Genomic DNA, 72,089 nt, shown 5'->3' with positions numbered 1-72,089 from the left:
TGTCTAGAATTCCTTTTACACACTCCAAAACCCTTTTGCTTACCATATTTCATATAGTAAGACCGAACTTCTTCTACAGATGAAAAGCTCATTCCTACTATAGGTTCTTCAATAGTTTCATCACAATCAATCTCCTCATCAATTCCTACCTCATCACATTCTTTATCTGAATGTTCTATGTCAATATCCATTGTTCAGCCAACGTTCGAATTGCCCTTCATGATACAAAAAGATATAGAAAAAAAAAAACAAAATAGCACTACTGTCAAAACAAGCAAATATAGTTTGAAAATAGAACATAATGTAGTTTGAAAATAAAACATCAATTACTATCAGAAATCAACTTCTTATATAAACCATAAAAGCAATTAAAAGTGAAATTCTATGAGTGATCATCAACAACGATCAATTGACATACCCAAAGCCCCAAAACGTTAAAAAGATATTCTAAACTTCTCTCCAAGACAAACAAATAAGCCAAAAGAATTTTGTCCTTACATAGATTCAATGAGAATGTTAACTGTGTCTCAATCGCCAAAGAAAAAAGAAGATAGAAATGATATATCTAAAAATATTAAAGGGCTTTATATATGGGTCTCGAAAAATTAAAATATAGTGTTGATAATCTATCATCAAAATTTATCATCTGGTCTATCAAAACATACAAAACAAAAAAACAAACTTCAACTAAATGCGCTCTAAAAAAATATAGAATAATTGAAGTTATAATGGTATGGGGCTTCGCTTCTGTTTTACAAGATTTTCCAAAGTCAGCAACCACTTGCATCAGTCTGAACCTACTCTTATATACTGGAAAACACTAACATTAGAAAATTATTTACTTTTTCAAGTCCTCAATCTTATTTGGAGCATCTGAAACTCCATGAAGTTAAATAAGACTAGGGGAATGATTCAACAACTGAAAAGCTAGTTGCTTTTCTTGAAACGGAAAAAACCATATTTTTTTAACAATATTATTTATATTTACACACCTTTTTGCCTTTTCAGAGTGATGATATAACTTTCTCTCGATTTTGCTCTGTTTTTTTTTTCTATAATTTCAGAAGCGCTGCTCATTCGTTGAGGTCAAGGAATGCCGCATACAAAAAACAAAAAAACAAAGGACAATATCAAAACTAAAAGGATGTTTCAAAACCACAGATTTCATCATAATCAATTTATACATCAAAACTTGAGGGAAAAAATGATAAATGTACCTCTCGGATTAGAGTTTGGACAAAGGAGAGCTGGAAGTCGACGCCGGAAATGGATTTCTTGCTGAATGGACTGGATGCCGATGGACGTCTGACGGAAGAGCTAGAGAAAATGGAGGTAGGCTTATAGGGGGTTTGGAGATTTCTTACCGCTTGTTCACGTCTAAAGAAAAAATAAGGAGGGGACGTTGGGCCGGACACTTTCTTCTAAGACCAGAAAAAAAAAAAAAAAAAAAAAAAAAAAAAAAAAAAAAAACCACGTGGCATAACACGTGGCATGCCAGCTCAAGCGGTAAGATAAAACGGGAAGCTACAGCGGTGACTGTAGCATTACCCATAGATGTTTGGGATAGTGATGACAATTTTAAGTTTAAGATAAAAGTTTAAAATATTATTTTTAATATTATTATTATTTTAAAATTTAAAAAATTTGTATTGAAATTTAAAAAAGTTGAATTATTTATTATATTTTGTGTAGAAATTTTAAAAAGTTGTAATGATAAGATGTGAATTTTAAATTTAAGATGAGATTTCTTTGCCCCAAACCTGATAAAGAAGTTGTTTGGATCATCTTATCGGATGGAATTTGTGGATAATATTGAGGTGATTTGTAAGAAATAATGAAATAGTTTGAGTTAAAAATTTTGTTAAATTATAAAAAATATAAGACAAAAAAGTAAAATAAAAGTATTATAAATTTTAAATATTGTTATAATATAATTTTTTTTTAATTTTGAAAAAATTAATTATTTTTTTATTCTGTAAAATAGTTTCAAAAAATTGTAATGATTAGATAGAAAAATACGAGAGAAAATTAAAAAGTATTTGTAATTGAGTAATATTTAGATGTAAAAATAAGATGACATAAAATGAGACCAATAAACTATATATCCAAGCAAGACCTAAGTTTCATTAATGTAGATTCTAAGAGTATTTCAAATGTTCTATAAATAACAGTAAAAATATTAATAAATAGTTTGTAAATAACAATAAAGTAGTCTGAAAATATCTGATTACAGTATTTTAAGACTTGTGATAGAAAGTAAAAAGTCATATTTAAGTCGATGCCTTATTACGAATACAATATTTTTCATTCAACATATATAATTTTATAAATAACTCACTATTAATACAAATTAATTTGTAATAATAGATATTATTTTTCAGTAAAAAAAATTTAATATTTCATTCCAAATAATAATTTGTTAGTTAAAAAATATGATACTGCAACATAATTCAATCGTCGTTCAAGTACTTAACTCGATCGACCGACTATAGGTCAAGCAGTCTTTCTCTGGCATGGAAGGACCTCATGAAGCTAAGCTCCCCAGGCCACTTTGAAATTTTCCTAGACAGATCATTAATATGGGACAAGTGCAAGAATTGCAAGCTCACCAATTTGTGAAATGATGTCTGGAATAAGGCCTTGAAAGCTGTTTCGTAGTGACAATGAGAGAGATTTCAAGTCCTTGATGATCCATCCATCACTCCAATGCATGCATGCATGGGAAATTTGTGACAAAATGGTTTTGGTTGTACGCTTTTTTTGTCATGGGAAATTTCTCTTTTGAGTGCGTATGCTACACAAAGTAGATCAAGTGAAGCCGACTGGCCAACAGATTCTTTCAGCAATGCCAGGGTCACCAACATGTGGAACCATGCATGTTTTCAACTACCAAGATTGCCGTGCACTAGGGGCTGGAAATATTAAGACATTCCAATGAAAAGTCATTCTTGATATTGTTTAATTGGGCATGTCTTCGAGCAGTACCCAAGCGTCTAAAGTCGGGAGTACTATTGGAATTAGTATCAATGAATGTGATAAAATGGATATGACAAAGTTAATGTATTATATATAATTACTTTTTAGTAATAATATATGTATGTTTATCAAAATATATATATATGGATAATCTTTTTTATAATATTTCATATATACAATGATAAATGTTTTAAATTGAGGGTATTTTTATAAAACGATGTTACATAAGCCCTGCTGCTTCATAACGTACAATCGTAGACGACATACGGGTTGAGATTTTTAAAACTTTTTTTTTTATTGAAACAGTTTCAATCGTTCAAAAAGAGGTAGATTAATAGATTCTATGTTGATGGTATTATACCATCTTGAGTAGTTAAATCGTTGCAAGTAATTGAGGTTATTTTAATTCAAGTTTTGATTCTTGTTTAGTTATTTTTTTATGCAATGATTAGGCTTTTGCATTTTCAGCTAAAATTCTCTAAGTTTTGAGATTTTTGTATGTAACTGATGACTTGCAAAATTTCATATTGCAGATTTTACAAGTTCGCTCGAGCGGAGGCTTTTGGCCGCTCGAGCGAATTCAGGCAGATTCAAACGCTCGACTGCCGCTCGACAGGGAGCTCGAGCGGGTTGCTGAAAAACGAAGATCGCTCGAGCAGAGACATTGGCCGCTCGAGCGAAATCAGGCAGAGTCGAACGCTCGATGTGCGCTCGAGCGAAATCAGGCAGAGTCGAACGCTCGACGCGCGCTCGACACCCCGCTCGAACGAACATCGTATTTTGACAGATTTTAGGTTTTCCGCCGTGGGACCATATAAAAGCCATTTTTCACTCTAGAGCCGCGAGTTTTGACTGGAGAACACTCTTTGGGAGAGAAAAACATAGCTAGAGGGATTCAAATCATTTGTTTTGGAGACGGAATTCCAATTTCTTGCACGTACGTTGGATTCATACACGAGCACGGACGGGAGAAAAGCGTTGAATCGTTCCCTTGAGCTTTTGACGACGAGTTGAGGCTGCAAGGAGGATTTTTCAGTATTTATTTTCTTCTTCCCATCTTCTCAGAACAATTATGGTGAATTCGTTTATGTTGAATTCCATTTCTAGCATGAGCTAAATTTTCTTTATTCTAGGAAAACGATGTAACCTATTTCCGAACTATGCTTGTTTGTCCATGCTAATTTAATGCAATTCTCTCTTTGTTTATCTGATTTATTCTGAGTTTAATGCTTCTAATTAACTGGCCATTGATTAGATGATTATTAATCTTGTGATTTGCTATCGAAAGAGGGAATCATAGGGTAGATCTTGGATATTTCAGCATAGGTAAGTATAGAGATCGAAAGACTTGTATGAACCTGTGTAGTAATTAAATCATTGGTCTTATTGCGTTCTTGATTATTTAATTTGCATATTCTTGTGTGAATTGATAAACTAGAATCACTTCCAATTGACTATCGAAAGAGGCTTTTGGATGAATTAGAGATTTGCTAATAGACAAAAGAGGTTTAAGTTAAATTAGCTGGATGAGAAAAGCATAGTGAAGAATTATGGTGAAATCGATTTCCTAGAAGTTTTCTTCCCTATTAAATTTGATCTTTGAAAGTCAGTTTTATTTTCTTTGCTTATTTCTCTTTGAGTTGATCTAGTTTTATTTGCAACTACAAAAACCTTAGCGATTCCTCTAGATAAAATTGAGATTAGTATAATTTTGGTATTTGGCAAGAGTAAGGTACCAATCCCTGAGGACGATACTCTTCTTACCACTTTATTATAAAACTACGATACTGTGCACTTGCAGTTTTACACCGGTCAAGTTTTTGGCGCCGTTGCCGGGGATTGGTTTATTCTTATTCTTTTCGTCAATATCGATACAAAGTAATCTTGGTTTTAATTTAGAATTTTGTTTTAATTTGTTCTACATGTGTGTTTTTGACATTGGATGCGCCGTACTAGATCTCGTGACATTATTCCTGTTGATCCGGAGATTGAAAGAACTCTTAGATCACTAAGAAGAAATAAGATACTAGTTATGACTGAAGAAGATCGTGAGGTACTACCACGCACCTTGAAGGACTATGTGCGGCCAGTTGTGAATGGAAATTACTCGAGCATAATGCGCCAGCCAATCAATGCCAACAACTTTGAGCTCAAACCAACTTTGATTAGCATGGTGCAGCAGGCTCAATTCAGCGGATCGCCACTGGATGATCCCAATATTCATTTGGCTATGTTTTTGGAGATTTGTGACACTGTGAAGATCAATGGTGTTACTGAAGACACCATTAGACTGAGATTGTTTCCTTTCTCTTTGAGGGACAAGGCTAGAGGTTGGCTACAATCTCTACAACCGGGAAGCATCGTTAGTTGGCAAGACATGGCTGAGAGGTTTCTTGCTAAATTCTTTCCTCCTGCAAAAACAGCCCAACTCGGGAGTGAGATTGGCCAGTTCAAGCAAAATGATTTTGAGTCACTCTATGAAGCATGGGAAAGGTATAAGGACTTGGTTCGACGTTGCCCACAACATGGATTGCCAGATTGGTTGCAAGTTCAGATGTTCTATAATGGGTTAAATGGGTAAACTCGAACTATAGTTGATGCTGCTTCTGGTGGAACTTTGATGTCGAAGACAGCTGAAGGTGCTACTGCACTTTTGGAGGAAATGGCTTCAAACAACTATCAATGGCCAACTGAGAGGACTTTGGCTAAGAAGGTTGCTGGAATTCATGACTTGGAGCCGATAGCAGCTCTTTCCGCTCAAGTAGCTACTCTATCTCATCAGATTTCAGCCTTGACAACACAAAGGATACCACAAAGTACAGAATATGTAGCATCTACAAGTATGATAGTTCCAAGCAATGAGGCGAGTCAAGAACAAGTTCAATTTGTCAACAATCGGAACTACAATTATCGTGGTAATCCTATGCCAAATTACTATCATCCAGGGCTTAGAAATCATGAGAATCTTTCATATGGAAATACCAAGAATGTGTTGCAACCTCAACATCCTCCCGGATTTGATAGCCAACCAAGCGAGAAGAAGATGTCACTTGAGGATGCCATGGTTTCCTTTGTTCAAGAGACCAATGCACGGTTTAAAAAGACTGACTCACGGTTGGACAACATTGAGACTCATTGTAGCAATATGGGAGCTGCTATAAAGAATATTGAAGTGCAAATTGGGCAACTAGCCACTACCATCAATGCCCAACAAAGAGGAGCTTTTCCTAGCAACACTTAAGTGAATCCAAAGGAACAATGCAAGGCCATCACACTTAGGAGTGGAAAAGAAATAGAGAGGTCACCATTGAAGGAGAGCAAGTCCACCCCTACAGCTGTGAACATTGGCCAAAGCAAGAATAAAGTAGAAGAAGATGAGATTGTCAATGGTACACTAGAGGAGACCGACTTTGCTCCTACAATTTCATTTCCTGACAATCCTCCTATTCTTGCTCCTCCACTTCCTTACCCTCAGCGTTTTCAAAAGCAAAAACTAGATAAGCAATTTTCTAAGTTTTTGGATATTTTTAAGAAAATTCACATAAATATTCATTTTGCAGATGCCTTGGAACAAATGCCAAATTATGTCAAATTCCTGAAGGACATTATTTCCAAGAAGAGAAGGTTGGAAGAGTTTGAAACAGTGAAGCTTTCTGAAGAATGTAGTGCCATTCTTCAAAAGAAATTGCCTCAAAAATTAAAAGATCCGGGGAGTTTTACTTTGCCTTGCACTATTGGAAATTCATTTTTTGATAAATTTTTATGTGATCTTGGTGCTAGCATTAATCTTATGCCACTTTCTGTTTGCAGGAAATCAGGACTTGAAGAGATGAAGCCTACAACAATTTCTTTGCAACTAGCGGATCGGTCCATCAAGTATCCACGTGGAATCATAGAAGACGTATTGGTAAAAGTGGATAAATTTATCTTCCCTGCTGATTTTGTGGTGCTAGACATGGAAGAAGATGAAGAAGTCCCACTAATTCTTGGCCGACCATTCTTGGCTACGGGAAGAGCTTTGATTGATGTTCAAAAGGGTGAGTTAACATTGAGAGTGAACAAGGAAGAGGTTTTGTTCAAAATTTACCAAGCCATGAGAATTCCAGAAGAGCCAAGCACTTGCTTCCGGGTTGATGTCATTAAGCAAGGTGTGGAAAAGCCCTTTAAAGAAGATGCACCAGCCAATCACCTAGAACGAGCCTTGCAGCAGGATACATCACTTACCAATGAAGTGGAGAGGAACTGTACACTTATTCCTCTTAGAGATCCCGATTGATGAAGATTGAAAAGTCTGGCTGTAGACTTTAAAACAAGCGCTTATGGGAGGCAACCCATAGATCTATATTTTACTCTTTCATTTATTTTATTATCTTTGTTTATTTAAGTTTTAATAAATTGGTTTTCGATGCAGGTTTATTTAGCATGAATAAAGAGCTGGAAAATTTAAAAACCTCAGAAGATTCATCATGCAACCAGGGAAGTTCCTTTATTTCTTCAATCCTTTTTACTTTTGCATAACAATGAGGACATTGTTTAGTTTAATTTTGGGGGTGTAAACTCCTATAATCATTTGATCCTCTTGTTTTCTAAGTCTTGGGTTGTTGATGGGTTGTTTGAGTCTCTTACCAAGCATGCATTGGAGTAAGATTGAATTCTCTATGACTCTGAAATTTGTGATTGAAGATGGTTTTGAGAAAAATTTTCAAAAATTTCTTTTATGTCAAGTGAAGTTTTGTAGGTACTTTGGTTTAAATCTTTGACCTTGAACACAATTGAGCACATAGTCGTTTTTCTCTTATTCCATTTTGCTTATGAAGAGAAGAAGTTGAATTAATTGAAAGAGGGAGGTTCGATTTTGCTTTGCTCTAGAATCCGTTGATGGGTCCTTGAGGCGAAATCCTAGTTGAGACCAAATATTAGAGAAATGATCTAGGCATTTCTTTGGCATAACCAAAAAGCTTTCCCAGCCGTCCTAAATGTCATGCCATCATTACAGGGTGTGTTTCCATAGTCAACCCCCTTGAGCCTTCATGAGCCTTTATTGATTCTTAAAACTACATAAACCATGCCCGCTCTAAGCCTGAAAAACAATGAATCTACCGTTGATAGTTTGAGAAAATACTTTGATGGAGAGTTACATTTAAAAGAGAAAATTGGTTTCATGATGAATAGTATTATGTTTGCTCTATTTGATCAAAGAAAAAGAAGAAGAAGAAAGGAAGTGATTAAAAAAAAAGAGAAAAAGAAAAGAAAAGAAAAAGAAGTCATCAAGCGGAAAGTGAATTACCTCAAATTTTGTTAAGGGAAGTGTTGGTATTACATCAGTGATTACAACAATAATAATGCCACAAGTATGAGCATATTGCCAAGAAAGAGCTATGATTTGAATCATGTGAGTTTCTCTTTTAATGTTCTTTTCACTAAGTATTTTCCCAGTTTGATTTAATTTCCCATATCCAGTTCTTTCTTAACCCTCACCCTGTGGCCTATCATTACAACCTTAATAAAGACCTTTTGATCTTTGATTTTGGTGTTGACTACATTAGTGGAGAGGATTTCTGAAAATTGGACTTATGGGGTTAAGTTTTAAGAGAATTCTTCTGATTTTGGTTGTTCTACTTTTATCTGAGTTTGCAGGTGGTTTGAGGTTAAATTGACTATATCACACACACACTCAAGGTCTTAGCTTTAGGTTGAAGTAAACGTCTAACTCTTGCTTGACAAATTGCAAAATTTTTGATTGATTTTCTTGCTATCTTTGATATTAAAAGAGTAAGATACTAGAGATGAAATCTAAATTCATAAAAGCTTGGTGAGCGATGATACTTCTCTTTGGGGTCGAGTTGATATTGCCTAAACTATCATTTGTTTTTTCTTTTTGTTTGAGGACAAACAAAGTTGTAAGTTTGGGGGTATTTGATGACTTGCAAAATTTCATATTGCAGATTTTACAAGTTCGCTCGAGCGGAGGCTTTTGGCCGCTCGAGCGAATTCAAGCAGATTCAAACGCTCGACTGCCGCTCGACAGGGAGCTCGAGCGGGTTGCTGAAAAACGAAGATCGCTCGAGCAGAGACATTGGCCGCTCGAGCGAAATCAGGCAGAGTCAAACGCTCGATGTGCGCTCGAGCGAAATCAGGCAAAGTCGAACGCTCGACGCGCGCTCGACACCCCGCTCGAACGAACATCGTATTTTGACAGATTTTAGGTTTTCCGCCGTGGGACCATATAAAAGCCATTTTTCACTCTAGAGCCGCGAGTTTTGACTGGAGAACACTCTTTGGGAGAGAAAAACATAGCTAGAGGGATTCAAATCATTTGTTTTGGAGACGGAATTCCAATTTCTTGCACGTACGTTGGATTCATACACGAGCACGGACGGGAGAAAAGCGTTGAATCGTTCCCTTGAGCTTTTGACGACGAGTTGAGGCTGCAAGGAGGATTTTTCAGTGTTTATTTTCTTCTTCCCATCTTCTCAGAACAATTATGGTGAATTCGTTTATGTTGAATTCCATTTCTAGCATGAGCTAAATTTTCTTTATTCTAGGAAAACGATGTAACCTATTTCCGAACTATGCTTGTTTGTCCATGCTAATTTAATGCAATTCTCTCTTTGTTTATCTGATTTATTCTGAGTTTAATGCTTCTAATTAACTGGCCATTGATTAGATGATTATTAATCTTGTGATTTGCTATCGAAAGAGGGAATCATAGGGTAGATCTTGGATATTTCAGCATAGGTAAGTATAGAGATCGAAAGACTTGTATGAACCTGTGTAGTAATTAAATCATTGGTCTTATTGCGTTCTTGATTATTTAATTTGCATATTCTTGTGTGAATTGATAAACTAGAATCACTTCCAATTGACTATCGAAAGAGGCTTTTGGATGAATTAGAGATTTGCTAATAGACAAAAGAGGTTTAAGTTAAATTAGCTGGATGAGAAAAGCATAGTGAAGAATTATGGTGAAATCGATTTCCTAGAAGTTTTCTTCCCTATTAAATTTGATCTTTGAAAGTCAGTTTTATTTTCTTTACTTATTTCTCTTTGAGTTGATCTAGTTTTATTTGCAACTACAAAAACCTTAGCGATTCCTCTAGATAAAATTGAGATTAGTATAATTTTGGTATTTGGCAAGAGTAAGGTACCAATCCCTGAGGACGATACTCTTCTTACCACTTTATTATAAAACTACGATACTGTACACTTGCAGTTTTGCACCGGTCAGTAACATTATTCCAGAATAGAGAATATGTAGCTTGCGGCACTGAATATTAATATTCATATGTAATATTAATTTCAACATTAAATACAATGTCGTCCTGAATACATTTTTTTAAATCACTCTTGTCCTTTAAATTTCTCTTATAATATATTCGGAAATCTAAATAATTCTACAAGATATGATATATACACCAATCTCATCTCATTTTTATCAGATTGTATTGACGTGATATTATCTATTGACCATTAAATCAGCTCTTATTTTAAGAATAATAAACTCAGTTATATACAACACCCTTTGTTATCATGCTCTCACTTACGTATAATTAGGAGATAAAAGAAAAACCGAATAAAAAAATCAATCTTTCTCAGCAGAAGACAATAACTATATAAGTTCAAGTTCATAATTAGAGCCTATTTGGGATTGAGTTTGAAAGTTTAAAAAGTACTTTTAACTATTTAAAAGCTCTTTTAAAGAAAAAATAATATGTTTGGTAAAACCTAAGGTGCCACAGGACGGCACAACCTCGGCTTGACACGCTGCCATGGCAGGAGAGTGGCGGTAGGTTTGACCCAGGCACAATCTAACACACCACAATCTTCCTCAGCAACTGAGTCCAAACTAGGTATAAATGCCGCAATCCCACCCAGAGGAAGCTCTCTGAACATTTCTATTTTATCTCAGCTTTCTTGATCACTCAAGTAACTTCTACTAACTTTGGTATCAGAGACCCCAAACATCATTGAAACCCATTCTTCTTCCTTACTGCAGGCCTTGTGAGTTTGGCTACCGTAGTACTGCTTAGACAGCGAAACACGACATCAATATAATGCATTAGCTTTATCATATCCATTTTGTCACATTCATTGATACTGATTCCAAGAGTACTCTCGACTTCTAGAGTACACGTCCAATGAATAAACATCATGAATGACTTTTCGTTGGAATATCTTGATATTTCTAGCCCCTAGTGCACGGCAATCTTAATTCGAGCTTAGTATTGGAAGTTGAAAACATGCATGGTTCCCCATGATGGTGACCCCCGTATTGGTGAAAGAATTTGTTGGCTAGTAGGGGAGAGCATCGGCCGGTCCAGACCGGATAAATTGACCAGATCGGCCATTTTTGGACCAGACTGAATTGGTCCAGTCCGGTCCAAAAATAAAAGGACCGAATTCATTTGGATTTGGTCTGCGGTCCAATGATTTTTCACCCCAGACCAGACCAAATGAAAAATTAAAGAATATATATATTATTTATATAAATAATTATATATATCACAATATTATATTCTTCAATGTATAACTATAATATATAGTACTAGTATATATTAATATATTAACATGTTATAAGAGTTATAGTATAAATTATAGTATATGTATAAATTTATAATAGTATTAGTATAGTTAACTTAATATGTTAGTATTAAATCACTATAACTACATAGAGTATTAATAATAAGAGTATTACTATTATTTAATATAGTATTACATAGAGTATTAATCAATGTATGGAGTTTGAAGAGATATAGTAAAACTAGTATATTATATATAGTATTACTATTATTACATATAGTTTATAGGCCTGCACACCTATCCAACCGAATCAGATTTGGGCCCGACCCGATTCGATCCGCAGGAAATGGCACTCCAATCTGATCCAAGCTGACCCGTAGATTTTCGGGTCGGGTTGTACCCGTTGCTCTTCTCGTAGTTTGGATCCTTCGGCTTAATTTGCAGACCCAAGGGTTTCCACCAAATTTCTCTCTGATTCCATGTCTCACTACCACTCCGATTCCATCAACCAACCAAACACACCCAGATTTCTCTTTGATTCCATTTCTCACAACCACTCCGATTCCATCAACTAACCAAACACACTCTTGCACCGTCTCCTTGGCGTCTTTTGAGAGAAAACAATGAGCCCATAATAAAAGCAGGATACATACTTGCAAAAAATCATCAGAGGAATCTTTTTCAGCCTCAGCAACCGCTCTCTGACAGCTCTGCAAATTCAAGAGTTCAGAAGACAAACATAGGAAAGGGCCCAACTAAAATACAATCATGTAAGTGAATATGACTGCTAAAAGTTGAATACTGTGCATGATACATTCCAAAGGAAGGGCAGAATTATGCATCAAAATGTTGAGCAGTTCTTAACACTATCATACGATGCACCAAAAGATAGAGCTTACAAGGATGAAGTCGTTGTCGCACCAGGGCATGTCGTAATCACCGTCGGAGGATAAATTAGGGACGGAGTCGAAGAAATTAGCTTCCATTTCAGCTTTGAAAACTACAACACTACAGGAGGAGGATAGCATATAACCTTTCTGTTGAGAAAGGCTGATTTCTAGAGATGCTAGGGTTTGAGGGGTCCGGAGAAAAGACGGTTTTGATGGGTTGGTCGGTTTCGATATGTATTAACCCATAAAGGGTTTGACGCCGCTGAACCCGACTTTAGTCGGTTTGGGCCATATCAGATTAAACGGGCCAAGCCCTTTTCTTCACAGGCCTAATAGTTTATTAGTTATAGTATTAGTACTAATGTGTTATTAGTTATAGTAAATAAGTTAATAACTTTACTAATTTACTATATACTAATAGACAAATAGTATTAACATATTACTAATATATATAATAGTATATTATATGTATATATATTAAATATATCACAATATAATTACATAAGTATTAAATAAAATGTCCTTGGATTTAAAAAAGAAAAAAGGAAAAAAATCTAGGGTGGACCATGACACCGTCATCTCTCTGTTGGTATGTTCTCTCTCTCTCTCTCTAAGTGTTCTTCCATCTCACTGACCACCCACGACTACTACATAGCCCCTGGCTCCTTCGCACGCAACCTCCTCTCTCGGTGAGCTTAAAGATTTTCTCCTTGGCGAACGGTGTTTATATCCTTTGTAAGCCTACCATTTTTCCTCAATTGTTTTCATGTTCAGTTTTTCTTAAGTGTATAGAATTTGGCCTTTAATTACTATAATACCGCTGACTTTACGTTGGCCTATTGTTCTTTTATTTATTATTTTTTTAAACTATGCATATTCTTAGTCGGCTAAATATATTAGTTTGTAATTTTTTTCCAGATAATATTCAAATGTTTTACTAATATTACTTAGTATTAATTCAGAAAAAATATTAATTGAATAATCGTATCTCATATTAATTGTATCTATTTTACATTGTTTTAAATTGAATAACCATATATGTATATTTATATATATATATATATATACATATTAAATTTTTAATATTGTAATTAAATTGACCATAAAATATGTATTGATAAAGTCAACTCTTATATATATATATATATATATATATATATATAAATATATTCTATTTTATTTATTGATATATATTTTATTAATAATGATTAAATTATCTAATTATAAAATTCAGCATAAACAACTGTGGCGCATTATAGGCCCGTTATAAATAAAGCACAACAACAGAAATGAGTCCATTTCATGGGACACAGTACAGAAGACTTGAACGCCAACGGGCAACAACAAAAGAGACTAGACAGATTTTTCTTGGAGCAACTGGGCTTGACGTACACAATAGATTCGATGGAACGACGTAAAATAAATTCATCTTATCTCATCTTAATATATTATTATAATTTTTTTAAATCTACATATAAAATATAATAAATAATTTTACTTTTTCAAATTTTACTATAAAATTAATATTACAAAATTATATTATAATAATATTTTATTTATTACTATTTAAAATATATCATCTCATCTCATCTAATCTGTATAACTAAACGGGACCTAAGTCACCGCTACTAGCTATCGCTGTCAATTTTTTTTATCATTAAAGAAGTATTTTTTAATAATATTATAAATTTTAAAATATTAATTTTAAAATATTAAAAAATACATAGAAAAAATAATAAAATTTAAAAAAACACACTTTTATACGAAATATAACTCCCAGTAATAATTAGGAGCCGTTACTATAGTGCCACCCATTACATATTGTGCAACTAGTACCAAGTTAAATATGGATGTTTTTTCTAAATATATTTCATTTAGATAATTATAAATTTTAAAGATATAATATAATATTAAATTATAATTTTTTCAAATTAAACATGATAGAAAAAATTATTGAAAACAAAAAGCTAGCTAATTTAATAAAATATTGTTAGATTATTTTATTTTAGAATTTAAAAAAATTGTTATTTATTTTATTTTGTATAAAAATTTGAGAAAATTAGAATAATTAGATAAAATGATATTAGATAAATTAAGATGAGTTGTGAAAACAAACGAAGCCTAAGGTCCATTTGGATGTTAAGCTAAGTTGAGATGAGTTTAATTTTTTATGAATAGTAGTAAGTTGTGATGACGAAGTAAGTTTTGCAGGGTCCATCTAAAATAAATTTAGATGTGTTTAGATATTAAGATGTGTTTATGAAAAGTTGAAAAATGTTGTAGGTCCCACGTATAAAAAAATATTGAGTTGAAAAAAATTATAGGTCCCAAATAATTTGAGATTTCTGTAGCATTGCTTCAGAATAGACAAAATCATGGAACTGAATATTAGTACTCATAAGTAATATGAATTTTAACATTAAATACAATGTGGACCACATAGTACTATATCTAACTCATTCAAATTGTAAAAAATATTTGAGTAACAATCTTTGTTCGTCATAACTTTATTCCAAAATGTCAATTTCTTTACAAACAAATTTGCCAAATGGAAAGATTATTTTTAATTGAAATATTAATTTATTTAATTTAAATATTATTTTTCTTATTTTAAATTTATTGAATTTCTCGTTAGATTTGTCTAAGAATTTTTAAGTTATGAAATTTATTTTGATGCGCTTTCTTATTATTAATTATTATTTTACATTTAAATTTTTATTTGCTTTAATTTATTTTATTGTTAGATTTTAAATATTTCATTTTATTATTATTTAGTTGTAGTGTTTTATTTATCTTTTATTTATTTTATTGTACCTTTTTACTTTGTTGAATTTCTATTTTCGGTTTGGACGGTGCTACTCTGCTGCCCAGAGTGCACCGCTCCTTTTGACCGCACAGCAAAATTTTTTTTTTTTTTTTCATTTTTCTTTTTAGATTTTTTTAATATATTTAAACATTTTTAAAAATATAAAAAAAATACCAATACACTTAAAATCACTTCCTTAATCACTAAGTAAAAAAAAATTATAAAAAAAAAAAAAATTTGTGACCAGCGGTCACTTTGAGGGGACACCAGGAAGGGGCATCTTAGCATTTTTCTTTTCGGTTTAGGCTGGTGTTAAGTGGATTTTTCTCCTCTTTTGGGCCCAGCCCGTTTGGAATTGGAAGCCCAGCCCATTGCATCCCCAGCCCCTTTATTTTCCCTCTTGAACGGCACCGTTTGCTTCCCGCCCTTGGGGTTTAATTCCTCTCTTCTTCGTCAGCGCCTCTTGCCTTCTTCCTCTTCTTCTTCTTCATTCATTTCTTCTTCCTCCAGCCGCACGACAGCTTCTTCTTCTCCTTCTTCCTTTCCATTTCTTTTCTTCTTTCTTCCCCTATTTTTCCGTGTGGCGGTCTGCTACTTCTTGGCGTGGTGTCGTTGCTCTTCTTCCCCTGCTTCTTCTTCCTTTCTTCTTCTTGTTTTCGCAGTTTGCTGCTTGGTGAGCCCTCCGTTTTTCGGATGGTAATGATTTCCATTTTATCTCTTTAATTTTCAGTTCCTCTTTTGTTGTATAAACGAGTAGATCTCTTCCTCTTTAGTATTTTATTTTCTCTGTTTTTCAATCCGTTTTTGCAGGCCTGTCCGAAGCTTCTTGGGCACCATTCTTCCTCTTCTTCATTTCTTGTGTATTTCTAGTTAGTGTTGTGTAAAAACCCTTGAATCGCGGCCTGTTTTGGACCCTAAATCATGCTCTGTTTTGGTCCCCATCCGTGAAGCTTCAAGCTCGGTTTTCCTCTCTTTTTCCCTTAATAATTTCGTGGTTCATGCTTGTGACTGTTCCCCTTGCATTCTCAATTGTTTTGGTCCTTTCATTGTGTTTTTTTTTTTTTTTTTTTTGCCCTTTGGCCGTGCCCTGTTTTGCCCATAAAAGCCGTGAGCTTCACTCGGTTTCTTGGTGATTTTTTGGTGCTTGTCGTGAACTAAACTTCCAGCCATTATTTTCTAAATTTTATCATGGTAAATCGTCCCTTTTATTCCGAAAATATTACATCAAATTGCCTTGTCTAAGAAACTCTTTTTTCGTCCCAAAAATTATGATTTTTGGCTATTTATTTTGGGCTAGCTTTTGGCATTAAACTGGATGTTTGATCTTTCAAAAACTTGCCGTTAGCTAATTTTTCAAAGAACTTTATGATATTTAAATATATTTTACACTAATAAATCTTTTGTGATCTGATTGGTTGTGTCAGATATTAAGTCCGATAAATTTTGGGGTCGGTTGGATTTGAAGAAGTGTTTGTTTATTGATTTGAATTATGCTTGCGTGCATCTATGTGTGTTGGTGTCATGATTATTTTATTGGATTACGGCATATATATTTATGCGTCGTAAATAAAAACTGAGTTTTCATATGAGAAAAGAATATGAGTAGATTTGTGATAAATGATTGGTAATGATTGAGAGAGGAAAAAGAGACTGTAGGGATGGTGGTAGTCCTGCCTGCGATTCTCGCCTACAGTGAGAGCTGTAAGGATGGTGGTAAGCAGGGATGGTGGTAGAATTTCGCCTGCTATTCCTGTCTACACTGTCCAATAAATGGATATGTTGGGCTATTTTTTGAAAAAATGACGGTTTATGATTTATTGGATACGAGCACTATTTTCTAGAAAAATGACAAATATTAATCGATGGCTTGTTTTGGTTCTAATGATGATCTTGGGTCTCATGCTTATTTCATTTTATGCACGTATATATATTGTTGCATGAATGTATTTTCATATATTGGGCTGTTTAGTTTATTACTTGCTAAGACTCGTAATCTCATAATATTCGATACTTTACGGTACCGTTTCGGTAGATTTTGATGCAGATGATGAAGTAGAGTCTAAGGATGCGGCTCTACCAGATGAGCAATCTGGGGTCACTTTTTTGAGTGTTGGGATGTATTTCTTGCTTTTGGATCTTGTGTTTTGGTTCTATGATGTTTTCACTGGATAACTGGAATATATTTTGAAATGCCTTTATTTAAGTAAATCTGTATTTAAAATTCTGGTACTTAAATGATTAGCTTTTGATTTATCCACTACGTTTTTATTGTACACTTTATAAATATACACACACTTGGCACTTATCGTTGGGATGCGACCCATGTTGTCATCATTCAGAAGTCATTATTGCCGCATTTTCGTACTTGAGAGTCGGGGCATCACATATGATATATACAACACTTTCATCTCATTTTAATCGGGTTGTATTGATGTGATATTGTCTATCGATCTCTAGATCAACTCTTTTTTTAAGAATAATAAATTTAGTTATTGAATGATAATGAAGATCATTGATAACGCTAGATCTTCGTTATCATCCTCTCACTTACTAGTTACTAGGCAAAAGATAATAAGTTAAGATATATAATTAATATATTTCAACTATAAGTTAGACTTGACTTGAATGCATCTTTCTCGAGTGACAACTTTAGAGCCAGGTAGCTTAATTGATAACTTTGAATGTGTTCTAGATATTTTTAGAAGGGGCCCGTTTTAGACATAAGCGATAGACCCAAATAAATCTACTAGAGCCCAAAATCTAGCAATGTCCAGCCCAAGTGGACAATTTGTAAGCTTCCAAGTTATAGAACTTCTAGCATATAAAAAAGGCCTTGAACTTCTAGGAATAAAGTCCTTAAACTTCCGCATGTAGGAAACTCAAAATCTTGCAGCCACCGTCGCCCTATCTTCTCTTTCAGTTCTTGAGACAAGCTTCATTGGGTGCTCATGTTTTATAATGATATTAGAGCAATACTTTCCACAACTGATCAAGATGTCAAGTTTCTTGTAAAATTCTCTATGGATTCTCATCTCATTCTTTAGCAGTTCTTAATATTTGTGATGGTCCTTCAAACCTTTTTTATGGAGTTGTGCTGGTATTTCATTCAGGGAGGCAGTTAATGTCATTGGAAATTTGTACTAAAAGCAAGTCTGCTAACACAATGGAACACTAAGCAAACCAATAGATGACTATACTCTGCTACAAGTTTCTAAAGGTCAAAAGATGTATTTTTTTCTCAAAAAGAAACAATGTATTTTGTTTATATCTATTATATCTTAGTGTATTCAACTGTTTTCATTTTCTTTATTAAAATCTTAATTTTGGATGGAAACATTAATTTCTTTGTTGAAGAGAGACAATCATACTTTATTGTTCGTGATCTGTTGTTAACCATGATTTGGGTCAAAACTTGAAACAACTTGAATGCTTGAAGTATTCTGTTTGTATTGTTATACCAAAAACTTATTATTGGAATAGAGGTTTCGACCACAAAGAGAGATCATTTCTAGATCTGTCACTACTATATACACAACTCTAAAATGGTGCAATGCCACATCCCTCAAGGCACCCTAGATTGATGGAGAGTGTGCAAAATCTACTAAGGAGACTTGCCAAAGCTGCCAAAACCAGGATTATCGAGATTCCTGACTTCAACCCCTTGCTTCAGAAATGTTGGGAGCATGTCTACACACAATGATAGATATGTTACAATCCAATCAACAGTAAAAGGAGAAGAACTCCTGTCATTGTTCTCAGAGAATAGAAAAATTGGTTTTTTTGCCTTCATTGCTCTAATATTTGTTGACTTCTATTTGTGTGTATTGTAACAAGGTAATGGATCAAACAAGTCTCTCGAGAGCAATCCCAAGACTTTTATATTATTTGGGCAGCTTCTAAGATCCAAGATTTGTAAATAGTGTTGTAAATGAATCGAGTATTTCATGCTCAACTTATGAATTTGTCTCGATTTTTGTTGCTGTAAGAAAAACATAAATTCTAACAAAAATCTAGGCCAGACTTATTATACAAGTCAAACTTGTATCTAAACTCGTTATGATTTGTATGAACTCGTACAACTTCAAATTTATTATTTTGTAGATATTATATTAAATTTTATGCCAAGCATCCGCAAGTATTTAAAAACTAGTGGAGAGGCAACGTGCTATGCACGTTTGCTTACTTGGTTTGTTAGTATTTTAGACAAATAATATTTTTTATAAAAAATTTATGGTAATAAAAAATTTGCTGTGGATGGAAGGAAAAATAAATTTTATGATCTTTTTTAGGATAAGTATAGTGAATTGGAGGATATTAATTAGATGATAGCACAAATAAGAAAAAGTAAAAGATTAGTTTCCAATACAACATAAAGGGATGGAAGTTGATTTTATTTATAGATTTGCCAAATTTGTTCAGAGCAAGCTTAGTTGAAGTTGAACAAAAAAATTAGACATTGCATCACATAAAACGACATAAACAGGGTGCATAACCACCCCACACCAACAGCTACTGCACTAAAAACCAAAGTGCGGCTCCTTTCAAAATCACCCTATAAATTTACTCCATCCAGACAGTACAACAAGCCAACCATACTAAAAATTTCACAAAACCAAATTTCTTGATCACAGATACCAAAAGCTTGACCATCAATCATACCATATTATTATATCCATCCAATCTAGTAATATACATAGCACCCGGTTGGAGGTTGGAGGAATAAAATAATTCTATAGAAATTATTTTTGCAAAAACAGATAACAGTAACATCTTTGAAATGGAAGATGACATTATCATCTCATAACAACATGCACTAAAACTAATTTAAGTTGAACAATAGAAATAAAACACATTCTTTACATAAATTGAACATACAAAATCACTATTCAATTTGCAAGCTCTTACCGTGAGAATTGCACATCCAAAATGACAACTTATAAACACCATTCTTTACATAAATATTATGAGGTTTGACATCTAGGTTAGAAATTTCTCTTTCATGTATAAACTGCAACGATTTCTGAATGCAATCATATGCAATCTTCATGACCTATACATTTGAAGAGAATAATAAAACACTCATATAGAGCAGAAAAAATCTATCCTAATATGAAAATGAAAAATTGTTGTGAAAATAAAAACTTACCAAAAATAACAAAAATTTCACTATCTCATTTATTTATTTATTTCTATAAGCACTTATATATCATTTATTATTTATAAAGACAGAAAATCATATCTTTTCTGAATAAAAAAAAAAAAATCATCCACACAAAATCATATCTAATCATGAAAAATATTAACATATTACTTACTTCCACATCTCTTCCACCATAACTCTTGACCTTGTCAATGGTTGGCAATGACCTCTTATCAACAAATTATTACGCAGAGGAACTTTTTGAACACCGTATCTGGTATCAACAGTGTCTGTCAGCTTTCCACTTGATAGGTTTTTAGCCCAACCTTTGAACTTTCATAATCCCACTTTTTCCAAAGAGATTTCCATCTTGCAAAAACATTGTTTAATTCAACTAAGATATGTGCCGAAACAAAGTAAACCATATGATCTTTTGAGTCCTCTCTTTCATTATATCAAATGTTAGAAAAGCTGAGGGGAAATATTCCACTCAGTACATAAACGAATAAGCATAATGATAATAAAAAATAAATAAGCAAAAAATAATCAACCTGTTCAAAGGCGGGGAAAGATATCCATTCAGGAAAATTATCACCGCAAATTTTCTTCAAATCATCCCGATTAAGGGATCCAAGGAGTTTTATATCGACAGCCTACAAAAGAATAGAATCATTCCTAATATTATTAACCAAGTAAAACGATAAAACCTGTATCTGAAATCACATCTATGAAGAATGTTAGCTCAGCTAAAGCTGCTTATCTAACTGGTTCTCTGAAATGGGCCTGAGGCTAGACTCAAAAGAAAATCAACAAAAAGTTTGCTTCGTGTGACTATTTATAATTAAGAACACTGACTGCAGTTTTGATTCTTTTATGAAGGTGCTCAAAAGGGAGATTGTCCAAGTGAGTATGAAAATGAGAAATAAGATACATACATAAAAAATTGCATCTCAAACTAGAAGTAGCAAGGATCGCCCCATAGTTTTTTTTTTTTTTTTGACAAGTAGTTCCTCGTCAGCAACTGCAGGCCACAAGTTACCAAGGTAGCAATATTCACCAGAATCAACCCAGAAATATTATCACTGCCTTGGTAGACCTAAGACAAGAATATGACCTCAAATTGTTACTTCTGAGATGACCAGAAAACTTCCTACCTTCTACGCCAAAATAGTAAAAATTGGTTGCCAAACTGAATAGGTAGTGTGGCAAGACACACACCCACAGCCTCAAAGACCATTCTTCCAATTAAAAAACAATGCTCTCCACAGCAGGCTTTTCTTTAAGTTCTTCAAAAGCAAGAAATGAAAAAAAAAAAAAAAACACCCTCCATAGCAGCAATAATGAAAGACAGTATAACCATTATTACCGAAGCTGTTTTGGAACTTGGCTGCTCCCACATGACCATTTTACATTTTAGAGCATCTCATTCCAGAATATTAGCTAAAAACGCACAGAAGAGTTGTAGTTTGCCACAAAAAAAAAAAAAAAATCATCTTTTATCATAGCAAAAATCAAAGCTACTTTCGCTTTGGATAGTAGAGCATTTATAATCCACACACAGACAATGTTACCATTTAATTGAACTCCGTGAAATAGCTAGCTACAAATTATTTACAATTAGAAGTTCAAAAAATATCTTCAATCGGTGAAACCACGCCAAAAGTCATAAGAATTTAATTATTGCAAAATAAAGCAACAAGATTGTATACAAAACCTACAAAAGGAAACTAAAAATCAAATGATCACTCATTTCGATTAAACAAGCCCGCGCAAATAATCAAGCATTTACAGATCCATGGCCACAAAACTTTGATCAGGAGAAGTATAATTATCTTACCCAAAGATAGGTAACATTCCTGGGAGGTAATCAGAACCATCAAGTGCCCTGGACCATTGCTTGTTCTTGTCAAGTTGTTCAACTTGTTCCCTAGTAAACCTGCATATATGGTAGTCGGAAAAAATAATAAAAAATGAAATCAATTAGATATAGATAATAGAATGTGACTGAAAACATAACATATCCTTCTCGTTTTTAATTAGTTTCTTTTTGGCATTAGCATTTTCTTCCTTCGGCGAGTAACTGAGTAAGAGAGAGGGAGAGAGATATATAGAAATTTCCTACCACTTTAGAACCCATATATATACCATCCAACACAATAACAATTCACCTCCACAACACAAACTTATATATCTACCATATATATAAATGGGAATGTTACAAATGGTAAAAGCTGTACTCGACGGAAACTGAATAAAAGGATTAGGGCTCATTCAGAAACCTCTGCAAGCACCAAAACCTCTGCGCACAAAACGTCTCCATCTCGTCACCACCTCTTTCCCTGCAAACCTCCTCCTACATCTCCGCCACGACGTCGTCCCAATCCCTCGTCAAGCCATCGTATCCATAACCCCAAGGTGTACCCCACGCATGATAATAGTGATCATCGCCCAGCACCTTCGCTTCCGAAATCGCGTCCAATATCTCCTGCAACCCACTTCAGTTTTGATTCTTTTATGGAGGTGCTCAAAAGGGAGATTGTCCAAGTGAGTATGAAAATGAGAAATAAGATACATACACAAAAAATTGCATCTCAAACCAGAAGTAGCAAGGATCGCCCCATAGTTTGTTCTAGTTTAAGCATCACAAAATAATAATCGAAAGATATATTTGCAACTTTTCTCCACCAGTTTTTGTGTAAACTTAAAATCCCTAACCCACCAAACCAATCATTCAACGCAAATCTCCAATTTAAGCATGAACAAAGAAAACAAGAAAACAACAACTTGAGACAATTTGAGAATAAATATAAACAGAAATAAACTTTGGATGCATCCAAATTTGGGTAATACCTTAGCAATTCGCTTCGGTACCGCATCATTTGTTTCCATCCCGAATACCATCCCCATGAAAACCCCCGAAATTAAACCCATTTTGCAATAAATTTTACCTTTTTTTAATCTCTCTGAATTTTCAGAGAAGAATATAGCAGCATGGGTTACTTTAAAAAATTAGGATATGGTCAAACTCACACGGTGACGGCGTGCCCGCCGAAAGTATACAGTATATTGGTGGCGCCTGTGAAATACAAAACCAACTTTGTTGGGCCACTATGCGTAACACCCTCTGCCTGTAAACCAGTAATATATAAATATATTATATAAATATAATATAAGAGTGAAAAAGGGAAGCTTTAATTAAATAAAGCGCACACAAAGAAGGAAGAGGCTCGTGAGAAATGTTCTCAATTTAATTTTTTGTACCTAGCCATTAACAACGGCTCCAATGGTCAAATACCAAGCAGTGTAGGTGGTCATTCCCAGCCCAAGGAAGGACCAAATCCTGTAGTTGTGGAATGAGGGTATGAACACAGTGGTGGCACAGCAAGTTCCAAAGATATATGTCCATGTCCTCTTGTCCAAATGGTCGTCTATGTAGTATATATTACTGTATAATTAATCCCACGTAAAAGCACGAATTTTTAGTAATAAACATAACCCAATTCTTATTATCGCCTTGAAACTACAAATCCAAAGGCAAAGATGGAAAGCCAAGTTTGAGAGAAGAATACCTTGCACAAGCTATGAGCTAGATAACAGATCCAAAGAGGAGGAAGGTACAGTTGAAGGCCAACCCAACGGCTTTCCAGTACAGGCCAAGTAAACCATTGAGCACTTCAAACCACTGTCCATAGATACACAAAAGAACAATTCATTTTTATTTTTATTTTTTTTGATACTCAAATTCAAATAAATTTGAGTTGCATGAAATTGTACAGTGTGACGTTGTTCTTGAAATGCTTACCTGGATGACATGGTTCTTGAAGCTGGCATTCTCTTTCTCCTTTCGGCTTCGGTACTCGACGTATAGAATACTGATCAGATAAGCAGTCCAGCTTGCAAGCAGACCATAAAAGACCTGCAGTATAATCCCTGAAAGCATACCCATTTGAGAGAAAGAGTATGGCAGCGTTAACAGAACCTGAGCCACCTGTAAAACCAAAATCAGTAAAATCTTTCTCTGATAAAACTGATTGAAAAAATATTTTTATGAATCCAACTTATGACTTGAATTTTTTTCCCTATACCTGGTTGGATGCACAGCTGAACAATGAATCATAGACAGACCCACCATGCCAGAGAAAGCTTTTGAGGCCCAAACCCGACTCGTCTGCCTTCTCTTCCTCTCTGTCATCACGCTCAGTCAAGTTGAAGCTCGAGACCATGGCCTCCTCCGCTTGTTTCTGAGGTAACATTTCTTACAGACGAAGGGAAACTTTGAGTTGGACTCTGCGTAGAAGAACAAGAGCCAGTAGTTGTTTCTTGGGGCTTGATTCCTGGGCTTTGAGAGTCGAGATCTGACAAAAAAGAGCACCTCCTGTGAGGGGGAATTAAGGAGGAACTTTTGCAGGACAGTAAGCACTGGTCGTTAGTATTTAAGAACCAGAGCCATAACAGTGAGCACTGGAAATTGCAGAGGCTGTGGTCGAGACAATGGAAATAGAGGGAGAAAGAGGCGTTGGGTCTGGGTCTCATAGCTTCGGTGCTTTGGATTTCAGCAAAACGAAGAGAAATGGAGAGTTGCGAGGTAGAGAAAGAAAAGAGAGGAGTTGCGAGGTAGATGAATGAAGCTGGAGAATGACAGTAAATTATCTCACCCTCCCGAAAAGACAAATAAAACCCAACTATATGGAAACAAATCGATATAAATCAAAAGGCAGAAAAGACAAAGAGCAAATACACGGACAAAAAAAATGAAAAGTAAAAAATTACTGTTTCTGATATTATAGCTTTCCGATTGCCGCTTATATAATTACTGTAGATATAGATATAAGAGAGAATCATGTTTTTAGCACGTTGATACGATAGGTGTCATTTGAGTCGATGTGAAAATTATAAATCATTATACTAATATGTAGTTATAATAACTATATTATTTATATTAATTTAAGGTTGTTTTGTTGAAGTTTGTAGATAGAGTTAAGATATTTTGTGTGTGTGTTCCTGCGCCTATACACATTTAATCTGTTTTCTTATAGATCCCATATAGCTTGTGACAATGAAAAGATTTCCCGGTTTATTAACTTTTATATATAGTTTACATATTTGCCAATTTAATTCATATAACCTTGACATGATTAAGTAATTATTTCTATGAATTCTTGAAAATGTACTAGATTTTTTAATTGACTAAGAAAATAATAATTAATCAAACAGTTCATGAACAAGTTCGAATAAGTGTGTCAGGTAAATAACGTACCAATTGTAGATTAAGTTGTAGCTTGGTAATAAACTCTACTTGACTAGGCTCGATTGTGGCCTCCGCTAGAAAGAAACTTGATACCCAAATTACCCTCCTCCATGATCATGTAGATACTTTAATTTGATCTTTTTAAGTCTAGCTAAAACATTTTGTATATCGATCCTCTGTTTAGGCAAATCTGCACAACAATGCAAAGCCAAGCCCATAGTTTCTGATAAACAGGTCTCCATAGCAGCATAGTCATTTTCATTGCTCAACAAATTGGCATCAATAACTTCAAGTATCGAAATTGAAAACGATTCCTCTACTAAATGCTTTAAGCTCATTTGACCGATAGTCATATCATCAGTGGGCTTTTTTCTTGTGAAAGTTTCCATCAATAATATTCCATAGCTATACACATCACCGCTTGTAGAAATAATTCCTTCAGATCCATACTCTACACACATTAAAAACATATCATGAGAAAGATATTTCACATACGATAATCCAAATAAATTAAGTTTGAAGGTTGATCCATATGTTACCAAAATAGAACATTTATGTATCTATGTGAGACTAGAATGATAAATATAGTAGCTGACCTCACCTGGTGCCATATACCCAATTGTAGCCATGGTCATTGTTTGCGTGAGAGAAATTCCATCACTTAGGAGTTTGGAAATGCCAAAATCAGCAACATGTCCAACCATATCTTCATCTAATAAGACATTGCTCGGCTTCAAATCACAATGAACGATAGGTGTTGAATAACCAAGATGAAGGTATTCAAGTGCTGCTGCCACATCAATCATTATATTAAGTCTTTGTAGCATATTCAAGCAATGGGTGTTAGAATACAACCACATCTCTAGGTTCCCTTTAGACATGTATTCCAAAACAAGTGCTTTGAAGTCAATGTTACTACAAACGCTAATGATTTTGACAAGATTTCGATGACGAACGTGTCGTAATATCTCGCATTCTATGTCAAAACTTTTGAATGCACCTTCTAGTTCCAAGTTTAGAACTTTTATTGCAACGTATGTACCATCTAAGAGTGTCCCTTTATAAACTGAGCCGAAACTCCCTTCTCCAAGTAAGTTGTTTGCACTGAACCCTTCTGTTGCTTGTAAAAGTTTTTGGTGTGAAATTCTTCTCCATGTTGATAAAGGTATTGAGTCTTTGTTGTTGGAAAGTTTTGCATTCTTCTTTGCTTGGAGTTTTCTTGAGACTAGTACAATGGATACTACAAGTATCATTGACCCTAATGTGGGCAGTACATATTTTAGTATCATTAACCCCATTGCCTTTCTTTGTCCAAGAGAAGCTTCTTTGCATGGAGGAACATTTAGTCTAATCACACCACAAAGCGCATCATTTGACATGAATGATTCAGCTGAGAAGTTAACAAATGGTCCCTGTGTTGGAATTTCTCCTTGTAGTTTATTGTAGGAGACATTTAGATATTTGAGGTACCGTAGCATTTCTAAGGACTTGGGTATCTCTCCAGATAAGTTGTTACCAACAAGATCTAACAACTCCAAGCTTACTAATCCACCAAAAGATATAGGAATGGGGCCCTCTAATTGATTGACTGCCAAAGAGAGATTGACTAGAGATATGAGCCCACTAATTGTTTCTGGGATACTACCAGATAGTTGATTTCTTGATAAATTCAATGCTGTCAGGACTTTCATATTTCCAATATCTAATGAAAGAGAGCCACTTAGGGAATTGGATGACAAGTCGACCATCAAGAGATTTGTTTGGCTCCACAAGCTCGAAGGAATCTTTGAAGTTAATTGGTTGAAGGGTAAGCTGAGAAGTCTTAATGAAGTCATATTACTTATGCTTTCAGGAATCTGCCTAGAAAGCTTGTTGTCAGCTAAATCTAAAATTCCCAATTTCCCTAAGTAACAGATATCAGATGGGATTGAACCTTTTAGCCTATTACCAAAAAGAACCAAACGTTCGAGCATGCTTAATCTTCCTATTGTAGCTGGAATAGGTCCAGTCAAATCATTGTCGGCCAGTGACAAATATGTCAATCTACTTAAATTTCCAATATCTATAGGAATGTTGCCCTTCATGTTACAACTAGTGAAATGAAGTATTTCAAGAAAGATCGAGTGGTTTCCAATGGAATTAGGAAGGACTGCATTTAGTGGATTCATATTCAGTATCAAAGCTTTGAGATATGCGTTGTTCGAAAAATATGAAAAAATATTCTCTGAAGAGTCAATCGTCAAATTATTGAATTCGAGGCCGAGCCACTCGAGGAGCCTTAATTTACCAAGTGTTTTTGGAATCAAGCCTGAGAATGAGTTTTTTGCTAAGTCGACTGTAATGAGCTGCGAAGCATTGGAAATAGAGGCTGGAATTATTCCACTAAGTACATTCCCCTCAATAAGAATGTGCTTGAGATTTGGAAGGAAGAGACCCATATCTGATGGTAGAGTGCCTGAGAGGCAATTTTCTAGTATGGCAAACACTTGTATTGTTGAGATATTGCATATGTCCGGTGGAATTGTGCCAACAAAATTGTTAAGTCCCAGATTGAAATACTCTAGGCTCTGCAAATTACCAATTTCACTTGGTATTGCCCCTGTTACAATAAATCTATTAATTTTTATTTTTTATTTATTTTTTTATATAACAAATCAAACATAGATACAACTAATAATTAGTTGTAAAAGAACAATCTAGACTTGGAATATATACCATGGAGGTTGATAAGGCATGCAACATTTATAATTGGTTACCCTTGAGTTGATTGCGCTGGTGGATTGGAACCATGTACATGTACTCTAGTGGGTGCAGATTTTACATGACCAATTTTATTTTTTATTTTTTTATTTTTACTTGTTGCACTGACTAAAAGAATATATATGGCAACAACCATTATGAGAATCCTTGTTAATATTCTAACCATTAAAATATTTTGATATTTTCATGAAAAACATTTAGTTTTATTTACTTAAAATTAATTCCATTGTCTCAAAAAAAATCCCAACTTCCATAGCCATTTAGAAATATCATAAAAATCCATCTACCAAATCATTTTTGCTTCGCTAAAAAACTATCAACTTTTTAATTTCTTCGAGTTGCATATTTACTAATTCAATGGTACCGATATCAACTTAGTGGACCAAATTAAAACAAGGTATAATACTAAAGGCTAGCATTGTTAACTTCTCTATTTTAAGAGGTACACCTGACAAGGGATTTAACAATGAGGAATACTACACATCATCCTATACCACACACTTTATATATTTTAATATTATTTTTTATTTATTTTATTCTTGTTAAACTAATTGAGTTATTCTATTTATCATTCATACACTACATATTTGTTATAGAAAATATGAAAAAAAAAATTAAAATAAATGAATGTGTGAAGTGTGTGGATGATAAATAGAATTTTCCTTTAACAATATCCTTTAAGTAGGTTTGCGAATCTATAAAAAATGGAAGTAGATTAAAATTGCAACTTATTGCTTATCCGAAGTATATAAGTTGATGTGGTGATGTGGTAGGGCGATTTTTTTTTTGGTCTTTGCTAGGGTTTCATTTTTTCGTGCATGCTTGCAGCTTTTCCTTGGATGGGGGCCCTCTGGTGACCCTTGTTGCCGGTGGGAATAAGTTGGTTCCTCTGTCCGAGTCTCAGGTGGAAGGATCTGGTGATTGAAGAGGTTGTGGGTTCTAGTGATAGACATATGTTTGCATAAGCTCTTCAACGGCATTTACCTTAGGCTAGATTTCGGTTGCCCTTCAGGAAGTGCGAGTCGATTCATGGGGATTTGGGTTTCATTTTTTACGGAATTAGAGATGAATTGGGTGGCTAAGTTTGCCCTTGTGTTGAAATTCTTGTCGACGAGGTCATCAATAGATGTGTTGTGGCTTAAGATTATTAAGACATAGGGTTTTACTGAGGTTCCAATGATCAGCTTTACGAATGATTATCATGTCTTGTTGCATTTGGTGAATGAGAAGGATTAATTGCATGCATGGTCGAGGGAGGTTAGGGTTGTTGCAGGATGTCAATTCCGTTTGTTTTATTGGACCGCAATGGATTTATCTTCCAGGATTGCCGTTACATTTATACCGGATGGATTGCATCCAAATCCTTGCAACCAGGTTTGGGAGGTTTCTTGGGACAGATAATGCTACATTATATAGAACAAAAGCAATTGGGGCTAGGATTTGTGTTGAAGTTGATCTGAAAGAGGATCCTGTCAAAAGCTTTCCTTCAGTGGTAGGGCAACAAAATCATGTTTGGCAGGAGGTGGTTTATGAAAATCGTGATTTTTATTGTAGAAAATGTTTTCGTCAAGGCCATACAGATATTGTGTGTAGGGAGATCGAATTAAGGTGAGACCTATTACAAAGGCTGGCCCTTGGGTTGATGGGAAGCAAGGTGCTGAGAAAGCTTGGAAGGAGGTCGGACGGAAGGAGATTCTAAAGGAGGAGGGTGAGTGTGAGGTAGATGATGGAGATATTCATGTGGTGCCTGAGAAGGAAGTTGAGAGTGGGGTGGGACCTGTGGATGTTGATAAGGGTAAGAATGTGTTGGATGATGGAGGCCCATTGCCTGTAGCGAATTGTGTTATCTTGGAGGAGGGTTCCGGTGAGGGAGGGTCTGGTAGTAAAGAACAAGGTTTGGAGTTAGGTGAGATGCGAGAGGGGGAGTGTAATACATTGGTGACTTGGCAGAGTGAGGGGAATTGGTGAAGGGTTGACCCGAGGTGCAGGTACTGCAGAGAACGGGAACGAGGTTCTAGACAAAGAGGAGTGCAGTGAGCAGAGGGATGAAAGAGTGCTTTGCAGTAATAGATTCAAGGTGTTATCCTAGGAGGATACTGTTGTTGAGGTTGACAAAGAAAAAGATTATTGCTCCAATCCTGGGTCTCGACAATGTGACTTGGAGGAGCGTGGTACTAAAGATATTCTTGTGTGAAAGTCTAGACGTGTTAGGGGGTTGGACACATCAAAAGAGGGTTGCGGAAGTTGGTGTGGAAACATAAAGTGTCAGTTTTGGTGATTTCAGAACCATTTCAAGCAGTTTAAAAATTGCAAAGGTGGGCGATTAGTCTTGATTTTCCTAATTTTAGTTCTAATTCGGAAGTTGGGGGATTGTTGGGTGGGAGGGGGGGGGCGTGGAGGATTTGGTTGTGTTGGAAGGAGAAGGTCAGTATGGATGTTGTTGGGATCATGAGCCAATCTTTTACGGGTGTTGTTCTTCGAGAATGGTGGTTTGGTTTTGGCAACCTTTATATATGCTAAGTGTTCTATGATGGAGCGTAGGGAGCTTTGGGATCATCTATGCAGTTTCTCCTGCTCGGGTGTTTCGTGGGTCGTGTTGGGGGATTTTAACAACATATGTTCGGATGATGAATGGGTGGGAGGAAATCCGAGGGTGCGAGTTGCCATTGAGGAATTTAATAGCTGCATAAATTCGTGTGGCCTAATTGATTGGAAGTTGGAAGGAAAACAATTGTCTTGGTGCAATGGGCAACAAGGAATGGCTACAAGTTGGGCAAAACTAGATAGGGTCTTAGTTAACAATGTTTTTGTTACTAAGTTCGGTGGTGCAGTTGCGCATTTGTTAAGTCGGAGAACTTTGGACCATTCCCCAATTTTGTTTTAGCTTGGTTCTAGCTTCAGATGCTACAGGCTGGTTCCTTTGGCTTTCAAAACATGTGGATTTCACATGAGAATTTTTTGAAGGTGGTGGAGCAGTCTTGGAAGGAGGAGATGGTTGTTGTGAATAGGTTGCAAATTTTGGCTGGTAAACTCAAGAGATTAAAGGTGGTTCTTCGCACTTGGAACAAGGAGGTTTTTAGGCGTGTGGACGAGCATATTCAGGAGCTAGAGGAGAGGGTCAAATTATTGGAAACTGCTTTGTAAGAGCAATTTTGTGAAACTGCGGAAACTGAGATGTTGTGTGCTAGATCAAAGTTGGAGCGTTGGGTTCAAAGAGATAAGATGAGGTTAGCTCAACAGGCAAAAAAGAAATGGCTGAATGAAGGGGACCAAAACTCTAAGTATTTCCATGCTATAATTGCCCTGAGGAGAAGAAATTCTTCTATCAAGACTATGAGACTTCTGGATGGTTCAATGCTGAACTCGTTGGACAGGGTTCATGAGGGGGCTGCGAGGTCCTTTGAGGATTTTTTTTTACGCAAGAAAACAGGGGAGAGTTGCCGAGTTTGGAAAATATCATTCGGCCGGTGGTTTCCGATAATGAGGCTATTGGTTTGCATTCGGTTCCTTTGGAGCATGAAGTGCGAGAGGTGTTTTCCTCTATTGCGGTGGATAGTAGTCTAGGACTGGATGGCTTTGGATTTGCTTTCTATCTTTGCGTGTTGGAACATTGTCAAAATGGATGTTATGGTGGCGGTGAGGGAGTTTTTTCAAGGTAACAGCTTACCTAGATTTTATTTTTCTTCATTCATCGTACTTATTCCAAAGGAAAGAGCCCAGCCAATTTTGATAAATTTTGTCCGATAAGCCTATGTAATGTTATATACAAAGTGTTAGCTAAAATGGTTGTGAATCCTTTGTCCATGGTTCTTGATAAAATTATCTCGCCTGAGCAAAGTGCTTTTGGGAAGGGTAGGAGTATTTTTCAGAATATTTCTCACACAGGAAATGATTAAATCTTTGCATAAGAAGTTGAGGGGAGGGAATGTTATGGTAAAGATTGATATGAGTAATGCATATGATAGGGTGGATTGGAGGTTTTTTATACATGTTTTATGTGGATTTGGTTTTCCATATGGTATTTTTAAATTGTTGTTTAATTGTGTTGCGACTCCATGGTTTTCCGTCATAATGAATGGAACTTACAAAGAATTTTTTAAATCAGAAAGAGATCTTCACCAAGGAGATCTGTTGTCTCCGTAACTATTTATTATTATAGAGGAGGTACTTGCTCAATTGATTAATCTGAAGGTGGTTGAGAGGAAGATAAGACTTCACTACTCCGGTTCATGCTCCCATTGTTTCACATCTATTATATGCAGATGATATCATGGTTTTTGCTAATGCATCTAAAAGGTCTATTTAGAGTTTGTTGGAGATTATAAAAATGTATGAGATGTGGACGGGATAGCTTGTGAATTATGACAAGTCTGCTATATTTTTCTCTAAACATTTGCCACTTTGACATACTAGAGAAATCTTGGTTGAGACAGGTTTCACCGAGGGTCAGTTTCCTTTTAATTATCTAGGTGTTCCTATTGTTGATGGTCGCTTGAAGATTATTCATTTTGACCCTTTATTGGAAATGGTTTCAAAGAAACTAGCGGGTTGGAAAAACAGGTTATTGTCGCAAGGTGGCAGGCTCATTTTGCTGAGGCATGTTCTTTCTAGTATGCCAATCCATCTTTCAGTAATTCAAATGCCAAAAGTTTGATAAAGAGACTGAATATTATGTTTGCCTCATTTTTCTGGGGAGCATAGGATGGAAAAGGGAAGAGAAAGTGAAGGTCTTGGAAGAATTTGTGTGTGCCAGTGAAGGAGGGTGGTGTAGGTGTGCGGGAGCTGGGTGAGGTGCAGCGATCTCTCTTTTTGAAATTTGGCCGTCAGTTATTAACTCAAGATTTGCTATGGGTGAAGATTTTTTGGGTGAAGTACGTTAAAAATGGTCACCATGTTCTGAGCTTAGAGGGTAAGTCGGGTTCATTGTTCTAGAATAGTATAGTTGAGGTGATTCCAAGTTTATCGCAAAACTCAAGATAAAAGTAAGAGAAGGTAATGTATCACTCTGGTATGATAAATTCTTGGGTGATAGTGCCTTGTTTTCGGCAGTGGATAGTGTTGTTGATCCTCAAATTCAAGTTAAAGACCTAGTGGTACGTGATGGTTGGGATGTTGATAGGATGCAAGATTTAATTGATCAATTGGCAAGGGAAGTTATGGAATCGGTGGGGAGATTAAAGGATGCGAAAGATGTTTTGATTTGGTTGCCGGACAAGAACAGAATTTTGCTCGACAAAATTGGCTTCGATTTTATTCGGGTAAGATTGCCGATTTTCGAATGGGCGAAGTGGATTTGGAACAAGTGGCTTCCGAAAAAGTTTGCTCTATGTATATGGAAAGCTTATTTCAATTGCTTGAGTGTTGATGAACAAGTCCGAAAATTGGGCATACTGATGGTGTCCTATTGTAATTGCTGTGCAGTGGGGCGTGAGAAGGATCTGGATCATGTTTTGAACAGGGTGGGAGTTCGCAAAGGAGGTGTGGAAGGAGGTGTCCATTGAGATTGATATTTCGTTCATTCATCAACAAAGTTGGCGTGAAAGGGTCCAAGCCTGGTTTAATCATGCATCTCGGCAATCCCAGCTTGGGATCATTTTGGGTTTAATTCCTTCAATTGTAGTATGGAGATTGTGGCGTCCACATTGCATTGCTCGGATGAAAGGCAAGGCTGAAAATCTGAGGGACGTCATGTGGAGCTCTATCAAATATTGGGTGAGGGTGTTGACTGGAAATGTTAACAAAGTTAGTAAGCTTTCTGCATGTGATATGCAGGTATTGGCTAGGCTTGAAGTACCGATTGTGGAGCTGAGGTGTAAACAATTGCAGGTGGTGCGGTGGTCCATGCCAAGTCCTGGTCAATTCAAATTAAATTTGGATGGAAGAAGCTTAGGGAATTCGGGACCTGGTGGAGCAGGGTGGTGTGCTTCGTGATAGCGCTGGAAAGTTAGTCTTTGCTTTCTCTAAGTTTTTTGGCCATTGTTCCAACAACGAAGCTGAGTTAAAGGCGGTTTTAGATTGTGCAAGCAAATGGGTTTTTTGTTCATTGACATTGAGTGCGATTCGTTGGTGGTGGTGTTGTCTTGGGTTTTGGCTAGAGATTGTACAGTTTGGCATATTTGGGATTTTTGGGATAAGTTGTTGCTCCGTCTAGATGACTTTGAATTCTATATTCTTCCGTTTTTTAGAGAGGATAATAAAGTGGCTGATTCACTTGCACGAACGGGTGCATTGGGTGAGAATAAACTGTTTAGAGAAGTTGGCCAGCTTCCACGTGAGGTAAGAGGTTTGTATAGAATGGATAAGTTGGGCTTGGCCTCTATTCGAAGCAGCTAGTATGGGTATAGTGTTTGTGTTCAGGATGGTTTGGGCGGGATTGATTTTATTGTGGGTTGGGATTCATTGTTATTTCGAAGGTTTTCCTCCGCCATAAGTGAGATTAATAAAGTGTAGGAGGTGCCGTCCTCTTCTTTTTAAAAATTAAAATTAAAAAAAATGACTTTTTACATTACAAGAAAATAATCGCAACCATTGTATTTTTCGCAACCAATTTAGGTGACACAAAAAGTCATTTTTTTTTATAGTATTAACTACAAATTCTAGGAAAAATTAAATATTCCACCATGTGGTGCTACTACCTATTGGCCAAAACTAACCAACCATTTTTTTGCTTTCATAATTTGGAAGTACCTAATTAGAGTAGATCATATATATGCATATATATATATATATATATAGAACATGCATATATACTAAATCAATGGTGACACAGTGGCATCTTTATTATCAACTGATATAAGAAGTCACGTACCTTCGAAATTGTTGTAGGAAAGATCTAATTCTATGAGCTTGCTTAAGTTCCCTATTTCGGGTGATAGTTTTCCTGTGAAATTATTAGACTTCAAGTATAAACCTTGCAGCTGTTTGCACTTGAACAAAGAGGATGGCAAACTACCTGTGAAACATGAAATTACACTAATTTAGAAACAATATTGGAATTTACTTACCGATAATTAATAGCATAATACCATATATATAATTGGTTTAGCCACCCTTGAGTTGATTGCAGTGGTGCTGGATCAGAGCCACATGCACTTAAGTGGGTGCAATTTTTACATAATGACAATTTTTTTACATGTCACACTGAATAAAAGAATATATATATATATATATATATATATATATGGCAACCTTAATGAGAATCTGTCTTAATATTCTAACCGTTAAAAGATTGTGATCTTTTCACGAAAAAAGCATTAAGTTTTATTTACTTAAAATTATAAATTCCAATATCTCAAAAAAAAAAAAAAAAAATAGAAAAAAAAAATTGATCCCAACTTCCATAGCCATTTAGAAAAATCATAAAAATCCACACACCAAATTGTTTTTGCTTTGCTAAAAACCTATCAACTTTTTAATTTGATCGAGATTGCATATATGCTAATCATGAATGGTGATATATATCAACATAGTCGACCAAAACAAGACTAGTTACATTACATTAAAAGAATTTAGTTGTAGCCAAAGTATCTATAAGCTAGCATTGTTAACTTCTTTATTTTTAGAGGTACACTTGACAAAGGGATTTAACAATATTGGAGAATAAAATTATTGCTACATATGGCTTATCCTTGTGCATGAGTTTTTAATGACAAACTCAAGGGAAAATTACATATTCCACCATGGGAGTACCTAATTGTTTTATTGCTTTCATTTGGAAGTACCTAATTAGAGAAGATCATATATAGAACAAGCATATGTAATAAATCAATGGTGACACAGTGGCATTTTTATTGTTAACTAATACAAGACGTCATGTACCTTCGAAGTTGTTGTGGTCAAGATTTAAAACTGTGAGCTTGGTTAAGTTCCCTATTTCGGGTGATAGTTTTCCTTTGAGATTATTAGACCACAAGTTTAAATATTGCAGCTGTTTGCACTTGAACAAAGAGGATGGGAGCTGACTTCCTGTGAAACATGCAATTACACTTTAGAAACAAATATTGGAATTTACTTACCGATAATTAACAGCATAACCTACCAATCAAGACTAAATATATATACCTTCAAAGCTGTTATTGGCAAGGTTTAAATCGGTAAGCATGATTAAGTTCCCTACTTCCGGTGGTAGTGTACCAGATAGCATATTATTGCTGAGATCAATATATTGCAGTGAAGACATGTTAAATAAAATGGAGGGCATTGGACCTGAAAACTTGTTTTCTGCTAGAGAAATTACTTCCAAGGTAGACATGATCTTGAAGATAGAGGATGGTATGGAGCCCCAAAGTTGATTGTCTTCAAGTACAATTTGTTGCAATGAAGATGTACGGTTAAATAGAGATGATGGGATAGAACCTTCAAAATTGTTGGTTACAAGAATTAAACTTTGAAGTTTTGTTAGCAATCCTATCCATGATGGGATTTCTCCACTGAATTCATTGTATCCAAAATGCAAGATTTCCAAGCGATAAAGATGAGACAATTCATTTGGCATTGAGCCATGAAATCTATTGTGCTTGATGCGTAGGCTGACAAGAAATGAAAGGTTTCCTATATGCGGAGGAATGGTTCCTACGAGACCATAGTTAGAAAGGTTCAAGGCTGTAACCCGTTGATGTCTGGAACCACAAGTGACACCAACCCAATTGCAAACTGAAGTATTGGAGGACCAATTTGTTGTCAAAATATGGTGAGGATCATAAGAAATATGAGCTTTCAATGCAAGAAGAGCAGATTGATCTGTGGTAATGTTGAGAATTTTTGCATCAGTACTTAAACTAGACATGAGAAGCAGTGCCAGAAAACAGAGGATGAGGAAACAAGTAGTTTGGTCGGCCATGAGTAGTTTATGTTCGATGAGATACTGGGATTTGTGTTGCAGTCGAAGGAAGAACGATATCACTAATATTTAAAGAAACTGCAGGTAGCATTCGGAAAAATAAGGTGGGAACGGTCTCTCATATTCCAAGTTGTCATATTCTTGCCAATTTGTACGCCCCACTGGGAGAATTTTAAAGGAATACAATGTATGGAAAGTTTATTTGTTCATCAACTTTTATCTTTTTCTTAGCGTACACGGTGTACACAAATAAGGAATTAATTTAAAATATTTGTCTCTATGCAAATAGATTCGGACCGATTAAGATTGTCCATATGCAATAGACACATGATCAACTGCGTGATGAATATATTATATTATTTAATACCACGTCATTCTTTCTTCCCCTTGAGACCCTTAAATTTAAATAAAAACTTGAAATAAGGGTGTTGTTACATTGCCCGTAGCATGTGACCGAACAGTGCATTTGGCTATTTTCCAAATACATGCTTCAATCACCAACTTCGGACGTACCGGCATTTTTCCTTGAAAGAATCTTTTTCCAACAGATTTCACATTGTTTTATATATACTTTGCCAGAAAAATATTGATTTATTTTTCCCCTTTACATGATTATTGTTTTATAAACTTGTCTTTTTCTTCGAGTACACAGTGGACACGAATAAGGAATTAGTGTAAAATATTTGTCTCCTATGCATTAGATCATTCGAACCAATTAAGATTGTCTCATATGCAATATACTATTTAATATTACATCATTCTTTCTCCCAATTGAGACTCTTAAATTCAAATAAGAACTTGAAATAAGGATATTGCTGTTACGTTGTCCGAAGCATGTGACCGAACAATACATTTGGCTATTTTTTTTCTTAAAAGTAGTAAAATAAATGCTTCGATCACCACTTTCAGGCATCCAAGAATTTTCCTTGAAATAATCTTTTTCCAATAGATTTCACATTGTTTTATATATACTTTGCCAAGAAAATATTGATTTATTTTTCACCTAACGGCCGGCCCCCACAAGGAGAGAAAAATGCCGCATTGGCCCCAACTAGCTAGAAAATATATCCCCTCAATATATACTATTTTAATGAAATGGACATGACTAGAAAGATCAAAGTCTTTAAAGCTTTATCCACACCGAATTTCCAGAGTCTATCTTCTTCCACACGTCCACTGATGAAGTTTAAAGGATTTCATATTTTCTTTTTACTTTGTTTACTTTGACAACACAATGCAAGAGATAAAAGGAAATGTTTAACGCTAAATGTTGAGCATGCAAATTAAAAAACTTTAAGATACCCCCACAAGATGTTGAACTGTGATTACCTTTGGAGGTCATGTCTCAATATTTAATTTCAACTATAATTTTCTTCCGATAATTATATCAATATGCAATACTATTGCAACCAAACAATATAAGTTACTTTATTAAAAAAAAAAGAAAAAAAAAACAATATAAGTCACATGAAGGGATTCATTTCGATTATCTTTCTCGTTCTTCACACTCTTCACGAAATTTTAATGAAATGAATGGGTTAAGAGAGTAAATAACAGTTGCGTTATGTGTAGGCCTTTTATTGATTTAAATATTATAATTGTCAAATGTTTACAGCTAGTCTATGAAAAGGCTCCAGCTACGTGTCTACTGTACATGGAATTTATTTCATCTAGAAAAGGCCGATTTTCTATAATTTGATCTAATATATGGACCAAATTATATATTTAATCTTGAAATTCATATTATATATGAGTCCTAATATTCAATATCATGAATGATCTATTCTTTCTTTCAAAATATCTGAATTATAAAATTATAAAAGTATATTGTCATGGTCATGACAACTAGCTTGCCTGCTGTCTTTAATTATAGACCATGATGGACCACATGCCAATAGGGATTGTGACAGCTAGGAGTAATATACAAGGCATGCATTATTTTTGTCATATCCATTGGACCAGACTACTTGCTCTAATGCATTTTTAGACCCTCTAGTCAATGCAGAGGACATGATGCCCATTAATTAGTCATGGTTGATTTTTTATTGAAATATCTACATTTTCTAGCCCCTTAAATGGTGCACGGCAACCTTACTAATGTTGAGCTGGCTAGCTTCATTGTAGAGATTCGAGCTTCAAAACTCAGATTTTCTGCCATTATCACCAGTGAGTGACAGTTTTTCATGCAAGGCTGGCCTTATTCCAAACATCATATCACAAATTAGTGAGCTTGCAATTCTTGAATCTGCCCCATTCCACTTATCTTATGGGAAAATTCCAAAGCCCTCAATTTTGAGTATTATAATAGTAAATTATATTAAAAGGTTTTAAATAGTTTCTGAAAAATGTATTGTGCAGCCAGTTACCAAGTTGAACATGGATTTTTTATTAAATGTAGTTTATTCAAATATTTATAAATTTTAAAAAAATCAATATAATATTAAATTATATATTTTTTTCAAATTAAACATGATAGAAAACAATTATTGAAAACCAAAAGCTAGCTAATTTAAGAGAAGTGCAAGGAATCCCGATAATGGGTCCCCAGCGTATTTGAATGATATTCCAATAATTTTAAAAAGGAAAAATATTTTGTATTTGAATGATATTTAAGAAACAATAAAATTATGAAAAATTTTGAGAAGTTTTAAGAATTTTGGTGATGTCCAAATATGGCATTAATTTTTATTTTATTTTATTTTACTTAATGGTTAATGAAGTATTTTTTAAAGATTTTATAATTTTTTTTGAAAAAATATTTAAAAATGTTTAAAAATTATATAGTTGAATATTTTAAAACATGTCATAAAATTATAAAAATGAATCACTACAAGAGAAGTTGGCTTTTGTGACCAAACTCTTGGGACCAAAAGAATTATTTCCTATTAAAACTGTGGGAAATAGTCATTTTAATTATTAAATTTTGGTCACAAAACCTCGTTTTTCTTGTAGTGAATCATGCTCTGGTCACGATGACAGCTTGTGTCTCGTCCTTAATTAGATGATGATAAGGTTGTTGATCACATGTAATATACGTTGCAAAAGATATGCCTATTACCTTGTTTTCATTTTACCTTATCATCACAATTTTTTTAAATTTTTATATAAAATATAATATATAATTTAAATTTTTTTATAAATTTAAAATAATAATAATTATAAAATCATCTCATTTCACTGTTTAAACGAAATTTAAAAGTTGTGATTGATTTATTATTGGATTTGACAAAAAGTTAATGCCAGCTTGTCTATTTATTCCTACAGGCTGTTACACAACCTCTGTCAACAACCTTATCATTATCTAATTAAAGGACTAGCTAGAAAGTAGATATTTTAATGCTAACTTAACCACAACTTTTAAATTTTTTTAAATAATAAAATGAGATAGAATATTTTTAAATTAATATTAAAAGTTAAATAAAATATTATTAAAATATTATTTTTAAATATTTTTATTTTTATTATTATTTTGAAAAACTAAATTAAGATTTAAAAGATTAAATTTTTTTATTATATTTTATATAAAAATTTTTAAAAAAATTATAATAATAATATGAGTTAATATGATTTTCAATCCAAACGGAACCTTAATTAAATATATTTTTTGCATTAACATGTCTAAAAATCAAGAGAAGTATGTAGTCCCGATGCTTTTGACCAAATGGATATGATAAAGGTAATGCTTTGTATATTACTCCCACAACCTCTATTGACATGTGATCAACAACCTTATCATCATCCAATTAAAGACGAGACAAATTAATGCCATCGCGTGATCAGAGCATGATGTCCTTTTTTATAATTTTATGACATGTTTTAAAAGATTCAGTTATTTTTTAAACCTCTTTAAATATTTTAAAAAATATAAAAAAATCATAAAAATATTTAAAAAATACTTCAGTGAAAAAAATTAAAAATTAAGGCCATATTTGGACACCACCAGAATTTTTAAAAATTCTAAAAAAATTTTATAATTTCATTGTTTTTGAAATATCATTCAAATACAAAATATTTTTCCATTTCAAATTTTTAATCCTTTCATCTAATCAATTACCTAATCATTCTTCAAATACAAAATCAATACAATTTTTACAAACTTAAAAAAAAATACAAAATTCAATACAACTTTTCAAATTTTTAAATAAAAATATTATTAAAAAATTAATTGCAAATAATCTTTTAACTATATAATATTTTTATTCAATAATTTTCTAAATTCTAATAAAAAAATGTTTTATTTTTGCAAGACTTAACATACAAAATATTTCACTTATTTTACAATATTTGAAGTATTTCTCTTATTTTCATAATTTAAAAAATAAGAGAAATATTACCATAATTTAAAATATGAGAGATTTTAACGAAATATTGAAATATTTTGAGAAATATTTTATTTTTTCATTTAAATTATGAAAAAAATATTTTGTATATGAATCAAATTTCAGAATTAATAAAATTATGAAAACTTTTGAGCATTTAATTTTAAGGATGGTGTATTGTTCATGATTTTTGAAGTGGACCCTTTTTGTCATTACCAAATTAGGGGTGGCTCTATAGCCACTTAGTTGGGACCCAAATTTTGAAAATTTAGTTTTAAGAATGGTGTCATTTTTTTTCTAATATATTTTTAAAACATTCTTAACATTTAAAAAATTGATAAAATTCACAACATCAATAAAAAATATTTACTTAATCAATAAGTAAAAAAATTGAAAATAAAAAATATCAGAGAAATACTTGGGGACCCATTATCGAGATCCCAAGTATATCTTTAAGGTCTCGTTTGTTTTCACAACTCATCTTAACTTATATCATCTAATCTTATCTAATTATTATAACTTTTTTAAATTTTTATAAAAATAAAATAAATAATTTAATTTTTTCAAATTTTAAAATAAAAATAATATTAAAAATATATAATCTAATAATTTTTTATTAAATTAGCTATCTTTTGGTTTTCTATAATTTGTTTCTATCATGTTTAATTTGAAGAAATTATAATTTAATATCACATTATTTCTTTAAAATTTATAATTATCTAAATGAAATATATTTAGTAAAAACATCCATGTTTAAGAGTATTGGCAATGGCTTAGCTATTGCCAAGTCTAAAATTTAGCTAAAATCTCAGCTTTTGGCCATAACATTAATTTTTAGCTAAATAAGTCCATATTAGACTGGCCATCTTAAATGTAAAATGATAATATTATATTATATATTTTAATAATATTTGATTAATTTTTTTTATATTTTATAAATATACTTCATATATTAATTAATAATTTAATTAAAAAGTAAAATATGATAATTTATTTCAATATAGTACTTATATAATTTATTTCAATGCGATAAAAAGAGAGGGAGAGGTTGATAAAAATAATAAAATAATTGAATAGAAATTAAATAGTAACTCTTTAATAAAAAGAGCCACCTTAATTTACTGTAACTCAAGTATTAAGTATTACACTTTTGACTAGTTCAATATAAAAGTTTTTTCTCACATCTAATTAAAATTTAGACTTATATTAATATTTGACTAGGCATTGTCAATACTCTAACTTTGTAACTAGTTGCACAATACCCTACGTAATTAACCTTTCAAAAAAGGGAATAATCCTAGGTCGCTGGGAGTCACCGATGACTATTTTAATTTTTTATTTTATAATTAAAAAAATGTTTTTAATAGTACCACAATTTTTTTAAAAAAATATTATTTAAAAATATTTAAAAAATACTTATAAAAAATATTAAAATATTAACTATAGCTCTGTGGAAGCGATGGCTATAGCTGTTTCTTTTCAAACGAAAACACTAGGCCACGGTGGCTTCCGCTCTCGCTCCTGCTGGGGTTACTTGTAAAAACCCGCTAGAAATTCAATTGTGAAATTTCTTTTGACCTTAAGAACCTCGTGAAAATTTCGTAAGTTTACACGAATCGACTAATCGCATAGGTTTTAGCCTGTCAACATAGTTAGTGTTATCACTCACTATGGTGCCAGAAATGCGATTTTAATTATTTGAGATAGTTAGAAGTGTCAGAATACATTATAATCTACACCACTAGGCTTAATTGAATATTTAAGATTTTTCAGTACTAAGTTTATTACGTTTATTTTTGGAGTGAATAGTAATCTCGGTAAACGTACTAAACGCAGTGTTTTCAAAATCACAGTGTGAAATGTCCAAATTAGGTTAACGAAATTTTATTTGGATACTTGGCAAGATCTTAACCACACATAATGAATAGTATTAGATACTTAGCACAAAGAGAAACCATTAGATGGAATTGTGAAGGAAATCAAGGTATGAGATCATGACACCTAAACAAAATACACATTTGGAAAATATCTTAAGAACATAGATTTAAAATACACATGGAAAGATTTTAACCACCTTACTCTTCCAAATCTACTCCACATTTAGAAAATATTTTAAGCTAATTTTGTGGATATTATTGGGTAAAAATATTTTGAGTTGATTTTTGTAGATATTATTAGGTAAGAGAGTCCTACACTCCACTCTCACTCCGGTAAGAGAGTCCTACACTTAACTCTCACTTCGGGTAAGAGAGTCCTACACTTAACTCTCACTCCAGCCTCATCTCTTCCATATCTTATCCACAAGTATCTCCAGCCATCCCTCCCCACGAAATTATCTTCATTTATGCTTTCCATTGAAAGAATACCAAACACTCTCTCTCGGATAGCTTTTAGGAGTTCTTTTGCACACCCATTTCGAAGCTTTTGTAAGTGTTTTATCATAAAGTCTCCTTCATATAAGTTGTTCCTCTTTGAGTCTAGTTTCCGTAGATGTATTTTTCGTATCATTCCATGGTCATTTGGTCAGTCAAAAGTATTTTTAACCATGGAAAGGTCATTCTGGGCGTGAATCTGGAGAGTATGTTATAGTTTGGAGTTTTTGACCAAGCTAATGGATAGATATTGGTCCGAAATTTTTATGGAGTATTGTTAACATGTATATATGACTATTGGTTGAGGATTTTTTCATGATTAAAGGTTTTGATGAAATATTTTCTTAGATTTAGAAACTTAGAAACTGGAAGAGGAAAAACAGTTTCTGTTTTGAGAAAGTTTAACTCTTTGGTGGTCTAAACCTATTCTAATGACTTTAATAATTTTATTGGAGGATACTAAGTATCTTATATACATGTTATATTATTATTTTGAAGATATTTGATGTTAGTTTCAAAGATATGAAATTTTATGCAAAGAGATATTCAAATAAGCCAAAGTGTGGATATTCTTGGCTAAATTTATGTTTTGGTTAATTTCTAACCATGTGATCTTGAATTAGAAGCTTATATATGTTTTAGGACATCTTTTTAAACCATGTGATGGTTTGGTTTGAAGATCATATAATTATAAGTCATAGATCAAGAGATTTATCAAAACTAGTTGAGGAAAAAGTTTATGTTTTTGGACTAAGTGTAAAACCAAAAACTCCAAATGTTATTTTGTGATTTTGGTGACTTTAGTTCGATGATTTAAAGCATGGTTGATGTTAGGATGATATTATTAATATGTTAGAAGTAAGATTTGATTTTTGAAATTCTTGGAGATGTTTTGATTTAAGGTCAAAACTTGTGATTCAAGTGCTTGGATCTTTTTACAAAAAAGTTTGGTATTAATTATTAGCTTTTTCTAAATGGATGTTTTAAGTATGGTTTTGAACTTAGAATTGGAAGATGTTTGTTGCAAAATTTTGGTTTAAGCATGAGTTTTGAAGTTGGAAGGAATTGCAACAAAAATCAAGGGAAATGGCCTATGGATGTTTCGGCCATAGTGTGTTTTCCATAGTTGTGTTTTGTTTTAAATTTTTCTGAGTTGATATTTAAGTTTAGAACAAAATTTACATGAGGAATGTAAATTTTGGAAACTTTTGAAGTTAGTATGCAAAATCCTTAAGTTATGGGTAAAACGGTCATTTTCCCACATGTAGAGAGTAAAATGAAAATTTTACTCTTTAAGTTAGTATTTTCCATATTTCAAATTATTAGTGATTTAGTTCTAACTTTTAGAATCACTAATTACAGTTCCTCGTGATCGCACTTGAAGTTTTATAAGAAACGCGGAGATCGAGGTAAGTTAGCTTTTAACTTACTAGCAGTCTACTGTGTATGTGTGCTAAGTAAAAGAACTACAGTGTATGTATGTATGTTATCATATATGTCATGCCATGCCAAGTTATCACGTAATTGTCTATTATACAGAATTTATTCTATCGTCAATTTTTATCTGTTACATAATATATTATGTCATGTATTACTGTACCTTACAAGTACGTCATGCTAAGTATGCCATCTATTACATGTATGTCAAGTCATGTAATATTCACTGTTGCAAATATGTCATGTTAAATATGTTGTTTATTATATGTTATGCAATGTTACGAAATATTTCTATCTCAAGTTGGTCATGTATTTCAAGTTATATTCAAGTCACGTTATGTTACGTCAGGGTTTCAGTCATTTCGTATTCCAGTCACGTTTCATCTTGATTACTTATGTATGGGGTCACAACAATTGTGACGCATACACCACGTGAGACACAGCAATTGTGTCACGTAGAATACATGGGGCCACAACAACTGTGGAGTATGTATTTAAGCAGTTAAAGAATAAGTTTCCGTAGAATACATGAGGCCACAATAACTGTGGAGTATGTATTTATACGTAAAATACATGGGGCCACAACAAGTGTGGAGTATGTATTTTTCATGTTAAGTCAAGTTTGTGTAGAATACATGGGGCCACAACAACTGTGGAGTATGTATTTACACGTAGAATACATGGGGCCACAATAACTGTGGAGTATGTATTTTTCATGTTAAGTCAAGTTTGTGTAGAATACATGGGGCCACAACAACTGTGGAGTATGTATTTACACGTAGAATACATGGGGTCACAACAACTGTGGAGTATGTATTTTTCATGTTAAGTCAAGTTTCAGATCAAGTTCATGTCAAGTCAAGTTCAGTTCATGTTTCAATTTAAATTATGTCAATTATGCTATGTTGTACGCCAAGTTATGTTTTAATTACTTATGAATTTGATTATGCCTTTATGCTTTTACTGTCATGCATGCATCATTAGCTTGTGTGAAAGTTTTTTGTTAACTTACTGAGATTTGTAATCAAATCTCACTTTGGTAGTCCCAACTACCATTCCCCCCGAATGGTAGATCTTGTTACAGGATCTGAAGGAGAATCAGGAGCTGATCAACTAGATACAGTTGACTAAGCGACGGTGCGACGTCAATGTTAATATAGTAGTTAACGTAAATTACTACTTGTACAATGGAGTTGCATCTTTAGTATTTTTTGGATCATAACCATTTTGGACTAGTGTTGTGATCTACTTAATGTGTCTTTATGTATGAAGTATGTTTTAAGTATTTGGGATATTTTTAATTTGGTGCTTAGTATTGCTAAAGAAAAAATTATCCGCTGCGAATATTGCATAATGTTAGATGCATGTTAGGATTATTGCATCTTATATGTCATGAACGGGGGCAGGTAACCTTGTGTTACATGTCTCGACGCTTCAAATGTCCATCCGATCCCAAACGGAATTTGGGGGCGTCACAGGGTGGTATCAGAGCAATACGTCTCTGGGCAGTAAATCCACATGTCTTTAGGAAATGCACCAAACATTAGGCTTGAAATTTTAGTCGTCAGTAGGCTTGAATTTCTTAAGGTATGAAGGGTAGTATGTGGTTTTAATATATATACTCGTGTGTTTCAAGAAGGGACACATGACTCGTGATAGAATATCTCGGAATCCTAAGGGAGATAACAATCAAAAGGATCAGAATTTCCCGATGGATAAAGGATTAGTTGAGGTAAACATAGTTAACGTTGATCTGATTGCAATTGATGGTAGTATTGCATTATTATTATTTTGGAGTATGTCAAGTCATTGGGGTTGGTAAATTGTACATTGTTTGATTCAAACGAGTCATTGTTTCTATAAATTGTGGTAGTGCTTGAGAATTCAGCTTGGAAGCTGAATTGTTACCCTAGTGGTAAGAGTAACAATTTTCATTAGAAGTATTATTGTTCATACCAATGTAGATATAGAATACCTTTTAGTAATATGAGAAAGGATATGTAGGATTGATAAATGGTATTCCACATATTTGGAGAATTGTTTTGATTCTGAGAATACGATAGAAATTGTGTTTGGAAGAGTAATTTGATTAGGAGAAACTTTAGTCTTAGTAGGATTCATTTATGATAATAGTATTACCACGCTGCCAGTAAATGATTTCTGGCAAAGCACTATCTTTATGGATACATAGATCGATCTTCTTTTGAAGACTATTATATGGAGAGTAAATTCTTGGTCTTAAGGATTTATGTGAACATTAGGAACAAATCATTTAGAGTTAGAATAATTGATAACTTATGATGGATAGAAGAGTTATGACAATCATAAGAGAGAAAGTTTCAAGTTTAAGTTATTAACTGGTCAGTTATCAAAGTACCACCTAGGAAGATGACTGATTGTTGCGATTATAAAGAAGTAAGTTAGTCCTAAACCAGTAGAACTCCTTGAGGTTTTTATTAACTTGAAGATTACTGAGAGTTTGGATATGCATGATTAAATGCATATTTATATGAGTCATTGGATCATGTCATATATATGAAAATCCCTGAAAGAAATAAAATAGAGTACATAAAACATATACCAGAAGATAGAAACACAAATATGAATATTTGTGAAGTATTATTTTATTATCATAAAGCAAAATTACAGAAATTTGAGGCTCTTTGCCTCAATTTTTAAACGTTCTTGCTCTTCAAAAATCTGCATGCCTCTCCTATCTAAAGGAGCAGCCACTCGAAAAGAAGAGTTAAGCAAAGATTTTAAATCTCTGTTCTCTCGCTTTACTGCTTCTATCTTCATGTTGGATTCCATAAGAAGCCTCTGAAGGATAGAAATACTCTCGTGGAGTTTGTCAACGCCACCAGTCCTGGATTGCAGTCGCTGAGAATATGCGACAATGGCTGATGAGTATCGAGTACCGAGACTCACAAGCTCGTAGATAAGTTCATTTTCTGACTTATTAGTCAGATCATTATTTGATTGCATAATAGCACTTACGGAAGAAGCAGAAACAACTGGTGAACGAGGTGCAGAATACCTCATGTTTTGACAATGAGAAGATTGCTGAGCCATTGCAAAGTGAGTAAGCAGAAAGAGATTGCAGAGTAAGAATGCAGACTAATTTCAGAAAAGTGAAGAAGATGAGATGAGAAAGAAGATGAACTGAATAATTCTTTTATAGAGAAAATTATGATGAATCATCTCTCGTGAATCATTTCTCTACAAGAGACAAGAGCAATGTAGTATCATAGCTGCGGTGCCTGACAATTACAGAAGAACAAAGTAGTGTCGTAGCTATGCGGTGCCTGACAACTACAGAAGACCTATAAAAATCACGCGGATCAGAGTTGTCTGGTCTAAAACAGAGTGCCACCGATTTTGTTAAAAAGAGAGAGAGAGAGGTTAACGGTTTAATTTTGATGAATTCTCTACTAACTATGGTATTTACAAGAACATTTAAAGTATATCACCTATGCTTTTCTAAAAAAGAGTTTCGGAAGATTATTTACTTAAAGTTTTAGGTTTGGAGAGTATGTCATTACAACTTGGCCAACCTTGTGCAAAGAAGTATAATCTAATTGTTGATTAAAGTAAGAGAGTTAAGGAATGACATAATCTCAAAGGCAAATATATATACGGGATAGATAATAGGTTGGTAAGCAACACCTTCTCATTAAATTGCTATTTCTTACTTACTTCGATTTCGAGGACGAAATCTTTTTTTTAGGAGGGGAGATTGTAACAACCCGCTAGAAATTCAATTGTGGAATTTCTTTTGACCTTAAGAACCTCGTGAAAATTCCGTAAGTTTACACGAATCGACTAATCGCATAGGTTTTAGCCTGTCAACATAGTTAGTGTTATCACTCACTATGGTGCCAGAAATGCGATTTTAATTATTTGAGATAGTTAGAAGTGTCAGAATACATTATAATCTACACCACTAGGCTTAATTGAATATTTAAGATTTTTCAGTACTAAGTTTATTACGTTTATTTTTGGAGTGAATAGTAATCTCGGTAAACATACTAAACGCAGTGTTTTCAAAATCACAGTGTGAAATGTCCAAATTAGGTTAACGAAATTTTATTTGGATACTTGGCAAGATCTTAACCACACATAATGAATAGTATTAGATACTTAGCACAAAGAGAAACCATTAGATGGAATTGTGAAGGAAATCAAGGTGTGAGATCATGACACCTAAACAAAATACACATTTGGAAAATATCTTAAGAACATAGATTTAAAATACACATGGAAAGATTTTAACCACCTTACTCTTCCAAATCTACTCCACATTTAGAAAATATTTTAAGCTAATTTTGTGGATATTATTGGGTAAAAATATTTTGAGTTGATTTTTGTAGATATTATTAGGTAAGAGAGTCCTACACTCCACTCTCACTCCGGTAAGAGAGTCCTACACTTAACTCTCACTTCGGGTAAGAGAGTCCTACACTTAACTCTCACTCCAGCCTCATCTCTTCCATATCTTATCCACAAGTATCTCCAGCCATCCCTCCCCACGAAATTATCTTCATTTATGCTTTCCATTGAAAGAATACCAAACACTCTCTCTCGGATAGCTTTTAGGAGTTCTTTTGCACACCCATTTCGAAGCTTTTGTAAGTGTTTTATCATAAAGTCTCCTTCATATAAGTTGTTCCTCTTTGAGTCTAGTTTCCGTAGATGTATTTTTCGTATCATTCCATGGTCATTTGGTCGGTCAAAAGTATTTTTAACCATGGAAAGGTCATTCTGGGCGTGAATCTGGAGAGTATGTTATAGTTTGGAGTTTTTGACCAAGCTAATGGATAGATATTGGTCCGAAATTTTTATGGAGTATTGTTAACATGTATATATGACTATTGGTTGAGGATTTTTGCATGATTAAAGGTTTTGATGAAAGATTTTCTTAGATTTAGAAACTTAGAAACTGGAAGAGGAAAAACAGTTTCTGTTTTGAGAAAGTTTAACTCTTTGGTGGTCTAAACCTATTCTAATGACTTTAATAATTTTATTGGAGGATACTAAGTATCTTATATACATGTTATATTATTATTTTGAAGATATTTGATGTTAGTTTCAAAGATATGAAATTTTATGCAAAGAGATATTCAAATAAGCCAAAGTGTGGATATTCTTGGCTAAATTTATGTTTTGGTTAATTTCTAACCATGTGATCTTGAATTAGAAGCTTATATATGTTTTAGGACATCTTTTTAAACCATGTGATGGTTTGGTTTGAAGATCATATAATTATAAGTCATAGATCAAGAGATTTATCAAAACTAGTTGAGGAAAAAGTTTATGTTTTTGGACTAAGTGTAAAACCAAAAACTCCAAATGTTATTTTGTGATTTTGGTGACTTTAGTTCGATGATTTAAAGCATGGTTGATGTTAGGATGATATTATTAATATGTTAGAAGTAAGATTTGATTTTTGAAATTCTTGGAGATGTTTTGATTTAAGGTCAAAACTTGTGATTCAAGTGCTTGGATCTTTTTACAAAAAAGTTTGGTATTAATTATTAGCTTTTTCTAAATGGATGTTTTAAGTATGGTTTTGAACTTAGAATTGGAAGATGTTTGTTGCAAAATTTTGGTTTAAGCATGAGTTTTGAAGTTGGAAGGAATTGCAACAAAAATCAAGGGAAATGGCCTATGGATGTTTCGGCCATAGTGTGTTTTCCATAGTTGTGTTTTGTTTTAAATTTTTCTGAGTTGATATTTAAGTTTAAAACAAAATTTACATGAGGAATGTAAATTTTGGAAACTTTTGAAGTTAGTATGCAAAATCCTTAAGTTATGGGTAAAACGGTCATTTTCCCACATGTAGAGAGTAAAATGAAAATTTTACTCTTTAAGTTAGTATTTTCCATATTTCAAATTATTAGTGATTTAGTTCTAACTTTTAGAATCACTAATTACAGTTCCTCGTGATCGCACTTGAAGTTTTATAAGAAACGCGGAGATCGAGGTAAGTTAGCTTTTAACTTACTAGCAGTCTACTGTGTATGTGTGCTAAGTAAAAGAACTACAGTGTATGTATGTATGTTATCATATATGTCATGCCATGCCAAGTTATCACGTAATTGTCTATTATACAGAATTTATTCTATCGTCAATTTTTATCTGTTACATAATATATTATGTCATGTATTACTGTACCTTACAAGTACGTCATGCTAAGTATGCCATCTATTACATGTATGTCAAGTCATGTAATATTCACTGTTGCAAATATGTCATGTTAAATATGTTGTTTATTATATGTTATGCAATGTTACGAAATATTTCTATCTCAAGTTGGTCATGTATTTCAAGTTATATTCAAGTCACGTTATGTTACGTCAGGGTTTCAGTCATTTCGTATTCCAGTCACGTTTCATCTTGATTACTTATGTATGGGGTCACAACAATTGTGACGCATACACCACGTGAGACACAGCAATTGTGTCACGTAGAATACATGGGGCCACAACAACTGTGGAGTATGTATTTAAGCAGTTAAAGAATAAGTTTCCGTAGAATACATGGGGCCACAATAACTGTGGAGTATGTATTTATACGTAAAATACATGGGGCCACAACAAGTGTGGAGTATGTATTTTTCATGTTAAGTCAAGTTTGTGTAGAATACATGGGGCCACAACAACTGTGGAGTATGTATTTACACGTAGAATACATGGGGCCACAATAACTGTGGAGTATGTATTTTTCATGTTAAGTCAAGTTTGTGTAGAATACATGGGGCCACAACAACTGTGGAGTATGTATTTACACGTAGAATACATGGGGTCACAACAACTGTGGAGTATGTATTTTTCATGTTAAGTCAAGTTTCAGATCAAGTTCATGTCAAGTCAAGTTCAGTTCATGTTTCAATTTAAATTATGTCAATTATGCTATGTTGTACGCCAAGTTATGTTTTAATTACTTATGAATTTGATTATGCTTTTATGCTTTTACTGTCATGCATGCATCATTAGCTTGTGTGGAAGTTTTTTGTGAACTTACTGAGATTTGTAATCAAATCTCACTTTGGTAGTCCCAACTACCATTCCCTCCGAATGGTAGATCTTGTTACAGGATCTGAAGGAGAATCAGGAGCTGATCAACTAGATACAGTTGACTAAGCGACGGTGCGACGTCAATGTTAATATAGTAGTTAACGTGAATTACTACTTGTACAATGGAGTTGCATCTTTAGTATTTTTTGGATCATAACCATTTTGGACTAGTGTTGTGATCTACTCAATGTGTCTTTATGTATGAAGTATGTTTTAAGTATTTGGGATATTTTTAATTTGGTGCATAGTATTGCTAAAGAAAAAATTATCCGCTGCGAATATTGCATAATGTTAGATGCATGTTAGGATTATTGCATCTTATATGTCATGAACGGGTGCAGGTAACCTTGTGTTACATGTCTCGACGCTTCAAATATCCGTCCGATCCCAAACGGAATTTGGGGGCTTCACATTACTGTTGGATAATTTTTTTTTTAATAATTAAGAAAAAATTATTTAATATTATTATAAATTTTTTTTATTTTTATAAAATATTTAAAAATATTAAAAAATAATTAAAAAAAAAACAAAATAAAACAAAAACAAAAATTTGCCTAACGGTTGGAGCGACCAGCGGTGCCTCTAACACCGTCCATTTTTAAAAGCTTGACACCAACCGTCGTCCCATCGAATTTATTGTACATGTACGTCAATCCCAGTTTGCTCCAAGAAAAGCCTGTCAAGTCTCGTTTGTGGTTGGCAAGTTGCCCGTTGGCAGTAAAGTCTTCCGTACTGTGTCCCATGAAATGGACTCACTTCTGTTGTTGCCCTTTATTTATAATAAAGTAATTTGAATTAAATTTTTTATTAAATTTTAAAAAAATGATAGAAAAAAATATTATAAAATTTAAATATTATTATAATATTATTTTACATTAAAATTTTAATTTTTAAAAAATTAATTTTTTTTTCGAATTTTTTTAAAAAACTTAAAAAAAATTATAATGATTAATAATGATTAGACGAAGAAAAATAAAGATAAATTAAAAGGTATTTATATTTAAGTAATGTTTAAATATTGAGATGACATGAAATGAGATAGACCATCTAACTATCAAAATGGAGTCTAAGTATCGCTAATTTAAATATTAAAAATATCTTACATTATCTATAAATAACAATAAAAATAATAATAAATAATTTTTAAATAATAGTCTAAAAATATTTTATTACAGTTATGTTCTAAAAGATACCTTGACAATGCCACAAGCTTCGCTGTTTCAGATCAGCTCCAAATAAATTCAGGTTCAGTTCGTTAGCTTAAAAATTGAAAAACATTGTCTTTATTAATTTTTTATGGTACGCTTTTTTTTAACTTTGAAAATGGTAATAACTTAAATTCTTAAAAAGACGGAAAAAATGACCTTCCAGTGCTGCATATTATGTTGTTTGAAGTCATATAAATACAATCATTGTTATGGTCCATATATTAAAAATAATGTTAAACATATATTTAATTGAAAAGACTATAAGGAAATATTTTTCAAATATGAATCTTACTGGTTTCTAACTTGTAGCTTTCATCATCTTTCATCATCTTCCAAAGAATTGTGTATTCTTCAAAAAATCTTCAATCGGTCTCATTCAAAATATTTTTCAAAGTTATCTCTACAAGAAATAAAAAATAATGTTAAACATATATTTAATTGAAAAGACTATAAGGAAATATTTTTCAAATATGAATCTTACTGGTTTCTAACTTGTAGCTTTCATCATCTTTCATCATCTTCCAAAGAATTGTGTATTCTTCAAAAAATCTTCAATCGGTCTCATTCAAAATATTCTTCAAAGTTATCTCTACAAGAAATAAAAAATAATGTTAAACATATATTTAATTGAAAAGACTATAAGAAAATATTCTTCAAATATGAATCTTACCGGTTTCTAACTTGTAGCTTTCATCATCTTCCATTACATCTTGGGAGTCATAATTAATGGAGGGAGCCATCAACCAGTTTTGTGTGCAAATAAGAGCTTCAACTGTTGTTGGGGCCAATGAGCTACGAAATGAATCTAAGACCCGACCTCCAACGCTAAATGTCGACTCAGAAGCAACAGTAGATATCGGAATAGCTAACACATCTCGAGCTATATTGGCAAGAATTGGATATCTGATTGAGTTCACCTTCCACCATATTAGAATATCAAAGTCGGGTGTCGATCCTTCAACACTTTCCATGAAATACTTATCCAATTCTGATTTAGACTATACCACACCTTTTGATGCTTGATATTGCTGAAACATATTGAATATATCATCCTCATCATTATATGAAGTGTTGCTTTGGGTCTCACCAACACTTGATTGGCCCCTACTTGAACTTACATTGGATTTTGAATATTGCTTGTACATCCGCTCAATCATCCTCCTTAACCAATCAACAAGTTCAGATGCTCGCTCATGACCAAGAATATTTGTAAAACAAAACTCCAAAACTTCCAACTTGAAGCGCGGATCAAGCATAGATGCAATAAACAACATTTTGTTCAATTTCCCACAATCCCCCCAATACTTGTCATATTTCAACAACATCCTCTCCGACATGGTTTTCAGCACATTACTCTCACTCATGGAAAATTTGTTCAAATGTTTATAGATTGTAAATATTTCTTTAATGAACAAATTTGAAGTTGCATAAACTGAGCCTGAAACCCGCAAAGTCATATCATAAAAAAGCCTCAAAAATTGTACAAAAACCTTGATGGTTTCCCAATCATGTAAAGTTGGTATTCCTTGTCCAACCTCACGTACGTAAATATGGGCCAAACTCATTGTCTTCATCTTGCAGCACCTCAAACGCCGCATAATATTTGAGAGCCGCACTCAACATTAGATATGTTGAGTTCCACCTAGTTGGAACATCAAGACAAAGAAGCCCACCACCCAAAATATTTTGTTTCTCTGCACATGACTTGAACTTATTAAGTCTTCCTGGAGAAGACTTCACATATTTAACTGCATTTCGAATCTTCACAATTGATCTATCAATTTCTTTTAATCCATCCTGGACAATGAGATTCAAAATATGTGCACAACATCTTATATGCATAAGATCATTGTCTAATACCATACAGTCCCTAAGTTTAGCAATTTTCCTCAAATAATCAATAGCCGTAGTATTAGAAGATGCATTATCGACTGTAATTGTAAATATCTTCTTTATACCCCATCCAAGTACAGATGACTCAATCTCTTTTCCTATTGTTATTCCTTTGTGATCAGGAACTTTGTTAAAATCTATAATTCTCTTATGCAAGATCCAATCATCATCAATAAAATGGGCTGTTATGCACATATAATTTAGATTTTGAATTGATGTCCACATGTCAGTAGTGATGCAAATCTTATAATCGGATGCCATGAACATGTTCTTCAACTTTTCTTTTTCTAACATGTACATCTTCATACAATCTCGCATAACAGTAATGCGAGAGGGAATTGGAAATCTAGGCTCAACTACGGCCATAAAGTCTTTAAAACCTTGTTTTTCTACAAATCTAAACGGTAGCTCATCCACAATTATCATTTTAGCTACCGCTGATCGTATTTTTTGTTCGTTGTACTTGGCAAGTCCAACACTAGGACTACTAGTTGTACCATCCACCCCCATCTTCCTAGTGCCAGTCATTTTTGATTGGGGGTTATCCCTTCCAACCCCACTAGTATTAAAGGCTTTACATCTCTCATTATGGTACTTCAAGGATGAAGTACCTTGTCTTTTAGGATGGCATAACAAAACCTTACCACAATAATCGCATTTGGCTTTGGGCTCATCAGGATCCTCGACATCCTCAACCCTCGTAAAGTGTTGCCATACTTCAGATCTACTTCGTCTTCTTGATATAGGAGGGCGAACTTGAGGACTAGTTGTAGGGAGAGAGCTATCCAAAGTTGGAGGTAGAGTGCTATCCAAATGAATCACATTGGGCATTGATTCAGACTCAGATGAAGGCATAGCAGCACTAGATTCCATAAGGTTCAACTGCAATTTGAGATAATACCACAAATTTGTTAACAAAAATTCCAATACATATGATAAAAATATTTTTTTTTTGATAAGTTACGTATGATAAAAATATTGATAAAAATCCAAATACAAAATTCGTATTAACAGTACTGAAAGCATCATTATGAGTTGTCTCACTGGGACTAGGAGTCAACGAAGCAAGTATCATCATTAACAATTTAACATGGTAAAGGTCATAACTTTTTTTTATGGGTGGTGCTCTGGGTAACTTCTTCTCATTTGACAAATAAATTAGAAAAATAAACAACTGCAAAGACTTTTGACTTTTGACTTTTGGAAGGTATCTAGGTGGAGCATATAGGTAGTTGAACTTTAATCTAAACATACCGACACTAGAATTGAGGCCAATATATATATATATATATATATATATATATATTGTTTTGGAATGCCTTTTTCTTTCAGGAAATGGCTGTAGATTGGGTCTATACTCAATCGATATGTTAATTAACATTTCACATATATTGATTAATTAATGAAAATCATTCATGATCTTGCCATTCTGCACTTATACATCACTTATACAAACATGAAAATTAACCAAGAACCAAAATCAGAATGCATGATATCACTTTCAGAGGACCAAGTCAACCATACCCTTTATAAAAACAACAGTTTACAAAATGTTCTGTATGCAGTTTACAAAATGAAGCCCGGGAAAAAAACAAGCATATCTTGCTCAGTCTAGACCTGTAACAAGTACAAGACATTTATCTGCAATCATGTTCTGTATGCAGTTTACAAAATGAGCTTTTTCAATCTGTGTTCTTAAAGAGCAGGCCGGGGGTCCATAACCATTCCTTAATAAATATTCTACCTCGCAATACTTGAAATCTTTCCAACAGGGAAAGACAGAGTACTCTCATTATTAGCATAGCCAAGAATTCCATTGGTTGGGAGCATCCACAAGTAATTATTACTCACCACTCATTAAATACACTACCCACATGGTAGAGTTGATAAATTATAAAGTGTTAATTAAATACATTAATAGATAGGGTTTTTTTGTTGTAAATTCCCCTAACTGCATTTTTTAGCTGCAAAAGGATCTGTCAAATGGCTAACACTCAGCCAAATTGGACCAAACAAACCATTAGCTTCCAGAGAGCAAACTTTGAGTAGTTGGACAGAGTCTAACATATAGCTTGGTAGTGCCTTCGATCAAAATAAATATATATATATATATATATATGTGTGTGTGTGTGTGTGTGTGTGTGTGTGTGTGTATTCTTGGCCAAAAGACGAGACCCTTTCAGGACAAGAAGCAGTTTTCATATCTTTCTAAATAAATAATAAAAGAAAATGAAATGAAATCTGGATATTACCCCATGATGCTGTTTTAGATTTATTGGGAAAAATGGCAGGATTGATGTACTCAGGAAGATTCCAGGAAGTAGAAGATGAGTTTCATGGGGGTTATTTTTCAACTTCTGATGTCTGACATTTTTGTTTGTTTCGTTTAGGAAGATGTCTTTCAAGGAAATATTCCAGAAACATTTTTGTTTGTTTCGTTTAGGATAATCGACTTTTTAAACTATATGCCGATGCAGTACTCTCCCTTCCCCACCACTAGAGAGAGAGAGAGAGGAAAAGCTGTGAACTTACTGGTATCAGGATTTCCTAATGCAGGACTTTCCTAACCGGCATTTAATCAAATAGCTGCCTCACATGAAACCCAGATCCCATGAAACCCAAAGACTTAGCTGGAACACTTCACCAACGGCCACCTTCCTATGAAACCCAGATCTCATAACCCAAAGAAAAGCATCCTAACAAAGTGAAACTACACGTACGAAAATCACAATAACAAAGCGAGAGAGAGAGAGAGAGAGAGAGAGAGAGAGAGAGAGAGAGAGAGAGAGAGAGAGAGAGAGAGAGAGAGAGAGAGAGAGTAATACCTATAGACTTGAGGGAGACCTTCTGAGCAATAGCAACGCCGACGGAGAGAAGGAAAACTGTGGAAGTGTCGAATAGAGCAACGCCAACGTGAGCTGCACATTTTTGGGTGGAAACGGGTTACGGGTATTACCCGATAAACATATAAACGGTTACGGTATAACCCGTTTCCGATTATGCATGTAAACGGTTCGAAATTACGGGTCGGGTCGGGTCGAAAAAACGGTCGGGTCGGCCAGCCGGTTTATTTGTACAGCCCTAGTTATGGATATCTACCAGCTAGCATGTTGAGACTTGTGATAGAAACTAAAAAGTCATATATAGGTCGATACGTTATTACGAATGCATTATTTTTCAACAACAAAGTTTATTTTTCATTTTTTCTAAGCCAATAACAAAATTTAATATTTCATTCAAAATAATAATGAATTAGTTAAGCAACTCAACAACAAGATTGAATTCGTTTTTTAAAAAAATATGTCATTTAAGAATACGAAAATATAACTCATAATAAATTAATTCGAACTCACTGTCTATTAAAATAAAAATTAAATAAATGACACTTAAACGTCATTCAATCGTCGTTCAACTTAACTCGATCGTCCGACTATAGGTCAAGTCGTCTCTCTCTGGCATGGAGGGACCTCATGGAGCAAATTTTTCCAGGCATATTATTAATATCGGATAGGTGCAAGGATTGCAAGCTCACCAATTTATGAAATGATGTTTAGAATAAGGTTTTGAAAGCTGTGACAATGAGAGAGATTTCAAGTCCTTGATGATCGGTCATCCATCACTCCAATGCATGCATGGGCCATGGCAAATTTGTGATTAAATGGTTTTAGTTAAGCTTTCTTTGTCATGGAAAAGTAAGTCCGTTTGCATAATGGAAGTGTTTTATTTTATTTTACCGTTATAATATTTTAAAACTTTTATATAATATATAATAAATAATTTAATTTTTTTTAATTTTAAAATAATAATAATATTTTATTTAATTTTTAATTTAACTCAAACGTCCGACTATAGGTCAAGTCGTCTCTCTCTGGCATGGAGGGATCTCATGGAGCAAATTTTTCCAGACATATCATTAATATGGGACATGTGCAAGGATTGCAAGCTCACCAATTTATGAAATGATGTTTGGAATAAGGCTTTGAAAGCTGTGACAATGAGAGAGATTTTAAGTCCTTGATGATCGGTCATCCATCACACCAATGCATGCATGGGCCATGGCAAATTTGTGATTAAATGGTTTTAGTTAAGCTTTCTTTGTCATGGAAAAGTAAGTCCGTTTACATAGGAAGCGTTTTATTTTACTTTACCGTTATAATATTTTAAAACTTTTATATAATATATAATAAATAATTTAATTTTTTTAATTTTAAAATAATAATAATAATATTTTATTTAATTTTTAACTTTTAACTTTTATCTCGATCGTTTATTTCAACTTCCTAAATTTGACAACACACCTAACGACACTGATTGCAATAAGATGAAAATTTGTTTTGGAAGATGGCCGGAATAATTTTCTCTCTTTAGTGCGTATACCACACGAAGTAAACAAACTGAAGCCGACTGGCCAACAAATTCTTTCACCAATACGAGGCTCACCAACATGTGGAACCATGCATGTTTTCAACTACGAAGACCGAGCTCGACTTAAGATTGCCGTGCACTAGGGGCTAGAAATATTAAGATATTCCAACAAAAAGTCATTCATGATGTTTATTCATTGGGCGTGTACTCTAGAAGTATGGAGTACTATTGGAATAGGTATCAATGAATGTGACAAAATGGATATGATAAAGCTAATGCATTATGTTAATGTCATATTTCACAACCTGAGCAATACCACGGCTAAAGGAGAGATTCGGCCTGTTCGGACCGAAAAAATCGACCAAACCGATTATTTTTAGATCGAACTAGATCAAACTAAATTATATAGGACCTGGAATTTGACATAAAAATGGATTCTTTGGTACCGATTCCTGGTTTGCGTCTTACTCATTCTCTAGGTATTTATAACATTGACATAGAAATGGATTCTTTATTGGTTGTAAATTGGCTGAGAAATAAAAGTTGTACAGTTTGGTATTTAGAAGATTTTTTGAAGAGATACCAATGTTGTTGGGGAACTTGGATGTGGAAGTCAAGCATATTTATCGCAAAGGAAATTTGTCGACAAATTATCTTGCTAAGCTAGGGGCAGAGGGTGTACGTCTACCTGGAATAATATTGATGATTGTCCAAGATTTCTTAAAGGGCCTTTGATATTGGAAAAATTGGGTTTGCCTAACGTTCGTTTTTAATAATTTTGCTTGTATAGGTCTTGTTATTTGGTTTTGGGGTTTGTTTTGGTTTGATATTTGAGATTTTTTTTTATTGATTATTTGTAAATTCCAAATGTTTGGATTGTTATCACGATTTTTCTCTGTTACAATTGAGGAATTTTAATAAAATTAGAAGGACCTCCGTCTCTTTAAAACAAAAAAAGTAGGGGAAAAATCGGAGGATGAGAAAACAAGTAGTTTGGTCGGCCATGAGTAGTCTATGTGGAATGAGATACTAGGATTTGGGTTGTAGTCAAAGGAAGAATGAGATCACTTATATTTAAAGAAATTGCAGCTGGCAATCGGACAAATAAGGTGGGCGAAAAAGCAGTGGTTCTACACAACACTACACCTAGAGGGGGTGAATAGGTGTAATCCAATTTTTATGGCCTTTTGAAAATTAGTCAAACAAACAGTTAATAAATAAATCAAATAGCACACATAATCAACACATGATCTTGATTACGGAGTGGAAACTCATTTGAAGAACATCTTCAAAATCTAAAACTACTCTGGGTGTAAGACACCACCTCAAATCCACTATAGAAATTTTAGTTTGTTACAACCAATTTAGAGACACTCACAAAACCTTTGTAGTAGCTAAACTTGGCTTGCAACATCACGAGTGACCCACTCGATCTCTACACGCATGTAGTGTCGGAACTCCGACCTTCCTATAGCTTCTCACGAGAACCTCTCGATCTCTGCATCAACAGCAGCTCCGGACTCTTCCGGCCAACAAAAATGTCCACTTCAATGGACTCAAGTAAGAGTTGATTTTGAGTGTGTTGTGGTGGAGAAATGTTTATCCAAGAGAGAATCAACCAAATGGGGGAGAGTTTGCTCCAAGAAGTTCTTGGAGGCCCTTAGGGTTTTTGCTCTGATTCTCCACACATAGAACAGAGGTTAAGCTGTTCTATTTATAGTCCCAATCAAATGAGGCGCTTCAAAACCCTACATTGTAAGAGATCTAGAACATTGGCTCGAGTGAAATATCGAGCGAAGGTCGAGCGCCACAATCTGCTTGAGTTCGCTCGAGCTCAGAGTCGAGCGAGTGTCGAGCGACACACTCTACCTGGGTTCGCTTGAGCTCAGTGTCGAGCGAGGGTCGAGTGGTTGAATCTGCCTGGGTTCGCTCGAGCTCAGTGTCGAGCGATGGTCAAGCGGTGCAATCTGCTTGAGTTCGTCTGAGCTGCATGTCGAGCGAGGGTCGAGCGGTGCAATCTGCCTAAGTTCGCTTGAGCGCCCTGTTGAGCGAGGGTCGAGCGAAGTCACGTGTTTTGACCAATAACGGGCACACTTCAAGCACGCTTCAAGCCCTTCCGCAACAACACTTGTCACAACACTATTTTACACAGGTTTTCACAAGAATATGCCAATACGCTCATTTTTCCCTTAACAATCTCCTCCTTTGGCATTTTTGTGACAAAACCTCTAACTTATACATATGACTTAATCCTAGCACACCCATCACTAGATCCATATTCTTGAACATGTTGAAATATTTCTGCACACACTTATCAAACGGTTAAACATACCCATACACAGATGCATAAAAATGTGTTTGCAATTCACAAATCATAATTCATGAATAGTCATGTCAAACACAAGTTTTAAAAAAGAAATATTTCATTAAGCAACAAATTAGAAAAAGGGTTCAAGAATCATTAGTCAAACAACAGTAGCTAACATGAGATATAAATCAACAGACACAACCAAAAGTTGATGTTCCCCAAAAAAATGTGATAGTAACACTGTGTTACTAAACAACTAACACTCCCCCTGAGTTAGTACAAGTAACACTCCACACTCCCCCTAAGTTAATACTGTACTATGTACTACTCCCCCTCAACAATAATCTCCCCCTTTTTGTCACAAGAGACCAAGGGTCTCAATCATCACCATTGGCATCCTTATCATCCTCATTAAGCTGCCTTTCAATATCGTTGAAGCGTTGGGTCACAAGCTGCTGCAGGTTATCAACTTTAACATTGAGGCTGTGAACCGTAGCACCTATAGTATCGAACCGGGCGTCAAGGCGAGCTAGATACTCAAGAACCTGCTGAAGACTGGGCTCCAACGAACCGGGGGCCGGAGTGGATGGCTGAGAACTGGATGGGGCTGAGGTAGACGGCTGAGAACTAGATGGTCGGGAGCTCGAAGGTTGAGAGAAGGGAGCGGGAGGGTGCTCAACACGGAGAGGGTGTGGAGTTGTGTGAGCATGACTAAGCTGGACCGTTCTACGACCAATAGGAGCCTTAAGTGCAATTCTAGGCTCTTGAGGAAGTAAAGCAACAGATTGGGAAAGGGCTAATCGGGTGATTAGACACGGTAAGGGCAAACCAGTCTGTATTTTGGAGGACCGATACGCCTCAAGAATAACCCGACATAGAAGACTTCCCAGATCAATGGAGACACCATTGATCAAGGCATACAGTAAAGTGGCACGATCAAGACCCACATCACTATTATGACCAGTAGGATCTAAATTAGTGAGAACAATCCTATTGAGTATGAGGTGATCAGGTGTAAAACGAGCAGTCGAAATAGAGGTCGTCCCTTCCCAACTACTAGGCTGACCACAAAGACAACCAGCAATGACTTGTGGACTAGGAGGAGATGTCCGTGTATAGGGAAACATGGGATAGGACACACGAGGGGCATTTAGCAGATTCGCTATCATGCTTGGAGTTACTCAAAAAACAACGTTCTGGAGACTGACCTCAAACGAGTCATCAACAGACACGTCATGAATATTGGAGTAAAACTCCCTAACCAACTCCACAAAAGGAGTGAGATGACCAGTGGTCAATGCCTACCACTGGTGAGACTAAAAAATACGAGGAATGATAGTCTCGGTAAGCTCACCTAAAGCCACTTCACGCTCGACTATGAGAGTACGATGAGAGAAGTTTTGAGAATACAACTCCTGAGCTCGTGCACTATGGAAGTAGGCTTGAGCAGGTGCAGAGGGGGTTGTGGCGAGGACGAACACGTCGAGACATGGTTTTGGCTGTAGATAGAGTCAACAACGTTAGACAAGGCTAAGACTGATGAATGCATGCCAATTATGCTGACACAACAAAGCCAACCGACTATGCAAGACTCGGTGCATGCCCATGTCACTCTTCATTTTTCAAATTAATGATACATGCCTAGTCCAAAGTGACCCATATGCATGCGAATGCCAACCCATAAGCATGACCCATATGCATGCCAATGCCAACCCATGTGCATTACTCATATGCAATGGCAATGCCAACCCATATGCAAATCAATGCCAAGCCATTTGCAAGCCAATACCAACCCATTTGCAAGCCAATGCCAACCCATATGCATGACCCACGCCGCTTCTAAACTAAAACACCTTCAAACCAAATGAAATCTTAGTCAAACGATGTCCTAAACCTAGGATAGATATGAAATAGGTATGGGAACAATGCTATGCCAATGTATGATGAAAAAGAGAAAAAAAACTTCATTGAGGCATTTTACCAAACACTTGGAGTGCATCCAAGTGAGAAACTCGGGCATAAACCCATGGGAGTTTCAAACACCTCCTTAATACACTCAAATACACAACAATGACTCCACAAGAGCTTCACTAAACCAAAGGAAATGAAAATTTTCAAGAAGCATATCAAATAACCCCAATCCGAAACCCATATGCACAACGCATTGGAAACACCCAAAATAAAAGCACTAAATCACGAAAAAACACAAGAGAAGGGGCATTACCTTGATTTGGAAGTGATTTCGGAAGGAAAAAACAAGTGGAAACCGATTGATTTAGAGAAAAGAAGAAGAAAAATGCACGGGAGGGGAAGAACTGCAAAACAGGCACTGTGCTAGAGCAGCTCGAGCGGCGCTGGGTTTTTATAACAGGCGTTCGCTCGAGCGAACTTAAAACCCTTGAGCGGCTATCGAGCAGTTGTAGCTCGAGTGGTGTCGAGCGATGGTCGAGCAAGACCACCAGAAAAGCATATTTTGCCCAGTTTTGAAGCACTCAACACTCACATGACTTGGACAAATACTGGGAATGTCAATTTTCACACCAAGAGTACATATCAAATGTAGAGGAGCATCATATTCCCCTAAAACACGCAGGTAAAAACAAAGTATCAATGTAGACGTGCGTGTTTAAAGCGGTCCTTACTCAATCAAGAAATTTCAACTGTAAGGCGTGAGCGGGATTGGGCTGAACATGAAACCATAAGTGCTTGGGAAGCTCTTTCAAGACATAGAAAGTCAAACCTAATGCTGCTAGGACCTGAATCTTTCTATTTAAATATTTTTCTCAGTATGTTCAAGAAAACAGAAAACTTATTCTGTTTTTCACATTTTTTTTTAATTTATAGCACATCACTTTTTCCTTTTCCTTTTGATATACCATATTTTTGCACAAGCGAATCATGATGAGGTCATCTAGCCCGTGGTCAATTCTATATATAGGTAGAGCTTCCTACCACCTTTGATTGCCTCCCCAATAAACTCACAAGTGGTAAAATGTTAATTGACCGAGTTTGGAGTGAAGTGTATGATGCCAATCACAGATTACAAGAGATACTCATGTTTCAAACCTTACATAGGTATATGACACAAATCTCAAAAGACACATGCACCTAGATTTTAGAATTAACAACCCCACTATTATATAGCGCAATCATGGAGTGCAAGTACGAGCAGCAAACAACGACAAAGAAACTAGACAACTAACAAAAAAAAAATCAACAACAAAATAAAACAAAAATGCATGTAATGCATACCTGTCAGTCTACAGCACCAAAACCATGTGTGGCTTGCATCTTTCTCTTTTGGATGATCTACCTTGGTATCCATTTTCTTGAGAAGGGCTTTTCAATTCTCTTGGTGTGCCTCCTAAGCTCAAAACAGTTTGGTCGGATGTGACCAATCTTACCACAATGATGACACACGGGGCTTGCTTTGTGAACTCTCTGTCTCAAGAAGGTTGAGACATTCTTAGGGTCATTCATGTAATTCTTACCCCTTCCAGAAGGATAAGTAGTTCTACTGTTAATGAATGCAGGAGCATGCACAAAGTGACTCAATAATTTAAAACAGCTTGGTCTAATATGGCCTAGCTTTCCACAGTGATGACATATAGGGCTCATGTTGCGAGCTCCTTGTATTTTGGGAGGAGGAACAGACTTTTGCACTTGCAAAGGCTTCTTACCCTTTTCAGATGGATGAACCTTCCTTTTCTCAGTCTTTTCAGGAACAAACACTGTGTTTCTCTCACTTTTATAGAATGCTTTTGAGCTTGAAGGAGCATCAGGATTCTCTTCAAAGTAGCCTAAACCACTCTTATCACTAGAGGACTTTCCTAAACTTAGGAGTTTGTCAAGCTGGTTTGTCCCAATGGAGAATTTCTGCAACTTAGTATTTAACAAAGTTAGCTCATTTTCATGAGTTGTCACTTTATCTTCCAAAGTCACATTCCTCTTTTGTAACTCATCTGTTAGACCAATGGCTTCTTTTAGTTTGCCTTGAAGTCCTTCATTTTCTCTTTTGCATAAATCTATTTCCTCAATATGTGCTTTATTGAGTTTCCCCAATTTCACACATTCCTTATACAACTTCTCATAGATTTCTTGCAAGTCATCTTCATTCCTGGATTCATTTTCAGAAACACTCTCAATTTCAACCACAGATTCACTGCTATGACTTTTCTCTACAACAGAGAAAGTGAAAGCCATGTAGTTGAGATTTTTCTTCCTGGGAGAACTCTCTTGTGAGTTACTTGACTCAGACTCACTATCAGTCAAGGAAGCAGCATTAGCTTTCTCTTTGGCCTTTTTGTAATTTGCACACTCAAATCGAATGTGACCAAAACCATGACATTCATGGCACTGAATATTGTCCTTGACAGCTCTAGTGTCTCGCTTATAGCTCCCTTCTCGATTTTCTGAACTTGAACCTCCATTGAAACCTTTGAACCTTCTCTTCTCTTGTCTTGGGTTTTTCTGGGCAAACATCTTCCTAAATTTTTTAGCATAAAATGCTATCTCTTTGTCACTCATGGCAAGTTCGTCAGAAGATTCACCAGACTCCTCTCTAATAGCATTGAGGGCTATGGACTTGTTTTTCTTATCCACGGAAAGAGTATGTTCATAGGTTTGTAAGGAACCCACAAACTCTTCAATTCTCATGTTGTCCAAGTCTTTGCTTCTTCTATCGCAGTGACTTTGGGACGAAACCTCTCAGGAAGAGATCTAAGGACTTTTCTCACAATTCTGTCCTCAGGAATTCAATCCCCCAAATTAAAATGAGAATTGACAATATCATTAAGTTTGCCATAGAAGCCATCAAAAGTTTCATCATCCTTCATCCTAAGTTCTTCAAAGTTGGTGGTCAACATTTGAAGTTTAGAATTCTTTACAGCCTTGGTACCTTCATGGGTAACCTCAAGAATGTCCCATGCCTCTTTGCAATTTTCACACATGGAGATTCTCTTGAACTCCTCCTGGGACACGGCCATGAACATTGCATTCAAGCCTTTGCTATTCTAACTACACTCATTGACTTCATCCCTAGAGTAATTTTCCACACTCTTGGGGGTTTGGACTCCCTCAGTGACTACAACTGGTTGTTTCCATCCCTTTGTTACGAAAGCCCACACTCGTTCATCCACAGACTTAAGGAAAGCTCTCATTCGAACTTTTCAATACGCATAGTTGCTTCCATCAAAAAATGGTAGAGATGTGAGTGATTGAGACCTATCCATTTAAACCACTACAGCAGGATCACACTCAAGAACTAAATCCTAGCGGAGTGAACCCGCTCTGATATCAATTGAAAAAGCAGTGGTCCTACACAACATTACGCCTAGAGGGAGGGTGAATAGGTGTAATCCAATTTTTATGGCCTTTTGAAAATTAGTCAAAAAAATAACTAATAAATAAATCGAATAGCACACATAATCAACACATGATCTTGATTACGGAGTGGAAACTCATTTGAAGAACATCTTCAAAATCTAAAACCACTCCGGGTGTAAGACACCACCTCAAATCCACTATAGAAATTTTAGTTTGTTACAACCAATTTAGAGACACTCACAAAACCTTTGTAGTAGCTAAACTTGGCTTGCAACATCACGAGTGACCCACTCGATCTCTACACGCATGTAGTGTCGGAACTCCGACCTTCCTATAACTTCCCACGAGAATCTCTCGATCTCTACATCAACAGCAGCTCCAGACTCTTCCGGCCAACAAAAATGTCCACTTCAATGGACTCAAGTAAGAGTTGATTTTGAGTGTGTTGTGGTGGAGAAATGTTTATCCAAGAGAGAATCAACCAAATGGGGGAGAGTTCACTCTAAGAAGTTCTTGGAGGCCCTTAGGGTTTTTGCTCTGATTCTCCACACATAGAACAGAGGTTAAGCTGTTCTATTTATAGTCCCAATCAAATGAGGCGCTTCAAAACCCTACATTGTAAGAGATCTGGAACATTGGCTCGAGCGAAGTATCGAGCAAAGGTCGAGTGCCACAATCTGCCTGAGTTCGCTCGAGCTCAGAGTCGAGCGAGTGTCGAGCGACACACTCTGCTTGGGTTCGCTGGAGCTCAGTATCGAGTGAGGGTCGAGCGGTTGAATCTGCCTGGGTTCGCTCGAGCTCAGTGTCGAGCGATGGTCGAGCGGTGCAATTTGCTTGAGTTCGCTTGAGCTGCATGTCGAGCGAGGGTCGAGCAGTGCAATCTGTCTAAGTTCGCTCGAGCGCCCTGTTGAGTGAAGGTCAAGCGAAGTCACGTGTTTTGACCAATAACGAGCACACTTCAAGCACGCTTCAAGTCTTTCCACAACAACACTTGTTACCACACTATTTTACATAGGTTTTCACAAGAATATGCCAATATGCTCATTTTTCCCTCAACAGTGGGAACGGTCTGTCGTATTCTTAATTGTCATATTTGTTATTGTCCCTTGAATTCAAATAAGAACTTGAAATAATATTTTTCCAATAGTTTTCACATTGTGTTTGAAAAGCAATAGTTCTACACAATACTACAGTTAGAGGGGGTGAATAGATGTAAACCAATTTTTATGGCCTTTGAAAAATTGGTCAAACAAGCAGTTAGTAAATAAATCAAATAACACAGATAATCAACAGATGATTTTGATCACAGAGTGAAAACTCATTTGAAGAACATCTTCAAAATCTAAAACCACTTTAGGTGTAAGACACCACCTCAAATCCACTATAGAAATTTTAGTTTGTTATAACCAATTTAGACACACTCACAAAACCTTTGTAGTAGCTAAACTTGGCTTGCAACACCACGAGCGATCCACTTGATCTCTACATGCATGTAGTGTCGGAACTCCAACCTTTCTATGGCTTTCCACGAGAACCTCTCGATCTCTGCATCAACAGCAGCTCCGAACTCTTCTGGCCAACAAATATGTCCACTTTAATGGACTCATGTTAGAGTTAATTTTGAGTGTGGTGTGATGAAAAAGTGTTTATCCAAGAGAGAATCAACCAAGTGGGGAGAGGTTGCTCTAAAAAGTTCTTGGAGACCCTTAGGGTTTTTGCTCTAATTCTCTACACCTAGAACAGAAGTTAAGCTGTTCTATTTATAACTCCAATCAAAGCAAGAGCTTCAAAAATCCTAAATTTTAAGTGATCTGGAACATTAGCTCGAGCGAAGTATCGAACGAGGGTCGAATGGCACAATCTGCCTGAGTTCGCTCAAGCTCAGTTTCGAGCCAGGGTCGAGCGATACAATCTGCTTGAGTTCGCTCGAACTTAGTGTCGAGCGAGGGTCTAGCTGCACAATCTGCCTAGGTTCGCTCGAGCTCAATGTCGAGCGACAGTCGAGCAGCACAATCTGCCTGAATTCGCTCAAGCGCCCTGTTGAGCGAGGGTCGAGCGAAGACATCTGTTTTAACCAATAACGAGCACACTTCAAGCCTTTCCACATCAACACTTGTTACAACACTATTTTACACAAGTTTTCACAAGAATATGCCAATACACTCATTTTTCCCTCAACAATCTCCCCCTTTGGCATTTCTATGACAAAACCTCTAACCTATACATATGACTTAATCCTAGCACACCCATCACTGGATTCATATTCTTGGACACATTGAAATATTTCTGCACATACTTAGCAAACAGTTAAACATACCCATACACATATCCACAAAAACGTGTTTGCAAATCACAAACCATAATTCATGAATAGACATGACAAGTACAGGTTTTAGAAAAGAAAAATTTTATTAAGAAATTAATCAGAAATTGAGTTCAAGAACAATTAGTTAAACAACAGCAGCTAGCATGAGATATAAACCAAAAGATACAGCCAAAAGCTGTTGTTCCCCCAAAAAAAACTTGTGTTATTAACACTGTGTTACTAACAACTAACACTCCCCCTGAGTTAGTACAAGTAACACTCCCCTTGAGTTAGTATTGTACTACTCCCCCTTTTTGTCACAACTGGCAAAGGGTCTCAATCATCACCATCTGCAGGACTGCTAGCATCCTTATCATCCTCATTAAGTTGCTCTTCGATGTCGTTGAAACGTTGGGTCACCAACTACTGTAGGTTATCAATTTTAACATTGAGGCTATGAACTGTAGCATCTATAGTATCGAACTGGGCATCAAGGCGGGCTAGATACTCAAGAACTTATTGAAGGCTGGGCTCGGTTGAACCTGGTGCCGAAGTGGATGGTGTCGAGGTAGACGGCTGAGAACTAGATGGCCGAGAGCTCGAAGGCTGAGAGGAGGGAGCGGGAGGGTGCTTAACAAGGAGAGGGTGCAGGGTGGTGTGAGCACGACTAAGCTGTAATGTCCTACGACAATAGGAGCCTTAAGTACAATTCTAGGCTCCTAGGAAGTAAAATGACTGACTGGGAGAGGGCCAATCGGGTGATTAGACAAGGTAATGGCAAACCAGTCCGTGTTTTGGAGACCGAAAAGCATCAAGAATAACCCGACACAGAAGACTTCTTAGATCAATGGAGACACTATTGATCAAGGCATACAGAAGAGTGGCGCGATCAAGACCCACATCACTATTATGACCAGTAAGATCTAGATTAGTAAGAAAAATCCTACTGAGAATGAGGTAGTCAGGTGTAAAACGAGCAGTCGAAAGAGGGGTCGTCCCTTCCCAATTACTAGACTGACCACAAAGACATCCAAAAATGACTTGTGGACTGGGAGGAGACGTCCATGTATAGGGATACACAGGATGGGACACACAAGGGGCATTTAGCAGATCTGCTATCATGCCTGGAGTCACCCAGAAGAGAATGTTCCGGAGACTGACCTCAAATGAGCCATCATCAGATATGGCATGAATGTTGGATTAAAACTCTCGAACCAACTCCACAGAAGGAGTGGGATGACCAGTGGTCAAGGCCTGCCATTGGCAAGACTCAAAGATGCGAGGAATGATGGTCTCGGTAAGCTTACCTAGAGAGACTTCACACTCGACTATAGGAGTACGATGAGAGAAGTTTTGAGAATACAACTCCTGTGCCCATGCATTACAGAAATGGGCTTGAGTGGGTGCAGGGGGTTGTGGCGAGGATGAACATGTCGAGACATGGTTTTGGCTGTAGACAAAGTCAGTGATGTTAGACAAGGCTAAGGTAATGTGAAAACCTAATGAATGCATGTCGAATATGTCAAATGCATGATGATGATAAAATCCAAAGATTGACCTTCATGCCAACCATGCCAACTTACCATGACTAAAGTGCTTGATGTCTATTTCTGTAATGTGGAGGACATTACAGAAAGCATGTGGAGGACATGTGGAGGACATGTGGAGGATATACGAGTATTTCAGCAAGCATGTGGAGGACATGCTAAACGACACGGTGCATGCCCATGCCAATGCCAATGCAAGATCCATTGAAGCCCAAAGTTGAGTACCAAGCATACCATACCAAAACCCATGTCTCACTCTCCATTTTTTAGACCAATGATACATGCCTAGTAAAAAATGACCCATATGCATGCCAACTAACCATGACTAACCATGCTAAAAACAATCATGCCAAACATGCCGACCATGCTAAAGCAACTATACCAACCAACCATGCTAATGAAAAAGACACAAAACCATTTTGCTACCCAACTAAGTCAAGGTTGGGGTTTTTAAAAGCAATGCAAGACCCATGCCCATTCTAAAATAAACCACCTTCAAACACAATGCAATCTCAAGTCAAACGACGTCCCAACACTAGGATAGACATGAAATAGGTATGGAAACAATGCTATGCCAATGCATGATGAAAAAGAGAAAACAAAAATCATTGAGGCATTTTTCCAAACACTTGGAGTGCATCCAAGTGAGAAACTCGGGCAAAAACCCTTGGGAGTTTCAAGAGCCTCTTAAATACAACCAAACAAATAACCATCACTCCAAAGGAGTTTCAATAAACCAAAAGAATGGAATATTT

The 72,089-nt window shown here is 35.0% G+C and overlaps 2 protein-coding genes, 1 long non-coding RNA gene and 1 other non-coding gene across 14 annotated transcripts in view; 1 reads left to right on the top strand and 3 right to left on the bottom strand.

Annotated features, from left to right (window-relative positions):
* The window catches only part of LOC122278452 (protein FAR-RED IMPAIRED RESPONSE 1-like), a 717-nt gene extending 526 nt beyond the window's left edge, over positions 1–191 (bottom strand). The window contains exon 1 of the mRNA XM_043088641.1: positions 1–191. This exon is cut by the window's left edge and continues 526 nt beyond it. Coding sequence (XP_042944575.1) covers positions 1–191 — 191 coding nt within the window.
* Positions 192–5,401: 5,210 nt separating this feature from the next.
* LOC122280183 lies at positions 5,402–5,508 on the bottom strand. Its single transcript, XR_006229770.1, has one exon. It is a non-coding gene; the product is annotated as a small nucleolar RNA R71 (small nucleolar RNA).
* Positions 5,509–15,430: 9,922 nt separating this feature from the next.
* Positions 15,431–19,160, top strand: LOC122278202. Its single transcript, XR_006229312.1, has 2 exons — positions 15,431–15,888; positions 16,003–19,160. It is a non-coding gene; the product is annotated as an uncharacterized LOC122278202 (long non-coding RNA).
* Positions 18,620–37,355, bottom strand: LOC122278201 (LRR receptor-like serine/threonine-protein kinase EFR). 11 transcript variants are annotated; one of them, XM_043088328.1, is made up of 15 exons: positions 36,402–37,353; positions 36,159–36,305; positions 35,149–35,292; positions 26,182–28,179; positions 25,590–26,031; positions 24,418–24,687; positions 24,135–24,320; positions 23,902–24,014; positions 23,594–23,777; positions 22,612–23,460; positions 22,170–22,268; positions 21,268–21,428; positions 20,884–20,985; positions 20,508–20,701; positions 18,620–18,879 (listed from the first exon to the last, which is right to left on the bottom strand). In XM_043088328.1, the coding sequence occupies exons 1-5, from the start codon at positions 37,177–37,179 to the stop codon at positions 25,679–25,681; spliced, it is 3,420 nt and encodes a 1,139-aa protein (XP_042944262.1). In that variant the 5' UTR covers positions 37,180–37,353; the 3' UTR covers positions 18,620–18,879; positions 20,508–20,701; positions 20,884–20,985; positions 21,268–21,428; positions 22,170–22,268; positions 22,612–23,460; positions 23,594–23,777; positions 23,902–24,014; positions 24,135–24,320; positions 24,418–24,687; positions 25,590–25,678. The 11 variants fall into 11 exon arrangements, with proteins under 11 accessions (XP_042944262.1, XP_042944264.1, XP_042944265.1 ...); XM_043088330.1 differs by lacking the exon at positions 21,268–21,428 and having other exon boundaries at positions 22,612–22,827; positions 22,909–23,460; XM_043088331.1 differs by lacking the exon at positions 21,268–21,428 and having other exon boundaries at positions 22,612–22,817; positions 22,909–23,460.
* Positions 37,356–72,089: the final 34,734 nt, after the last annotated feature.

Source organism: Carya illinoinensis, chromosome 10 (genome assembly GCF_018687715.1).
Source record: "Carya illinoinensis cultivar Pawnee chromosome 10, C.illinoinensisPawnee_v1, whole genome shotgun sequence".
Classification (NCBI taxonomy): domain Eukaryota; kingdom Viridiplantae; phylum Streptophyta; class Magnoliopsida; order Fagales; family Juglandaceae; genus Carya; species Carya illinoinensis.
This window is presented reverse-complemented; position numbering and strand designations above follow the sequence as displayed.

What these genes read in the sequence shown, in the direction of transcription:
- LOC122278201 (XM_043088328.1), bottom strand. Translation starts at nt 37,179, where the DNA reads ATGGCCGACCAAACTACTTGTTTCCTCATCCTCTGTTTTCTGGCACTG. An exon ending in TGCCAATAACAGCTTTGAAG is followed by an intron (nt 36,306 to 36,401) that starts GTATATATATTT and finishes CATGTTTCACAG; the next exon opens with GAAGTCAGCTCCCATCCTCT. An exon ending in TTCCTACAACAATTTCGAAG is followed by an intron (nt 28,180 to 35,148) that starts GTACGTGACTTC and finishes TTATTGTAACAG; the next exon opens with GGGCAATACCAAGTGAAATT.